Raw genomic sequence first — 63,540 nt, 5'->3', positions numbered from 1 at the left:
TAGATAATTTTTTATATCCAAACGACGATAACATGAGCTACTTTTTTTTCATCAAGAAGTAGCATTCTTGTAGCCAACTTAATTTAGATGTCACATTGTTGTCATATCGCCACAGTTTAGATTTAGACTTTGGGTAAAAATAGTCTTTGAGGAACAATAAAAAGGAGATGTTAATCGCCCATTTTTTTTTTTTTCACGTAGCATGAACAATGTTTTTTTCTCCTTAATATCTGACCTTCCTCCCCCTAATATAGGTATTATATATATTTTTACTAGATAATAAAAGCAAATATCTAGATAGGCTACCTTCCCAAGTTTTAGAACCACTTTTTTTCTGGGGATGGAAATTTTGTAGAGTGCGAGGAAAAGGCATAAGCCAGATCAATGACTACTAAGTATACATGGACTTAAACTAAAACATTAGGGGGGAACCACTCCTAAAGCTAGGTTTTAGTATAAATAAGTCTGAATATCACTCATTTCATCTACATTTTGGTAAAATAAAATATAAACTAGATATATGGTCCTCAAGCTATGCACTGAAATTCACAACTTTCTTTCTGAGATTCTTTATTCTTTGTACTAAATATTTTATGGTTTTATGACTAAGTCCTGTATTGACTGTAAATCAGCTTGAGAGCCTTGTTAACCACTGAATAGATGGTAATTTCAGTATTCCTTCGCCCAATATAAGTTTATACAAAGATGTCGATGCCCTTTTCCAAATAAGAACCATTGCTGAAAATTAAAAGCGTTACTTTAAATTAATATATTAAATTAACAACAATATTTACTAAGCGTTCATTGGGAGTATTTCCATGGTCCTTTTTTAGATTTACAAAATTCCAGTTGCTCGTTCAAAAAAAAAAATGACGGGGGTTTTAACCGTCAATCGATATTTTCCACAATACTGTTGAGTAAGTCAATGGAATTCTCAATGACGGAGTCTGTTTTTGACATAACTGTTTCAGAACGTATTGATTTAGTCTTAAAGATCAAATTGCATAACTAACTTATTGATGTAAGGATAGGCCGTGGGGCCAACTCAGAAAAATGTCTCATGGCCACAGGACTTCCATTAACATACACACATCAGAGTTAATACGTGATTTAACCAAGAGACTGAATTTCAAATGAGGATAAGGGGCAATCGCAAAGGCATAGAACAAGAAGGATTCTTTTTTCCTTTGAATTAGTATATCAAAAGGTAGATAAATTCTATCAATATGACTTTTTAACCTTGAAATGGATTGGATTCGCTCTGCTTCAAAAATATAAGATATGCAATATTCCAAGCAATTAGCTTCAGCTTCATATCGGTCCATACAACTCATCCTATTTGATCTTTCTTGAGGAACATGCCTTGAATATTGCTTTGGTAAACCTAAAGATTTGGGGGGAAAATGGTAAGGTAGAACCGGAGAGTTGAGTTAAGAATTGAAAAAAGGATTTTGGAGTTGCATAAGCAAGCATGGTTTCTATCCTTTTTTTTTTTAAATTTATATATAATATAAAAAAGTAATCTATTTTCTCCTCCCAAAAACATATAACAGGCAAGTGATGTTAATATCCCTACGGCTATGTATAATAGTAGTGGACAGCAACGAAATATTTTTGTATCAGCTTCAAACAAAATTAATTAAAAACAAAACGAATATAATTCAAAATTAATTAATGAAAACAATTTATTTGCTTCAACTTAGGCAAAATATTTTATAACGCGCAAAATGTGTGTTATAAAAATAACAAGCTTCAGGCCTTGAGACTATTTGTATTTCATTAGTATTTATGTAATATGTATGCTGTAAACTCTTTTGAATCGTATGTATTGAATGGGGTCAGATTAAATAAACATCGTATTTGGAGGTGATAAATGATTACTTTTACTCCTACTCAACAATCAAACACAATTAAAATAGTCACGTGACGTCAGTGTTATTCAAGTTGAGCCTCTTTTATTAGAATGAAAAACCTTTTTGCATCAATATTAAGGGAAATTGTGAACTACTACAATGTATTTAGACGCCAAAATGAGACTGGCAAATAGAGGGACTCAAATCTTATCATTCTATTCAAAATGGAGAGGCAGATTTGATTTGATATAACGGTAGTGTCCTTACCCTTCAGGAACTATCCAGGTTGTATTATGAAGATTGAATCATGCATGAAATTTGTGAGCATATAATGTACATGGACATTTTTCATATCTTTACGCAGGGCTAAACAGTCCTCGCTTTTGATCGTCAGGAATGCACATATTATCTTGTTGATCAACCCTTACATGCTATATATAATAACTATTGATATTTTAAAATTAATTAATATTAATTCAGCAAACTGTGTCTGTCTGCCTGTAAAACAGTAGTGCCTAACCTTTTTCTAACTGCGTACCTCTCAAACCTTCACAATTTTACTTGGGGAGAGGGGTTTGAAATACTAATAAACATTAATCCATACATAACTTTTTATATATTTTTTAATTATACCATTAGGAAGTAATCACTTTATCAGGTCATTGCTCCAACAATATAATGCTATTATAACATCAAAAATTGTACGTCACGCTAAATCAATTGAAGTCCTGAACTTGTGTCTTTGAAACCAGATGGTACCATCTAGGAGCATACTTCTTGCTCATTTTGTTACCTGTCTTAAATTTCGGCACGCTAGAGAGGAGAATACGGTCATTTCAAAATAAAAGACCACTGGCCTGAGATTGAGACAATAACAGAGGGGGACTTACAACTCTATTTATAGAAGGTAGGCTATGAAGCAAGTATTAAGTATGAATGCAAATAACAAAAGAACGCGGAGAATATATAGCTTGTTGCCCCTGAAATCGGATGTGTCAATTATCTTTTGTAATTTGCATTTATACTTAACCCTTTCTTAACCTTTCCGGGTTATCCGGAAATTAATGCTATAAAATTATGCGTAAATATAAAATTTATATGTGAGTATTTTTAAGTTTGAAGATGACGGACTTGACTCAACCAACACAATAAAACAAAGATGCTTAAAGTATCAGTAACATTTAATCGATTTCGTTTCCATTGAAGACCTCTTCAGAAATAATAATATAACAAAATTCTTAAACTCCCAAGCTTTTATATTAAATAAAAACATGAAAATTTATAACTAAGAATATTTAAAAATTATATATCAATAATATATATGAGTACATTAATGATAAAATTTCAGAATATTTTGCGGGCACAGGATCGTAACGTCATATAAAATTATAATTATATTACGGATAAAGTGACGAAAATTGAAAAATACGAAATTCATATTTTTTAAGTTTTATCATATAGCAGATCCTATTATGCTTTTTATTTTATGATTTATGATCTTATATTTTCTATACATTTCCTACTTTTGCCGTCTTTTAGACGTTTGATAGGGATTGACAGCAATTTTCATATTGATTTATTCACATAACCAATGATAGGAAGTAGTATTTAATACAAAACAACAGCTTTTTCAAATTTTTAAACTATTTCATGAAGTTAAATCAAGGTTTCACGGAGAGTTGTTTTATTTTATGAAGAAAAAATATTAAATATCAACTCTATAAGATAGCTTAAAGTTTAATTATGATGCAATTTAGGACGTCATTGATAACGTTCTATATATTGTAATAAATATAAAAAATTGTATATAAAACTATTAGAGTGCTCACGTTTTATCTGAGTTATTGCCCAAAGGTTGGCTCAAACCTATAAAAAGGTTTAAAATACTAGAAAACTTCAAATAAAAAATTCTACAAAACCAGATTTTATACAAAAAAACAACAACTAATTACAAAATTGTAATCAACTTGTCAAGTACTAGACGAGTTAAATATGAAATTTAAAAGATTTAAAAAAATTAATATTTTGTGAATGTGTGAAGAATTAAACACTTGCACTTATAAATTAATGCTTTGTCAATATATATTTTATTGACTGATGATTTTGTGATCATGATTAAGTTGTCAATAAAATTTGAAGGATATTGTGAATAAAATGTGACCTTATATAATTGTTTTTATGATGTCGACGACACACGTCCAACTAACGTATTCAATCAATGATATTAAAGTTATAAATACAATATGTAGTAAATACTTCTCCAAAGTGTCTTCAATATTTACAGCATCCTCCAAAACTACATATTTGTTAAATTGAATTACTTATATATTTCAAAAGGTTGAGAAAACTAAGATGAAAAGTACTCGCGAGAGTTGGTCCTAAATCCATTCTTCCTTTCTAACGTTTACTTGCTTACGGCGTAGACAAAGGTCCTGGAGCCACTCAACTACTTGGATACTTCTGTTGGGGATCTTCCAGTGTTAAGGAGTGCGCGATTCGTCGATTATGTTCAAGTATAATTTTCGTGACTTGTATTTAAGCTAGAAGGTTCAAGTTTTTTTTTTTTTGTAACTAATTGTTTATGGTTAAATATATGGAAATATGAAATATTTTTAATCACTCAACCTTCATTAGTTATTAAATTAGTAAGTGTTCAGATTTCAATGGACAATATACTAGAACAAAAAATTAAAAACGAGAGCCAGTAACAGTTCTAGATCATTTCTAAGATATTTAGATCAAGGCCATCCCTAGAATTTTTTTTTTTTTTTTTTTGGGGGGGAAAGGGTTAAAAGACTTTTAAATTTGTTTTAAAATTGTTTGGTTTGGTTTACAAATAAAAATCTACAAGGCGTCGCCAATGGATTGTCTACTGAAAGTGTATGAGCTAGAAAACACCGTAGGCATTTCAAAAATTACGGTACATACCATATTATCTGAAAATTTGTATATGAGAAAGCCATGCCCAAGATGGGTGCCGTATCTGCTCATACTCGAGAAAATGTAGTGTCTTGAAGAAGGTGTAATTAAGTTGTTAGTGAAGTTTCACAGCAACCAAGCAGAATTTTGAAGAAAAAAAACAAATCAAAAATTCCATAATTTTTGTTTTTGAACATTATTTTTAAAGTGTATAGATCTGAAAAAGGATAACAGATTAAAGAATTAATCTTTTGTCCCAAAAATGTTGTGCTATCTTTCATGGGTTGGGTACTTTTGGGCTAGTAGATAGTTAATAGTTTTATCTTTAACATTATTTTTTTTCATTAAATACCAGAGTTAAAAAATATTTAAAAAGTGATTAGCGATTTAATGAGATGTGATCTCCTCCGGCTTCATCCCTCAGTCCATGGATCTACTTCAAGTCCCCCTCCCAGGAATACTTCATAGGATACAAACTTAAAAACTCTTCTGCATAATGAGATTTTCCATTTACTTTCATGATCCTCCAAAGTACTCCGAATATCCTTTATAATATTATTTTCTTATTATTAAAGAGCTTCCGATATTGGATCATTGAATTTCAACTATCCGCTGTTGTTGTCTCCAATCTTCAGGATGAAGTAGAAAATATGATGTGTGGGCCAATTAAAAAAATGTACACTTATATATAGCTAGCTTACGTGTGAACATTTGCCAATAATTATTTCATATTGGGATGGATTGTCTAATTACTACCAACTGATTTTGGGTGTTTTTATCATTTTCTTTTCGAAAAAAAGGTTGGTAGGTACAATAAAGGTTACAAGATGCTTCACTAATGACTAATACAGCTATCAGTTTTGCATAATTTTGAATTTTTCTTAAAATTACATATAAATCAGGGGCGTCCACAGGATTATATATATATATACTTTTTTTTTTTGAGAAGTGGGTTTGGTTTTTGGAATTAAAAGAAATCCAAAAATTAAAGTTTCTTGAAAAAAATTCAAAATCTCATAGTTTTTCAGATAAAATTAAATTTTTTGGAAAAAAATGAAGAAAATTAAAGTTCAAATTTCAATTTTTTAGAAAATGTCAAATTTTAAATATTCATTTTTTTAGAAGATATCAAAATCTTAAATATTCCATTTTTTGAAAAAAAAAAAACATTTCAAAAATCCAATGCTATTCACGAAAAATAATTTTTTTGTATTTTTTAAAAAATTCATAGTCAATCAAAGAAAATTCAAATTTTTTTAAAAAAAGTTCAAAAATGAAATTCAAATATTAAATTTTTTGGAAAAAGATTTCAAAAATCTATTGCTATTAACAAATAATTAATATTTTTGAAAAAAATTCAAAAATCCATAGAAAATCACAATAAGTTATTATTACTTGTTTTTTAAATTTGAAGAATTAAACTTTTTGAAAAAAAAAATCAAAAATGAAATTTCAAATATAACATTTCTTAGAAAAAAAGTTTGAAAAATCCATAAGCTTTACAAATAATTAAATTTTTTGGAAAAATATTTAAAAAATCCATTGCATAAAAAAACCACCAAAATTTAAAAATTATTATTTATTATTAAAAAACTCAATATTTTGTTTTGCATTCCAAACTTTAAGAAAGTGATATATTACCTATATGTTAATTTTAGAAACATTTTATACCTTGCAGCCCTATAAATTTTTCAAACCATTACCTTAATCAACAAATACAATTGTTCTGGGAAAAACAATAGTTTTAGAGGGATGATACGAATAATTAAATATTAACACAGATCTACTTGTGAATTCTGATGAATTTCACAATAGATATAGTCATGAAGAGAAAGTATAAATTAAAATGTCTAAATCGAGTCAGAAGTCTCGAGTCCAGGATCCCAACTCTAGTTATTTTCATAATTTTTGGTAATCAATTGATGACGCTATTCTGAACAATTATGTCATAATCTTATAAATATACATACATAATATCTTTGTTTTAATGTTAGATACTAGTTAATAAGGCAGTCTGCCTGTCTGTGGAGAACTCATTTTTGTGGGTGCTTGATATCTTAGAACTAAGTGATCTAAGAAATAACAATATTGCAATGAGCGTGTTTAGCTAAAGCTAAGTCTATCATATAAAGAAGGGAGACCATAAATATCTATATTGTTAAAGCAAAGTTCATCGATGCTTAATTTCTCTGAGCAATGGTCGGGTACTCAGGCCAGTAATACATTAATATGAACGACTTTAAACAAACAATGCTTCAAGGCTAGTGATGAATTTAATTATTTTTTTCTTCACATTTTGGTAATTACGCACAATATAATTATATAAGAAAATCAGCCAAATGGCCTTAATTATATTAAACAGAAGTATAATGCAACTAAGAAATCCACCTAAATTATTGAAGACTGATGAGCATAGGGGCCGAACTTTTTGCCCCACCTTTTGAAAGAAAGTAACAATGTATAGTTATGTCATTTTTATCAAACTGAAGTGAAACAAACGGGTTTCAATGTAATGTAATAGTATGCATTTCTTTCAGATGTTTCAAGTCAGAAAATGCCTAGAGATGTAATGTGTCTAAAAATAACTAAATATGGCAATTAGAAAAGGAAAAACTCTTGAGCGTCTTCTCTTTCTTCTCTTTTGTTTATTATTTAATCAGTTATGGATGTGTTATCATCTCCCTCTAAAAGAAGAATTCTCGCCTATCTTTGGTGTAAATTGTTTTTCAAATGACGTAATAAAATAAATATATATATAATAAATTAGATTTTCCTTTTTAATGCAGTAATTCATTTTCTCCTCCCAAAATCATATAACAGGGAAGTGAAAGTAACAAGGGTCTTAATTCTATAAAACCATAGGTATCGCTCCCGCCTTCTCCTCGCCCTCTTACACAAATTCCATCTCTGATACTGACGTAATATATCGATTACTCGTATTGCATGGACTCAAGCAAAAAGTGAAATACTCAAAATTATCCGTCAGTAGTGATATGTAGGTATAACAAATATCCGGGAGAAAACGGATATTTGCAAAAAAAAAAAAAGATCTAAATGTGTTTTTGTTTTTTTTAAATTTTACTAGACAAATAAAGATCCGTAGAGTACCGGTTTTTGGAGCTTATATGGGAGTATTTTTTGCATTGATGTTCTGGTTACGAGTATTATCCTTACTCTTTCCCATATAAAACCTTTCTTTGTTTACAAAACTCTCCATGAATTGTTTATTGAGCAAACTTTTTAATTTGTACTACACTATTTGATGACTATGTTGATAACGAAACATTGATCCAGATTCCTTTATTGCGAAGGAAATTTATTTGTATATTGTTGTTCAATTCACAAATATGTCCATTCCTCATTTACTTTTACCCCATTAAGTCAGTAGTGATCCATCCATATATTTCAGTAGGTCTATTACTAAAATTTTTCTTTGGGGAGGGCGGGAGGGAGTGAGAGACAATTGACTTTTGACAATGTTGAAGGAATGTTGTTTTAACACTTGAGTGACGGCTACTTGAAGTAATTAACTTTTTTTGATGACATTTTTACAAACACGGAAAATTTAATCTTGAGGGAGAGATTAAATAGAATAAATGTATCAAGTTATTTTCGTAAATCAAGTATTTATTTTCCACATAGATTTATATAAATATATTATGATTGAATCGTATTATGTTTTTTGATTAATTATTACTTTGTGTCTAAATTTGAGGCCAAAGAAGCATTAAGCAAAAACAAGATTTTTTGTCGTTTTCTTACAATATAATTAACGTTTGGACACATGACTGGTATCATTTTATTGGGATAATTTACTTATATATACATTTAAAGATTTATTAAGTGAAAAAACAAAAAAAAAACACCGGGTTTTTTTTTGAAAATTTATACCAAAATGGGGAACTCGGTCTCTGAATAAAACATTTTTTTTTTTTGAATGACCTTTTAAAAAAAAATATAAATTGACAAGAATAAGCTATTTCAAATTGTGACAATATGAATAAAATTTTTGACAACAAACAGTCAAACACGGTCTAACAGTGCCACCCAATTTAATCGTGCTACTGCTCAAATCGAACATACCAGTTCCCAGGTAGGAATATTGTGATTCAAAAAATCCCCATTAAAAATATCCCTTCAAACATCAAAGAAAGAGTGACCTATTATAGAATTATAGAGCCTCTTTTAACAAGTTAATAAATAAATTATGTAAGTATGCACATTACACATAAAGGAATCTTTTCTAGTACCGACAAAGCTTATTCGTCACTTGAAAAAGGTCTAAAGGCCCTTTAAATATGTTTTCTTTGAAATTACTTCCTCTGATTTCTTTATTCTTTGACTTAATTAATATTGCCCTAACAAGTTTCGATGTTAGAAACTGAATTCGTTTGTGGCCACCGATCTAAATCTTCCCAGGGGGTTGAAGGTAGAGGCCATCATCAGAAAAGTGGAAGTTATAATATATTCTTGCAGATGTAACAAGAAATCCAAACCAACATATTCGGAAGGTGAAATAGAGAAATAAATTTTCCGACAATTTAATTTTTAATTTTAGTTTTCAATTTCAATTTTTCCAAGAATAGTCGTTAATTCAGACTTTTGGGTACTTGTATAAATGATTTTTTTTTTTGAAAAAGCTGTGATTTTTATTGTTGTTTTTGTGATTATTGTTTTTTCTTTAACCCATATCAGATATGTTTAAGGAGTCTGTTATATTTAGTTAGAATGTTTGTTTGTCATAATTATTCTTTAAGATATGCGTATTGGGCTTTTTTTTTTAAATAATCTTTTCCACACATTTTTGTCACATCTAAGAATTAAAGTTATATTATTACTACCCTGATGTAAGTTTTATTCTTTATTAGTGGTAGTACCTGTCATTGGCTGGAGTTTTTAGGGGCCGACAAACAGACAACCTTCATTAATATAGAAGATAAATTCCTAACCAGTCCGTAGTGTCCGTTTTTCATGAGCACACAGAAACTTTGTGACTCAAAACTTTCACTTTTTTTCCTCAAGAATACAGAAATAAATAGCTTGAGAATTTAGTTTGATGAGCTAGAGAGAACTTAAGTTCGTTGTTAAGCCCCATCGAAATTCAGATTTTTTAAAAATTTTATACTAAGTTCTTCCTTTTTTTTAAAATATGGGTTGATATAAACGCTTTTGAGATTTCATTAATTTTTACATATCACTTTTATACAATTATTAGAGACAGGATCAGTGTAATAGCACAAGGAGAAGGCGGGAGCGGGATATAGGGTATTACTGAATTAAGACCATTGTTAATATCGGCTACCTATTATATGATTTTGGGGAGAAAATGAGTTACTGCTATAAAAAGAAGAACTTTCTACATTTAAAAAAGCATTACTGCAGGGAAAATATTATAATTTATTTCAATTCATATATATTTATTTTATTGTGCATTTTAAATCAATTTACACCAAAGATAGGCGATAATTCTTCTTTTAGAGAGAGAAATTAACACCACGAAGACTAATTTAATAATGAAGAAGAAAGAGTTTGAAGAATTGTATTTAATAATTTTTGCATGCCGTATGAGTTGGCTGGACTTGGCCGGTGGGCTACCTTTTAAGAATTTCTGACTTAATATATAGGAACCTACATAATAAATTAATTTATCTGCGATATAATTCAACTTCACTATAGCCATAGCCCATAGACGTTTCTAAAATATCGCAGATGTAAAGGGCCTATCATTATTATAATCGCCTCACAAGCGCCTTTATCTAAGGATGGCAACTGGACGTATTTTAGCATGAGTGACAAAAAACTCTTCTACATCATTCACGTTATGATTTGATAGAAAGTAACGTGGAGTTAATAATTTATAATATATTGCACAAATAAAATAATATGACGGGTCAAATTTATGTACCAAATTCAAGGCTGATGTATTGTTTCACTATACGATTACAACTCGGGAATAAATCATTTGATTTTTTGCAAGATTCACGTCACTTGCTTTGTCCATGAATCTTTTTTTTCCTCCTTTGTACTTAAAATACATACATTAAATGTAAATTGCATGGACTGCATTCGTTAATATATATTGTGTATAATATACGTGCACCGTTTGGTTTTGCATGATTCTATTTTTGAAATACTTATGTTTGTTTATGCTATTTAAAATCAAATTTACACAATGACCAATGAAAAACATATTCCTATAGAACAGAAAACTGCGCAAATTGTATTTTTATTTGTTAATTGAATGTAATCCATCTTTTGTTGTTTGATAGTAATTATATTTGATTACAATCAAACTAATGATTATAAACTACTTTTCTATGTAGTTATATCAATAATACCTATTATTATTAAGTATCTCATAAATAACACACAAAACAAGTAAAGCAATCACGTTTCCATTGGAAAGTAAAGTTTTATTAATACTACTCTAAGTGATTAAGTAATTTTTGAACTATCAAATACATTCAGTTTATCTACCTATATTAATAAAGCAAACTAAATTTGTATTTCTTTCTATATGTCTGTATTTTTGATCGATCTAAGAAATAACAATTTATTTATATTAATGAAATTTCGCAGACGTTTTGAATGTAGCATCGAGTGAATAAACAAGATGCACTGTATAGAGTGATCCCTGATTTATTGAGTTATTATGGGTGAGTGTGCTCCTGAAAAACAGCGAGTAACACTAAGAATTTATTGCTTAGTTATGTTCGATATTATTAAAGCAAAGGTTGCATTTAAGTCGACGCCTAATTACTCCGGACAATGTTGGGCACTGCCATTTGGTAAATAGATAAATAAAAAAACAATATAAAAGGACCTAAAAGTAAAAATAGTATACGATAAAGTAAGCTGGAAGAGAAAAGAGGGGAAGGAGAGGAACAAGAAGCCATTATTAGAGTTGTAAATCCTATGCCCTCTTTAGCCAGCGTGTTGTTTTGTTGTTTAGTAATATTTTTTACTTTCTGAAGCTGTTATCATTATTCTTTAATGATTGAATAAAGAATATCTAAGTATGAGTGTAACCAAGAGTGAGTGTACTGCACATGAATGACGGAGAGTAACTCTGAGGATGGGTTTGTGAATTATAAGCGTAATTTCTTGTGGGAATCGGAATATAATTTAGGGTAATTTCTACCGATATCTTGGTTCATTTCCATTTCCCAGTCGTAGATGCTTATAGCTATGATCTAATGGAATCCCATGCCAGCTAAACTCTTCTTCTTCAAAAAATTATTCAAATTGTCAGGGTTACCACTTTAGTTTTCGGTTTTGTTTTATTTTACAACACTATACATAGTTTACATCGTTCATCAATTGTATCACTCAACTTTTACTACTTAAAGAGAAAGCAAGAATTTCCGAAATTAACTTGTAATTGGGTAATTGAGGGTATCCAATCGACTTTGAGAATTTTTTTTTAATTTTGTAGAAAAACCTTAGACAAGAAATACAGTGGCAATTTTCATGCTAGTGGATAGTGCTGTGTGTTCCCAATTTTGATTATGGTGTCATAATTATAAAACCCTGTAATGTCTACGTATGAATTGGTTATGACCTTCTTCTGTAGTGATCTTCCTTAATATCGCATCCTTTCCTTCAGACATGAGATTTTTATACTATAGAAGAAAATCACTTTCTACCAAAAGGTTACTTTATACGAAAAAAATATATGTATTCATTTTTTGAAAATATGTATTGCAGGCTCACATTATCACAATACAGTAAAAGCTTGACATACAAGTTTAATTTGTATCTCAACCGAGCTCGTAAGTAAAAAGTATGCATCCTGCAAGAAATAATTTGAACAAATTAAGCTTGAAACGGCTCTCGCATCTTGTTACTAACTAAAAAAACAGCTTGTTTTGCAATCCAAATTTTTCCTCCACATTTGTCTCGTATGTTGAGGTACTCGTGTACCAAGGCATTAAAAGTTATACGCCTAAATTATGACATACACTAAAATATAGTAAACTAGAATAGGCACTTAGTATGGTCATTTTTCCTATATTGAATTTTTTGCTATACGAAACATCTTTATTAAACCTACAAGTAGACACCAATTTGAGCTCTGTAGCTAAAAATTTTCCACAGTTATGGTCCATCATTTATTTTTAACGTTTTGTGGTACCTTGATTTTTGAAATTGACCTCTAAAAATTCCACGGCCTGTTACTGTAACCATACCTAATTTGCGTACCAGTTTCATCAAAGTCAATCAGTAACTGTTACCATAATCCTGGTGACTAACAGGAAAAAAAAGAGAGGCAAAAACATAACCTCGTTCAACTCCGTTGGCGGAGGTAAAAAGAGATTGAACATTTTATAATGAAGATTAATAACTTTTTGCCATTACATAACAATTTCTGGCATTCAAATAAATATATTATATAGTGATGGGGATTTTATTGTAACGATGAATCTTCCTAAGGGCTGGTTACCACATCCATTGTCTATGAACACCTCTAAGATCTAAGATTATACATGTACAATACATATCAGGGTCACCCGCAGGGTGTAGGCTGGAGGAGCTGTAGCCCCCCCATTAAGAAGTTATTGCTTTTTACTAGAAAATTTAATGTTTGAAATTTTTTTCCAAAAAATTTAATTGTTTGTCATTAGTTGTGGATCCTTGAAATTTTTTTCCAAAAACATTTAATTTTTGAAATTTAATTTTTTGTTAACAGCTGTAGATTATTCAAATATTTTTTGAATAGCCTTTGGACTTTTTAATTCCAAAAGATTTAATTTTTTTGAGAATAGCTATTGATTTTCGAATTTTTTTTGTGAATAGGTGTGACCTTTTGTATTTTTTTGTGACTAAATGTGGGTTTTTGAAATTTTTTTTAATGTTCCTTTAATTGGTTAGATAGAGTTGCACTCATTAAGTATAACTAAAAGTTATAGTATTACAATTACTCTATCTAACCTAGGAATCTTTGTGCTGTGAAGTAAAAAAAAGAGAAAATTTGATACGTTTTGAGGATCACAACGACAAAGGTGAAAGGCAATGCAGGCGGCCAAAAAAAAGGTACTGTTTATTAAACCATACAGTATCGAATGCAAGAGCAAAACTGTGGTTCTAACAATTCTGTTCCGTTAATATTGACTTCAAAAATGTCGATAAAATAATGGAAATCGTCGAGTGGAACCAAAATGTGAGGCCTTATTCCATAGCCCAGTAACTAAAGATTAGCCAGAAAACCGTTTGGAACCATATTAGTTAATTGTATTGTCAAAATAAAGCGAAAAAACTCTCAAAACTTTTTACTTCACCTACTATATACTCTTTGCTATTTTTTTCAAAAAGTTACGGGATGTGATTGGCCCTTGTTCTGGTCTTGAGGCTTAACCTTTGGAACAACTCATAAAAATTTTATTACAATATTATTTTTTCTTCTGACTATTCAGCATAATTTCCTCTGCATTGATGGGGAAGAATGGCTTGGCTTCTTTTATGTTTTCATGGAAACGAAAAACATTTTTGTAAGATGATCTTCTATCAATAGGAATTTATGGACAATTTTGGTGGTTATTGTTATGAAAGGATATCACTTTTCTTGTAATGCTTTTTTTATTGATCTTTGGTATTCTTGCTTTAGCAAAGAAACGTTGAATCTAATTCATAACAAATTGAGCTGCTCCTTCATATTTCATTTCTTCGTTCACTGAAAAGAAAATAATAAGCCTTTATGTGTTTAACGTTTGCTAAATTACGTAACACAACTTTTTAAAACTCGGTCATTTTGAACCTTTAGAAAAGTCGTATATATCAGACTGCGGAGTCGGAAAATTTTTAACGACTCCGACTACAAAAATTATTATAATTTATGTAAGCAAAACTTATATATAATAATAGGCTTATATTGAGTATTCGTAAAGTTATTTTCTAAATGGTTATTAATTATAGGTATTAAGTACTATACATTTATGAAACTTATTAAGTTAACTAATTTATAAGTTTACTTCACAAATTTCAACAAGCTTAATAGTCCATACAATCACAATTCCCAAATACTTTTAAAGTTGTAATCGGGAGAGTTGGAGGACAAGGTCTTGGTCTTGGAAGGAGGCCGAAATTGTAAAACTTGGTCCTGATGAACTCTTGGATAATCTTGGACGTAGGTAGAGGGCAGAGTCCTGTTGCCACATGTAGGGAACAGGAACGTTTTCCTGCACCCACGGAAGCACAGTGGACTTCAAGCACTCCACATTCACAGTAAAATGACCTTCTATCCATTATTTTTTCACTTTTTTTTTTTTTTTATTTTTTTTTAATTTTTCTCAAACTTTGCCAGTTGTATTTTTTATCAAAAAGAGCAGATTTTGACCCAGAGATCCGAACATTTCAACAAAATAATAAATCAGAAACACCCTAGTGCCCATATTACCGTTTAAACTATTCCATTTGAAGGGAAAACAGATTAAACAAACTTTATTTATATAGAAAATACAAATATTTGTTATGGTGTCAACTCAAGCGTTAATCTTTTTACTAGTGGTGGTATTTATCAATGGAGCATTCAGTAAAGACATCTTGTACCTACACCTTGCTAACATTCTACATACAATGTCGACAATGTAAAAGACAGGAAATCAATTACATACTTTCTATTTAACTTGAAATCTCTCAGATGATCTCAACAATATGATGAAAAAATATCCATTACTCAACACGCGATAGAGTTGTTATCGATAATAAATTATGTTTGTATATCTCAATGGTCTCGTTTATATCTACATAATATGTAAATTAGGGTGTTTCAATACAAAGGATCAAAATATCAATGGGGAAGGTAGTTATATCCTCATTGGTTAAACTATTCCATTGGCTTAGAAAACGAGTACGAACCAAGTTGAGCTTGAATGAAGTATATTTAGTGTGGTCCCAAGAAATTAATTACTTTTTACTGGGTATAAAAAAACAAAACTAGTAAAAGGAAAACCTACAAAGTGCAAACTCGTGTGATAAGCGGGATGTTAAAACCAATTTCTGTCGATGTTAAATCATATATTTGCAATATATTTTGTCGCTATGTCCTCTTTCACATGCAATAATAAACTCAACCCGCCGGCAAACATATTGGCAGCACTTGACGAATAATGCCTTGTCCATATTGCGTACCATACTGTCATGATGGAAGCTCAAAGCTGATCCAAATTTGAATGAGAGATGTGGCAGGCATTATTCTCCAAGACAACCTAAACTGCATAAGTCGAGGGGTTGATGATAGGACTGGAGGAGGGCTACAAGGAGGCAGGCCAGAAGTCAGCCATACGGTGATAAAATTTTAATTTGAATATGTTGTTGGGAAAACTAGAAGATATTGATGGCAATGTGCCTTACATTTACTATTGTTGTAGTCTGTTTTATGCGTGTTATCTTTTAAATTACTATAGAGTATCATTGTCTTGTTCTATTGTGCATTTCAAGAAATATATATTCAGTGAATATGTAGCACCAGACGGAGCTACATTCATTTTCTCCATCTCCGTTTGGGTATCCCACAATTATGTATCCCTCCCGTTCTTTCACTTTCAGATCCTGTTTCCTTCACTCTTCACTATGGTTACTAAAAAAGTGAAAAGTGACACCGAGTAAATTATTCCTTTCTGAAAAAAAGGACCAGAAAGTTAGTTGCTTAATCTGTATCAAAAGTGTTGCAGTTTTGGAAGAGTAACATCTTCGTCGATACAATGAAGCAAAACATCTACCAAAAGTTTTCTGGTACGTTCCACTCTAAGAATTATGAGTCCATGAAATGTAGTTTAGAAACTCAAAGAAACGTCTTCACGAGAAAGTTTGCTGAAAATGAATCTGTCACTATTACAAGTAACATAACAGAATGATTATGCGGCCCGGACTAGACATTCTTTCATTTATGAGGCCTGGAGTGAAAAAAAAGTTTGGTGTCCCCTGCTATAGACAGTTCGGATGGTGATGCCGACGGTCTCTACAGCCTTCTTGGCACTGACACCAGTGTAGAAGAGATTGCGCAGGCGTTGACTTTTTTGTTGTTGCTCCGCCATTTTTAGACTTAGACACATGGGATAAAAACAAAACTTGTTTATTTTATTTTCACCTGTCGTGCATAATGAAACCTTTTCATAAACAATATTGGCAGAAAATTGCAATTAAGGGCTACTCCAAGTTTTGGGTCCTATTCAGTATATTTCTCGAAACAGTTAAATTTGTGTTGGATTAGAATTGACATAGGAGAGGAGTGATATTTTGATAAGAATAAATCAGAAAAAGAATGAGGAACAATCATATGTAATGATGTATGACTCACCCTAACATATATGTAATTCCAAAAATTATCATTGATAACATTATAGAATGTATAGCATCATATCCTTTGCTTGGAAGGAAAAAATGTTACATACATAAATACATGTTTATTGCCACTGCTAATATAAAACAGATCCTTAAGAGTTCATCTAAATGATCGTAAGAAAGAAAAAAGAAAAAAAACTTGGAAGAACTCCAATAAAGGCTAATGAAACATACATATTATAATAAAAAATATTCGATAAAAGGTAAACATACGTACATATTAAAGTAAGATATTTGACCTATTCATACTATGCAGATAATACAGATATATTTTTTTTATAGAATCACGGAATGTCCTGCCCAAAGCTTTAAACACTGGTACGAAATAAAGACCACGTCATCAATATTTGCCCAAATTTAGTTGGTCTCCCTAATTTTCCTTGGGGTGTTTATTCACCCCAAAGACATAAATATTACAGTAATATTTTATGTATTTTATGCTCTAACTTCTATGTACCGAGTGATCCATTACAATTTGAACACTTTAATGTTAAACTTCAGCAAGATATACGTCTCTTTCCACCCATTTTTTGATAGCTCCCTGGATAGTCTGGTATGTAACACAGAGATCTTTTGCATGGCCCCTCATGGACTGGAGAGGATTAGCATAGGCTATTTTCTGTAACTCCTCCGGATCCAATTAGGCCTCTTTGACAGATCCCTTGGACCTCTCCAGCGTTTCGTACTTGCTGACGGCGTAGAAAGTGGTCCTGAAAACGCTCAACTGCTTTGAGTGCGTGATTGGAAATTCGTTGATCACGTTCAAGAGTGTAATTTTCTCGACTTGTACAAAGAGCTTAAGAGTTTAGGTTTGTTTGATTATATCGAAATATGAGTTAATTATAATCACTCTACCATGATTAATTGTTGAATTAGTAAGTGATCACAGATTTCAATGGCCCACCCAGTAAATTCTTACCTTTACTGGAATCAATTATCAAGGTTTCGAAGAATGTTTGAATGCGTTTTTATTATTTATTTACTCAAACGTTGAGTTTGAAATAAGAGATGGCAAGGGAATGGGAGATGTTTTGTTCTGTATAGAACATGTCTTATTACCAAGTAATGAAATTACTGCTATAAAAAGATGAACCTAATACATTTAAATTTGGCATAGTGCAAGGAAAATGTAAAATAAATACACCTACATACAGTCGTTAGGAAAAAAAAGACTATTTTTTTAAACTAAAACAATCAGACTTTATAACTAAGTAATAAATATAAAATATTAATTAAATTTAATGGTAAAGTTTGGAGATTTTACATAATTTAATTATAACTCAAAATTTGATACCTCAGCTGCCACGCATTTTTCGAGGAGGGACTTGGCAAGCCTTCCTCTTGGGGATGCGAAAAAATAGAAACACAAAGGATTTAGTTTTGGTGGTGAGGGGGACATCTTATATATCAAAAATTATTTAAATTGTTCAGAGCAGATCTTTTGGTATTTTTTTTTTGAAGGTGTGATAATCAGCACCATCTTGTTAGCAAAAATATGCTCCAATTGAATAAATGGTGTCAATATAGGCTTGGCAACGTTCTGGAGCACCTGGATGTAGGCATAGTAGTTAATTCTTGGCCCATTGACAGGCAAATGTGTGGTGAGATGACTTTATCATCTGATCAGATCACACCAAAATATATTTATTCAATTTTTTTTTCCACAAAATTTAATTTTTGATCTTTTATTTCAAAAATGTAAGTTTTGATATGTTTTCAAAAAATTAAATTTCCAGACTTTTTTTCAAAAAAAATCAAAAAACAAAGCCTCCCTAAAAATATAATCCGGCAGACGCCTCTTTAAGAATTTACCAAATGTTTTATGAAGTGAAGTGCAATAGTAATAAAAACAAGAAGAAAATATGCTTAAGAAAAATGTTATTTGTATATCAAAAAAGACATCCTGCGGAGAAGGGAGTTATCACGCAGCCAAAGAAATCTATTCAAGCTAACAACTTTTGATCCTGCCTATCCGAAGGATTAGTATCAAAAAGAATGTTCACAGGTTACTTTTTAACTTGTCCGAGTTGAATCCGGTGTCACAGTTAAATGAGAATTAAATGCATTTCGAGTATAAAAAGCATGTAAATATGAGTGTAATCATCTATTGGACATGTACACGAGAAAAAGTGTATAATTTAGGAAGGGATCATTACATAACAGTTATACTTCTTTTTAAAATGAAGAGGTTTAGTAATTTAAAGCTTTTCTTATTAATAGGAGCAAAAATACCACAATTTGTTGAATTGTTGAGGCACGACAGATACTAAAATACTTAGAAGTTTAATTTTTTGTGCTCCAGGGGCATCATTTGGTAATATGCAGCTATCAATTATTAACTGTACTAAATAATAAAAATGTAGATTGTAAAACACTTTTGATTCCAAATTTATATTTCTTTTTTACATCATAGTCATTATATCATTAATTATAAGGACAAGTTCATCATAATAAAAAACTATCAAAATAAATATATATGTAATTAATTATCATCTCGGTGCATGTAAAAAACAGAAAAAAAATATTCAATAAATAATTTATCATAATAACATTAAAATAAAATAACCAACATTCAATTAAAAAACTACAATTATTGTAAGACCCGTTTCAAAGACATGCGTTAGCTATTATTATTATTAAATGCGAATAGTATTTGATCAAAGGTCCCCAAAGTTTTCTAAAAGTTCATTTCCATAGTGTTGAACGACAAAGTCATGATAGTACATAAGAAGTGCCAGGGGCTGCCCCAGTATGAGGGACATCCAAACCACCATGTTTCCACATCGAGGTCCGAAATGTTTTTCAATAGAAGAGGAGATTAGGAATAGAGGTAACTAAAAACAAAATAAAATAGATTAAATTTCAAGAAATATGATAGAACACTCATGAAATGTTTTTAATTAAACACATATGTGTAAGTTTACAGGGTGTGTAGGCAAAACTATCCCCCACTAAATTGTTTCATACTTGTAACAAAAGAAGTAGAATATCTGATGAATCAGTTTTATCTTCTAGGTATATTTGCAAATATTATTTAAAGCAAAGTTTTACTCTTGTGTATATATGATAACTAGAGTTGCCATTTTTGTAGGGAAAAAACGAACATGAGGAGATGTGGGATCAATATATGAGGTTAATTATCTAAGGCCGCTGCGTTTTTAAGCTGGCCCGTTAATTTGTAGTTGGTAGTATAAAGAAGGAATTTTCTTTTCCTTAGCAGTTGTCATTATTATTTAATTTTTAAGTAGTGAACTTCCTTTCCTGTATAGATTCAGTTATATTCAAAATCTGATTGAACATTCTTGTGTGCTCATAAAGACGGAGAGTAAACTTGGGGATTTGTTGCGGAGTTATAATTGTAAGTCCTTGTCGGACTCAAGAGTAGAATTGGGATAGATATCAGAGTCATTCTAGCAAATGTCCTTGGTTATATCCTTTTCTCATTGCTCTTTTGTCACGGCTGATTGTAACCTATCTGATGAAACGTCATGAGCATTAATATTTCTCTCCTCCAAAATATTCTTCAAATTGTCAGGGCTACCGGTTTCTTTTTATTTAACTTGCTCATTCTACACTAGATTTTCAACATTGTCTATGGCACTACTTAATAAAATATTTTAATATATTTAAATTTATATATATATATTTAAGTCAATTTATACCAAAGATGCGCAAGAATACTCACATCAGAAAGAAAACACCAAGTGGACACCACGACGACATATTAAATAATGAACAAAAAACTTTTTCCTTTTCTAATTTTTAAAGGTAGTTTTTTAATTACAAACATGTCAACTCTAATAATAACATCAACTCTTGCTTCTTTCAGTCTTAAAGGATGTTTTATTAAGAAATTACGGCATTCCATGATGTGCCATGAGATACAATTTAATTATTCAGTGAGACGATATATTTTGACTGAATTGAGTGAAACATCTCTTCTTTTGCAAGAGAATCTTGCTATTTATCGTGAAAAATATTTAAAAAGGTACAAATGATCCCACTTAAGAGATATTTAGGAGTAAAAGACTAGTTTGACCTCGTATGTATGTCACATTTATCACATACATAATGGTTCTACGTGCGCATAATGAGACGTGCCACTGACCTAAATGTGGCTGAGAGCACGAAGGTCTTGATCTAAAATCTTTAATCAGATCTTCAGAACATCTCACGAGAACAACTTTGAAGGAACACTTCAACTAAATATGGAATAACTCAGTGATAAAGGAATGTATCAAATATCCTGTGGATACTATAATTGAGACCTGTGCCAGGTTTAGATCCAGAGTCGGGGTTGTCATCAAATGGAGAACATATTAGGTTGGGGGAAAAAAATTATTTCGTTTTCCCCGCCTTTTATTTAAACTAAGTATACCTTGTTCATTATTGGTCACATCGGATCATACGATAAAACGTTGTGAATATGTGAGTATAAACTACCAACGTTTTCAGATAGTATTGCGTTTGGCCGTTTCAGTCGTGAATTATGGTGAGTCAAGTATGGAGGTCTTAAAGAAAGAAATTCTACATATTTTACATTTTTACTACCTGAAAGGGTAGAACACGACCAAGAAAATTTGCAATGTATACGGGGCCGTAATACGCAACCGTTTAAAGCTAGCTATGAAAAAGAAGTGGCCAGCATTGGTAAATAGGAGACAACAAGACATCATCAAGACAACACTTGGCAGCATCTTTGATGACATACCAAATTGGTTGTCCGAGTTGGGTTTTTTTTCTTCAATAGGTTCAAGGGCTCTTCCGAGAAGGTCATTATGAAGTTGGATTCTCGTTGGCAACAAGTTATCAAACAGGACGGGGTATATTTGGCTGAAATCGGATGATTGTAACACTTCTTATTAAGGAAAAAATACACAATTACATTTTCTACCCAACCTATGTATATTATAATAAACTTAATTTAATTTAATTGTTATAAGCCTTGAAAAGTATAGGCTATTAGAACATTATATGCGTATAATATGATGTATCTCATTTTAAGCTACATATAATGTATTCAAAGGCAACGTTTTAAATAAACATAGAATTAAAAACTGTTGCGTCATTGAAAAAATAGCCTTACATATAGAATATTTCATATAATAGACAAAAATTGATATATCAAATAACATGAAATGCAAAAAAAGACTCCGTGTTTCCTTTTGAAAATTCTTGTTAGTAGGCTAATAACCAAAGTTGGAACTCTGTAAGATTCAAGTCAGGTCAAGAAGACTTGAATTTGACACTAAAACGTGGATATGTGGCCCCTCAACACAAAAACGAGGAAAAAGGATTTTTCTTAAAATTAAGTTTGAAAAATATTTGTATTTTTTGATGAATAATCGTCAATTTCCAGGGGAATGGGATGGAGGGGGTGTAGCCCCTCAAATTATGGAATTTTCGCTATTTACTCCAAAATTTAATATCTGAAATTTTTCCAAAAATTTAATTTTTGAGAATAACTGTGGATTGTTGAATTTTTTTTCAACAAAATTAGTATTTCAATTTTTTTTTTAACAGCCGTGGATTCTTGAAATTTTTTAATAATTACGATGGACTATTGAATTTTTTTTCGTAAAAATTTAATATTTTAAATTTACCTTTTGAAATCTTTTTCAAAAAATTAAATATTTTAAATTTAAGTTTTGAAATGTTTTTCCAAAAAATTAATATTTTAAATTTAAATTTTGAAAATGTTTTTCCAAAAAATTAAATTTTTCATTTTTTTTTTTCCAAAAACTAAATTTTTGGATTTCTTTTCAAAAAATTTCCAAAAACCAACCCAAATATAACCCTACAGAAACCCTTGATTTCTATCAACAAAGTATGCAAATTTATTCGTTGGAGGCGCAGAAAATTACAATTAAAGTAGCCAGAATTGATTGTCATAATTTAAGAATGAGAAAAAGACAGACTTGATGGGAAAGCCCATATCGGGGCACATATAAGTTTTCACAAAAAATAATAAATATATAATTATGTACTTGCAGTGAAAATAAATCTAAGGACTATAAAAGTATTTAACAACTTTTGAGACTCAATTCGAGACCAAATACAAAATACCAGAGGCGTCAGAGCAAGGGAGGGAGTATGTTTGTAGTCAGTCTGAAAATTCTAGTGACGGCCCAGCCAATAAGTGTGTAAAATGGCCAAGTCTTATAATAGATACAGTTACTTAAAATAACTCCTTACTTGTGACATCATACCAAGAAACGCATAGGGCCTTACAATTCCAAGTGGAACAGAGATGAGATACTCATGAAAAAAGGCCGATAGGAAAAATACGGCCATTTTGGCGGGAACAACTGCACGACTCCCATAGTTGTTGATAATGGGTTTGTAGAGATGTCGAACACACCATAAATGAACTGGGATGTTCCATCGTGTCCAAAACTTTTGAATATTCTCTGCATTCCACCAATCCCTATAGAACTGTCTATCGGCGAATCGGAGAACTTCCCCCAGTGTGTTGAAAACAGAATGAAACATCATGTAAAAAAATATCAACCATATCAAATGGTTTGGAATCTGAATAGAAGAGGAATGATTGAATGATATAGGTGTGTATTCTTTATTAATAGTTTTAATAAATAATTAATTAATTGACTTACAGCTAATTTTAAAACTCTTTCAATGGCACGCCCAAACCGCATTTCCTGAATAATTATAATCAATGGTATTGTATTAAATCAAAAAGGTATGGTGGTATTTCATCATCTTACATTAAAGGGTAACATTGAATTAATCACACTCGGAATGATCCATTGCTGAATGAGAGCGAGTGTGAAATTGACTAAAATGACAACCTCAAGAAATCTTCGTAAAAGGAAAACTTTGCGAATACGATCCATCCGAGGAAAGTTCAATTCATAGCAGAGAGTGGGAGCATACCAAAAATAAGTCAAATCCCTCACTGATAGATTATCTGGATAATGAACAGTCCCCTCATTCTCTTCCTTCTTATTAGAACCTAGAACAAAGGATTTATTATGTATAAGAAGGCATTATTCACTACCTTAAACTCAAGAATACTCTTCTTTTTTTGACCTACTAATGGTCAAAAGTACTCCCCCCCCCCTCCCTTCTTTTCTTTTTTTCCAATTTGTCTGAACGATGTCGTCTAATCCACATATTTTATTGATTTGCAATCGTAATTTTGTCTCAAAAAATGAACTCAAATAAGTCATATTATCCATATACATAGGTATCGGTGGAATCGGCTTATTCAGCCGATTCTGATTTAAAAAAAAAAGCAAATTCTTGCCAATTTCGATGCATCTGTACACCTAGAGTCACTACCTAATTGTTTCCCCTCTTCTAATTGATCAACTCGACTCAAGTCGACACTACACTAAAAAAGCTATTTCAATTCCGTAGTACATTAATTACACGATTGCTCTAACTCGATTTCCTAATCTACTCTAAAAATCCCCTTTTGTTGGTCAAAAAAATTGAACAGAAAAAAAAGTTGTTTGGATCATGATGAGAGAATCCCTTGCTCCAACTTACTAATATCCCCAAAATTCCGGACTGATGCTTTCTTCTTTATTGGACTACTTCTTCCGTTTTTATTCGTCGTAATTTGATCGAGGTAACACCAATAGTTAACCTGGATATAGGACCAGAGTTTAAGAAATGTGATAGAAAATGACATAATGGCCATAATCCCTCGAACTGAAATAAAAAATATCCATGGTAAAAGGTATCAATGACTCATTATATGTATATAGAAACCTGGGCCAATGTAGGAGTATTTTAATTTGATGACCAATGCAGGAACAGCAAGCATAACGATCATATTGAACAAATGAACTATATATCCAGTTTTTCTTTTAATGGATTTGTTCGCCATCAGTTTCTCAACGAGCAGAACGAATCCGACAGTGATATGAAGATCTAGGGAGAATCGATATTATATATTGTTGATCAATAAGGATGGTTATAATGAGTTAGTTAAAAAGATAAGAAATAAAAAGTTTGATCCAAGTACAGATATAATCCTCTTAAATAGAAATATCAAGAAATAACATAAAAATCCAACAAGTTCCATTTTCATGTATAGTATATACAGGGGGTAGGCGCTTAAGGTTGGGCATTTTCACTCGACATTATGGAGGTCAATACGGAGGCTAAGTAGGATGCCATTGCCCACTATATGTCAAATATTAGGACTGACAAATCGGTATTGGCATAAATCACAACATCCAATCTAGGACGAAACTTCATACAGCTGGTTTTGATTAAGGTTGAACCTGTTTTGTAGATGTCTGATTTGAGGATGGGATTGGACGTGACATTAATTCTAGTGAATATTCCTTTGAGCCGCCCAAAAACAGTAAAGTCAAAGGTAGCAGAATTGGTCTGCAATATGCCCAGTCATTCTTAAGAGAGAAAAATAAGGCAATGTTTTTATTAAATTTTATGCAAAGTTGGATGTGTGTGGTCTAGTCCCACCTTATTGCCATATCAAAGTGGTACCCTATTGGTCATAGGCCAGTAGCAAGACCTTAGTAGCAAAGATCACCACTTACTTAGCAGGGCCAGAGACGGTCGTTTCTTCCAACTTTTCTAAAATTGGGCCACCAACACCCCCCGTCCCGGCTAATCAGTCATCACATTATTGCCCCTGATCCTCCTCTTGGGGAGGTCAGTAGCTGCTGAGACAACTGTGTTGTGTACAGCCTGGCTCGTACGCGACTTCAATGATATTATTTCTACCACACGCTTAAATTTCAAGAATTGCAATTTTTTTCCCCCCTTTTGTGTGCTAGGATAATCGGACATTTTTGTGTGTTTGCGATCCGTAATTGGCAAGATATAGAATCAAAAACTCTAACAGTACTTATAATAATAAGTAAACAAATGTTTAAAGCAAGAAATTAAAAAGTGTTTAAACTTAAACGCTAGGTCCCTGTATACATATATTTTGTTATTAGAGCATATTTAATTTGTAAATATCTATTTTTTTAGTATATAGATTTGACATTTTACAAGCCAAAAGGTCAATCATACATACTTTAAATGTTTTGTATATAATGTGATTGAGTACATAACAACAAATTGACACTTTAAAATTGATATTAAATATGACTTTTTGGACCTTTGAATAATTGGATTATATTCTATGACATTTCAAATGTAAAAAACTACACATTGAACTCGATGTAGGATGTATTTATCTCAATACATATGTTTTATCACCTACATAATTATCCCATTAGATCATTTATCAAAAACTAATGAATACTAAAATAATGGGTGCACACATTGAAGGTTGACTAGAGTTTACAAATGTTATTTTGACGCATTCGACAGTGGCGGAGTAGCAAGATTTTCAACGGAGAGACCATGGGTTTAGTTAAAAAAACCTACACTTGGCATTTAAAAGGCCTATATAATATTTTCATGGGAGATGTAAATTTCGAAACCTGAATTTTTTAGTAAATGTATTTCAGATGATCCTTTGATTTGGCACCCTTCTCAGATAATCTTTTGATTTGGCAGTCTTCTCAGAAAATCTTTTGACTTTCCTTTCTTTGTGTGTTTTTTTTTTTTTTTTAATTTACCTGAGTTACTTTTTTTTTTTTTTTTAAATAAAATATAACTTCTATATTCTCAAAGGTCCTTTTGTAATTAATGATATACACATTTTATTGAATAACGTTTTGTTTTTTTTTTAAATAAAAGTTATAGAATTTTTCTTAATTTTTTTCATATTAATTAATCCACATCTACTCCGCCACTGTTTATCTATATCAAAACCGGTTTTTGAGTGAGTGTTCTTTTTTAAAATTTGATTTAAAAAAAAATATATTTTCACTTTTAGAAAATAAAATGAATTGCAATTTCCTTTTTGTTTATAATTTTTTTTGTTAAAAATATATATTTAATGTGAATGGTGATGAAAGTTATGTATATATATTGTTAAAAAAACAAAAAATCAAAATAGTAACCCTGACAATTTGAAGAATGTTTTGGAAGAGAGTAGCTTAGCTGTTATGACGTTTCATTCGGTCAGCTACAATCAGTTGTGACAAGGGAGGAGGGAGAGAAGAAAATAAAGAAGGACATGGACAAAAATTACACCAATGTCCATTCCCATTTCTACTCTGAGTTCAACAAGGACTTACAATTATATCTCCTCAACAAATCATCTAAGTTACTCTCCCCGTCTTTTATGAGAAACCTACTCTGATGAACATGCGTTATTATTTTTTTTATTGTAGAGTACTTACAAAGCATTAAATACATGAAAGGATATTTATCAAGGTGAAATTCTGGGGATGAATCCCCAAGCAAGGCAAGGAGCCACTTTTTTGGACTCACTCTAATCCCATATCTGGAAAGAATTGATAAATACAAAATGTTAATTAGATACTGATACAATTATTCAAAATAATATACTTGTTTAAATTCTCCAAAGTCAGCCTCAGTCCGCCAGTTAAGAGGAGTAGAACACCCCAATTGAAAATTCCTTCAAAGTTATCAAAGTCTGAGCTGAGGGAAAGGATGGAATCCCTAGGTATGTGTACTCTGGAAAAAAAAATTATAAATAATTAATGGACAGTCCCCATTTATGATAATAACATTTATAATGGTTATTAATAGGTAAAAATTCATTATATATAGGGTAAATAAATGTGTACACTTCTTGAAGAAAACATGGAGTTTATCTTTTTTAGTGTGATCTTGCATGGGGGTGATAAATGAGAAATTAAACATCAATTTAAGAACATATAAAAAACCGGAAGCCTAAAGTTAGGTCATTCTTCCCAAATATGGATCTACCACGTAGTGAATAAGTCTTGTGAGATCTAATGAGTTTCAATCATAAAGTGTGATAAATTAATGAAAAGCTGTAGTTGTTATCTTTCAAACAAGATATTCCAAACAAATATATTTCCCTTTTGAACAAAATGGAAACAAAAAGGTTGAAAATTGCAACCTTGAACCGGAACGACCATAATACCTGAAACATTGTCAAGCAGCTCGCTGTCTACCGCGTTCACTTGGCTCATGACCTTAAGGATTTCCCTCGAAGTGGTAGGACAGTCAAGTTAACTATCAAAGGGGCCACACACTTTTTAAGGGAAACCCATCCATGTTCAAATTCGTAAAAAAAGAAGTCCCTAAACCGGTCTACCCTGTCAAATGTATTGAAGGATGTTGAGAGGAAGTCAAAGAGGTTTGAAAACAGGCATTCTTGATTCAAAAGCATCAAAATCTCCGTATGGAGCGTTTTAGAAGTCTTCTGAAAGACCTCAAACATCATTCGAACCTCAACTTGCAGGACCTCAACATCTTTTGGTAATTTAAGTCCAAAGGCTGCCGAGTTCCCCACAGCAACATTGCCAACCTCAAGTCCTCCTTTAATAAGGAGTGGAATGAGCCGCAGCTACATCTTACACATGCACGCTGCCTTCTATCCCCGCTTGGAGGTTGTTATTGTCGCCAATGTGGACCAAGTTCGCAAATAATGTTACAGTATATATATTGAATAAATTTTTCCTTGATGTATACTATGTCCGAGTTTATTTGACTCCATTCATATTAAAATGAAGTATAGCATACAACGTGGCGTAAGACTGATTCAATACTCATATTATCAGGGGCGTCCGCAGGGCGTGGGCTTGAGGGGCTGTATCCCCCAAATCAAGAAATATTGGTTTTTAATGGAAAATTTAATCTTTGAAACTTTTTTCCAAAAATTTATTATTTTAAATTTTTTTCCAAAAATTTATTATTTTAAATTTTTTTCCAAAAATTTAATATTTGAAATTTTTTTCACAAAAAATATAATTTTATGCATTCAGCTGCGGGTTTTTGATTTTGATTTTTTCAAAAAGTTTAATTCCTTGTTAATAGCTATGAACTTTTGTAATATTTTCAAAAAATTGAATATTTGAAAATTTTTGTGAATAGCGACGTATTTTTGAATTTTTTTTTGGAAAAAATCTAATTTTTGATTATTTTTGTCTACAAAATTAATCAAATAATTTTTTTTTAATTTCATATTCAAAGAAATTCCAAAAACCAAGTTCCCCCCAAAAAAAAAAAATATATATATACGATCCTGCAAACGCCCCTGATTACTCAATAGTAGCAGGATAGTAGCTAATTTTAATTTAGCCAATCAGTATTCAGAACCTTGATAAGGAGTAGGGTAACGGAAATATCTACAGCTGACAAAAAAATTGTTCAGTATATCCCCAAATTCAATATTTAAAAGCTCTCACACGTTTGCATACTATTTGAGAAATCAATCACTCGAATAAATAGATTATGAAAGGGTTTTTTTTCATTAGGTACAATTTATTATAACTCGCATTTGTATATTTTTGCATGGACTAATTACTTAATATCTGGATATGGTTAGCATTGATGGAAGCCCTGGCTTTTTGTAGTTGCTACCTGTATATATATTTTCTTTATTTTCCAAATAGACTCATTATTCTTTCATTCTTGAGGAGAGAACATATTATATGTATAAACTATAAAGTGTAACTGCGAATGTATATGCTCAAGAATGAAGCAGACTATCGCTGATGATTTAAATTTGTAAGTCACTCGGAGAAGAATTGAGGACCACATAGTAATTCCTGCATATATCATTACTAGATCCAGAGAAGGGGGTTTGTATCTTATGAAATGGCATGACATGTAAGCTGTTCTCCTCCTAAACAAACATTCTCAAAATTGTCGGGTTGAAAAAATATATTTTTATACCAACAACTAAAAAATTATTTCCGATATACTTTCCTACAAAAACGGCTAAGCCTATGATTGGCAAGAAATTTTTTGAAAAAGTCGGGGAAAAAAATAAATAAAAAGAATTTGGAAAGTTTTGATTTCAATTCGATTAGAATTTGATGAGAATACGTAATGTAACAAAGCGTTGCATCAAAAACACAAAGATATAAACTATGTTGTCAACTGTATCCTGAACTGAATTGGAATTAGTTCCTTGAAAGCTGTGAACAATTCACAACACTTTATTATATCATAGTTGGGAAGAATTGGTTAACTACAAATTTAGCTCAATCTAGTTGAAAATTGGCTAACTTGGCAATACTTTTGGGAGGAGCAATAGCGGTTGCAAAACCAAAACAAAACAGAAACCAAGCCTGCTCACTACTGGCTCAGACGCTGTGCTGAGTTACTTAGGGAACTTTTACATCTAGTGTCATAGTATGAATTTATATAACTCTCCTAATAAAGGGGTTTCCAATAAAAAGTGTTATTTTGATATTCAAAGAAAAATGACATTTTTGAGATAAATAATCGCATTATTTATTTCAATATAAAGAGAAAAGAATACCATTAATAATGGAGAACAATATCCGCCAAATGGCCGCCACAGCTACACTTACAGGACCGTATCCTTTTTATGAACATTTAAGACCGCTTCGAAAAAAAAGGCTCAAACAGGAAGATGAAAGACGCAGTCCTAGGACCAACCCAATACTAAATGTGATCAAACAACATTAAATTTAATTTACAAACATATGGGGATGGTGTTCATACATTCGCGGCAGGCTCTGATCTGTATCGTCCGCGAATAACATGTATTCCCTTTGTTGACACTTGAGAAGCCAATGGAATAATGTTAACATAATTAAGAAAGGAAATAACGAATTTCTGAAGATCAATCAATATAGATTGAGGATCATATCATGAATATTCTTATTTCTTCTCGGTGAAGTTCATTAACACATTGCATATCTAATAATTTTACGCTATAGGAGTATGTATTATATATCGAAATGTGAGATATTAAACGAGGGAAGCTTATGTCCAGTAAGCAAAGTTAACTACGATAAGATTTTAGATGTGTTAAACAAAGGAAATTGTAAGTACAAATCAAATAAAGTATGTGCAAAGGAAGGTTCATCAAATACAGTCTTTTAAATAAATTGAATTACAAAATTTTTACTTTTTTGAAATAAAAAAAAATTAAGATAAAGACTCTTTTGGTACAAATGAACAGTTAATTGAGTCTTAGTGTTGGATTTCAAAGAAAAAAAATCGGTGAAATTTGTGTTTTAGATAATTTCTACATAATAGGCGTAGTAAAATAAATCCATTTTTTTTTTTTGCTTTTTCCCGCTAACGTTAATCTCCTTGGCAATCAAAACAGTGCTTACATGATAGTCGGACTCGACGATTTCCATTATTTTATTCACATTTTCCGACAATTAGCCTTCGTGAGCGTAGTGCATCTTTGACATCCAAATTACCATAACGGAATCGATAAAGCCAAAATTGCGCGTAATTGGCTGTTATAGTATCACAACCATAAACACTATTCACATTTTCTGCCACCTGGCTTGCACTTTCCCCTTGTTTGAAGAAAAACTGTAAAAAGTGGGGTATTTTCAACCTTTCCTGGTGCCCATCTTTGAGGCGTTCAAAAAATACTCAGTCAAACACTCACTAATCTACCTAAAAAGTTTTTTAGTACAAAATCGTATCTTCCTAACGCCATCGAACATAAATCAATTGCACTTATACAACGTGAAATACAACTTACTAAAACAATCTATTGGAAAAATAATTCATTTCTTTTTACTAGACATATTATTTGGTCATGTGGTTTCTCCTTTTGGATGGAACAAATCATCTATTAACAAGCAAAGGAGCATCTATACTTTTTTAACTGTTCTTTTGAGTGATATTAGAAATATAACATCCCCAGTTTTCCTTGTAATTCCGAGTGTAAGTAACCTTAAATTTTCCAAATAATATTTTGGGGTAGTTCGTGTAATTTCCAGAAAATTATCTGCTTTAGTAATGTTGTGTATCTTTCGAGTTCTAGTAATACTCGAATCCAACACTTATAAGTACTGGTATTTAAAACTCCAACAGTCCGGCTAATTAATTTCACAGATTAACGTATTTTTTGATACCTTCATTGCTAAGATATAATATCATATGTTTTCCCCTGTATGTCCATCGTGGACTTTATTATTAAAAGGGATCGTAAATAAAAAACTGTGAAACTTTGGTACTTTGAGTATTGCTGTACTCTAAATCAAGGGTATATTGGTTGCAACAGCAGCCAATATTGGTGGTTCAATAATCAAAATCGGTGGTTCCAACCGTTCGTTTCTGTTAAAATGGACGTCTAAAATGTAGATAAAATAATGAAAATCGTCATGTTGGACCAACATGTGATAATTGAAAATTACTCAGAAGACCGTTTGGAACTATCTAAATCGGATAATCCTAATTATGTTAATTTTATTTTCAAAATAAAGCAAAAAACGCCCCGAACTTTTTAATTCACCTATTATTATTTTGTAAACAAAGTGACAGAGACCGGTACCGTCTGTCGACACAAAAAAAAATACTACACCTTGAATGACGAGTTATTTAATACCAAATATAGTCTTATATGTTACTCATATAGAGGGTGCTGTGAAAATCCTTCTGAGCTTGCGTTATTTTTCGACAAACTATAGATTGTCACACCTCCTTGCGGATAATATGTATATTTTAGTTTGATCATGCATTGATTATTGCGGTAGAAAATAAATAGTTTTAATAATCCTCTATTCTTGAATAAAAACTGATTTTGAGAGGTAAAAATATTTTTTGGAAGAATAATGTTTTCCATTGTCTTTCTTGTAACGGATATCATTTGACTTATTGAATATTTTTCCTTCAGTTGATATAATTTATAAAAATTCCAAACTCCCATGTATAGAAAACATGGAAGATAGGACAACGCTGAGGACAAAGGTCTTTTGAATTATTTTTTATATTTAGACTTCACAGCTAAAAAATTGCTAACTATCTCAGGGCACTGAAGAGGCTTGTGACAATGAATTTATCCAATATAAAATACTAATCTGACTTGGGGCTTCATTAACCAAATTACATTGTTATATTTGAACTTATAATTACTTGGATTTTTTTATAAATACTAAGAAAGGAGGAAAAGTTATCGAACGATCAATAATGTTATTTGTATTTAAAATCCTATCAAATTTAAAACATAAATATTAATTTTATTTCTAACACTATATTATTTGACTAAGGAATTTGACGAAAAAGTATATGTAAACATATATTTAACTTAATACTATTTATTTGCTCTTGAGGTCACGTATTTATACAAGTTATTTTCATTTTTCCTATATCTTTAAAAATTAAATATTATTTGCCACTATTATTTCTAATATTATATCAATATTGATCGAGGACAATTTAATACACGGTGTTAATGTCCAATCGGCGATGATTTTGTTATGATACAGTTGTCTCATGGCGTCTCTTTTTTTTTTACCGGCAGGAACGTTGTTGTATCAACAAAGTTTAAAGAAGATTTTGGCATAATGACAACAGCTGCTACAGATATAAAAATATTGAATTTACGGAGGATAAACGCCATTGCGCCGTGAGGATAACTTTTGTTCACAAGATTTCAAATTGGAGGGTTCAAATGTGACAGCAAATTGCCGTAGATCGTCTTTGGGTCTGACAACAAGACTAAATAAAGCCCCTCGGCAATCTGGATATTAATCGAATGGATTATTTTGTAAGAGCTACGTTAAATCTAAAACAATTGGAGCATTTTATGCCATCAAGGACTCTTTGATTTCCTCCATCAAGGAGACAATGACCAACATGCCCAGGAACTTCATCGTCAACGCCTGTTCCTCTATTCCGATCGGGATCCAAATCGTTATAGATGCTGGAAGCGGATACATCAAATAAGCTTCTTTTTAAAATAGGATGTCCTTTTAATGTATTTTTTTGAACTATGCAAACACAGGGGGTACCAAAATTTTCATAATTTTACACGAATTATGAAAAAAGTAAAAAAAAAAATGAAATTCTGCTTCGTTTGGAGGGGTCTTCAAAGTTTTGTAAAAATGTACGTCTTCACAGATTTGCACCGTATGTCTAAAATAATACGAAAATGAATTTTGAGAGTTGTTTTATGATTAAAATAATAATGTGCATTTGGTAGAGCACAAAACCTCCACGTATGGTCATTTTTTGGTGTGACCTTGACCTTGGAATTTGACCTTGACCTCTCAAAATGTAATGGCCTTTTACTGTGACCATATATAATCTTAGTACAAAGTTTGATCAAAGTGATCCGTAACTTTTATTATTATATTTTATTTTATTATTAAAATCAATTATACTAAAATTTTGCGTCATTTGGTGGTACTACCGGTGTTCGAGTTTTTGTAAAAATTTACGTTTTTTCATAATTGAACTAATTGCCTAATATAATACAAAAATGAATATTAAAAGGTATTTTATTATTAAAATCAATTATCAAAAATATAGAAAAATAATATAAGTAAATTAGAGATTATAATCCATGACAGAACTCAGAATTTAAACTTATTTTTGTGTCAAAATTTGGCATTTCTGCTCGTAATTGCAATATATTTCTTATAAAAACATCTCTTGAACTAGCGTTAGTAACACTTTGTGAAGCATCTATTACCAGTTCAACACATCTTCCCACTCATTGCGTGTGACAAGGAAAATCAACAATTTCTTATTTATGGCCATGATTTGGAGGTCCTCATTAGAAATATTTCGAAGAAACGGTGGTGCTGTAACTTGACATTCGTGCCACACAATAATTTCGGTGAGACTCTTGCCTAAATGTTTACTTTTGGTGGTTTAAATATTTTACTTTTAGAGTTAATTTCAGTTTCCCCAGCTTTTATTATTCTTCGCAATGCCAACTCCCGAATGTGGTGCCGCTCATCAAACAACATACTAATAAGTAGGTTTTCTGGATGTGGAAAAAGTATTTCTTTCTATAACAGGGTCCACGACAGACCTAAGATTTTCTGGTAAAAATCTAAAGCAAACAATCAGTTAAAAAAAAATGCAAAAGTCCATCCTTAAAAGATGCTTATTAGGAACCACACTGGAGTGTAGACTTAAAGCACGTAGTTGACAAGCACTTGAAAGTTTTTTGATGGATTATGAGTACTTGCGTAAAATCTGAGTAAAGGATTAGCAGTAGTAAGCCATCTTGAGTGTGCCAATTTTCCTGGTTTACAGTTTGTCAGCTCAGAAAAACAGGAACTAGTTGAAACAGCTTGACATATTTTATGCAGATATTTTTGATCTGTGTTTAATTGATCGACCACATTCTTTGGCAAGTTAGGCAAATTACCAGTCACTACAGAAAAGGAACAATAGTTTATTTTTCACAGCCAGCCAATCGTTTTCCAATTGGTCCGGAATATTATTCTTTAGGACCCAAAGTGCCACTATCTAAACTCAAAAATAAATGACAAAGGGGTAAATCATTGGCATGAAGCATACAAATGTACCATTGTAATAGTATCTCTAAATAGTTTTTTAAATATTGAATCACACCACCCTTCCAAACGGTGTTAGTTGCAGTTCTCTCACATCCAACGGAAATTACACCATCTAAATTCTAACCTTGTCCCTCTAATAATTTTGTGATACAAGTAAAACTGGCCCTACATGTAACACGATATGTCGTGTGTACCAAATAAAATGATCCAGGTTCTGATGAAACTAATATGTGATCTTCTATAACTTCTTGGCGATGGAAAAGGTCCTATATTTTCCTATTTATCTGAGTTTTGTCTTTTTGTCAATCAAAGTAAATACTTCTAATGACAATTCCTTCAAAAAGCTTTTGAAGCTTCTACACAAGCTTCAGATACAGCTCTGTGAATCTTGTTTTTGAAAAAAGATTGAAAATTTAAGAATATTGTGATGCTATTATTTCTGAAGAAGTCTACAATGGAGACGAAATCGATTAAATGTTCCTGATCCTCTTAACATTTATGTTTTAATACGTTGGTTGAGTCAAGTCCATCTTCTTAAAAATCTTGTTTTTATCAATGATCAGAGTTGAATTTTTGACACAAACTAAGCCAAAATCAGGCAAAACTGCAACAACAGCAGTAGATCACAGATTATTATTTAATAAAATAAAGTATTATAATAACAGTAACGGATCGATTTTGATCAAACTTGGTACTGAGATTATATATGGTCACAGTAAAAGGCCATAACATTTTAAGAGATCAAAGTCCAAGATCAAGATCACACCAATAAATGACCATAAGTGGAGGTTTTGTGCTCTACCAAATGCCCATTCTTGTTTTAATCATAAAACAACTCTCAAAATTCATTTTTGTATTATTTTAGACATTCGGTTTAAATCTATGAAGACGTAGATTTTAACAAAAATTTGAAGAGCTGTCGAGCCCTCCATACGAGGCACAATTTTTTTTACTATTTTATAAATTGTGTAAAATTACGCAAATTATGATGCCCCCTTGTGTTTGCATAGCTCAAAAAAAAAAAAACATTAACGGGACACCCTAATGTACAAAACAATTTTCAATTACATCAGTCAAAAAATGAAGTCTCAGTCACAATTTAAAGATTTTTGAAAACATTGCGGATTTGATCTTAACACCCTGTATAATCTACTATAAAAATCCCTTTATTCATTTTAAAAATATTTTCAGTATATTCAGATTGCTCCATTTTATCTATAATATCAAATAAAATATTTCAGTATATATTAAAAATTCCAAGTGTAAGTCTTTTTAAGACTTCATTAATAGATAAATAATACTATTTTTATCTCTACAAACACTACAGAAAGTTATTTAAACAAAATATAGTCCTACATCAAGCTTAAAACTCATGTTTAAATCTGCCAGTCATTGATAAATGCAAATAATTATTTCTTGAATAGAAAAATATACCAGTACGAATATATAATTTTAATATGAATAGTCAATAATGCAGAAATTGTAATTTTATTTCATTGTAAGCTAGAGTACATACACGACAAGAAAGGAGGAAAATTGTGATTTTATTTATAAATTGACGAAAGGATGATCTTGAAATGAAAATAAACTTATTATTGAGCGCACAAACAATTTATAAAAGATGTGAACCGTCAACATAAAAACAACCTAGAATTATTTTCCTCAAAAATGAGTGTGGATTAAATTTGTATTTTTCTATGTACATATAATCGACAATTTTTATCTACCCTTTGGAGGACCTGCAAATTATACTTTAAGAAGCCCAATTGATCGTCACAATAAGATAATTAAAAATTAACAAATTTTAATTGGAAAGGTCATATCGGGCCAATATATCTTTACTGAAACAAAGCCATTAAACCTTAACTATAACTATTGACGGGAGCGTCCGCAGGGGAGAGCTGTAGCACCCCCCAAAATTAAAGAATTTTTGATTATTCTGTGAAAATTGAATATCTGAAATTTGAATTAATTTTTCAAATTTTGTTTCGAAAAATTTTATTTTTTGAGAATAACTATATTTTTCAAATTTTCTACTAAAAAAATAATTTTTTTAAATATCTATAGATTTTTGAAAAATTTCTCCGAAAAATAAAATAATTAAATTTTTTTTCCAAAAATTTTATATTTGAAATTTAATTTGTCAACAGCTCTAGATTTTTATTTAATTTGTTGAGGGTATCTATGGATTTTTGAAATTTTTTTCTAAAAATATTAATTCTCTGTAAATAGCTATGGATTTTGAAAAAAATAAATTAATAATTGTAATTTTTTCCCAAAAATTATAACCCCCCCCCCCTCCAAAAAATTATTTATCTTAGCTTATCCAATAAATTGAAATAATAAGCTTATAATCCTTTCAAAAATGTATAAAAATATTTATTGACCTGTAGGTATATATGAAGTCAAAAGTGAATCGTCATGTTCTTGATTTTTGTTAAAAGTCAAAATTGTTTCAAGTTTGGATGGTAAAATGCAACGAATCGATAATCCCAAATAGCATAATTGAATTATTTCACTATTTAAGCTAAAAATGTATTAATCATATTATGCATAGGCGTAGTTTACGCCTAACAGGGGAAAAAGCGACCCCCATTAAATCAAAACTTGCAATATTTGGGAAATTAATTAGTTTGGTTTGGTATATGATTTTAAATGCGTGACATGATACAAAACTCCTACAGTGAAATATCATATTATACAATATATAATATGCAAGTTTCAAAATCTGTCTGAAAGTCCATCACATAATCGTAGGAATCTGAGAGGGGCGCTGAATATGTAGCAGTCAGAAATTTATTTGAGATTTGATAAATTAATTAGCTATAAAAATTGACTTTTTTTAGAAACAAAATATCTTATTTTTGACAAAATTATGTCCGTTGCTGATAAACTTAGTCAGTTTAAGGGATTTGAAGATAACCTATGGGGTGTCAGTTTTGTCCACTCTTCCTACAAGATTGTATATGATACAAATAATATAACTACTTCATTCTAGATTACGTTCACAAGTTCACCCCTCCTCCTAACAGCGCGTGCACTTTGTACATAGCCCTTACTGGTAAATCTACCTCCGAAAAATACAACTTTTAGATTAAAAAGTACGTACTCTAAAGCAGATGTTCCCAATCCCCGGCCTGTGGATCAATCAATACCGGTTTGAACAAGGATTAATTATTGACTTTTCTCTTTTATTTATTATCTAATTATACGACAATAATAAAATTACAAAAGATAATTAATTGTAGAAGGTAGCTGGTAGTTATTTTCGGGTTGATAATTTTTAATTTTATGATCGGATTTCAGGAGCAACAAGCTACATACTAGTGTTGAGACTCGATCCAACACCGAATTCTTTTTTCAGTTCGATCTTAAGTGACTTTTCTAGACGAATTTGGACCGATTTTTCGGTCCAGACAGCGGACCAATTTTTTTCGGTCTCATATATTATGAGAGACCAATTATTTTTTTTTTGTAGATCAACTGTCATTCATTTTCTTTTTCAAAAAAAAACATCTCAAAATACACGATAAGTTCTAGAACATATACAGTATACATATAAGAGACGGCGGGATGCAAATTAATCGGAGCTATATCTGTTTAAACTTCGTATAAAGTCATGTTATAAACAATTTATCTGTAAAATCAGTGTAGACCGACTTTTTTCGGACCGAACTAGACCGAATTTTTCCTTTTGACGGATCTATACAGAACTTTTCCTTTGGAACGATCCATATCGAATTTTTACATGAGACCGGTCCAGACCAACAAAAAATATAACAGTCTCAGACCGTTCTACGATTTCCAGATCGAAACTCAACACTACTGCATACCATGCCTACTAAATGGTCCCTGCGATCTTTTGTTACTTGCATTCATACTTAATAATTTCTTCTTCTCCAACTAACTCTAAGTCACTTCTCTATTATTATAGTCCCAGTCTAAGGCGAGCGGTCTTTTATATTGAAATGACTGCATTATTGCGGGCCAAAATTTAACCCAGGTAGCCCAATGAGTAAGAAACAAGACCCCCGTTGTTATCATCTAGTTGCAAATATACAAGTTCAGCACTCTCATTACAAAACTTTACAGATAGTTTTTGATGTTATAATTTAGCGTTATATTATTGGAGCAATGTTCTAATACAGTTATTATTTCCTAAATATTGTAATAATACTGTAATTTTGGAGAAATTTGCTAATAAAGTTGCGAATGAGTACACAGTGTGTTCATGTTTATTAGTATTAATATTTCAACCCCCCCCCCAGTCTCTGCAGTAAAAGGGTGAAGGGTTGACGCAGAGGAGTCTTAATATTAGGGAGATTGGTTTTGGATTTAAAAAAAAAAAAACAAAAAAATTATTAAAAAAAAATTATTATTTTTTTGAAAAAAAAATCAAAAAACCAGTTATTCACAAATAAATTTAAAAATGCAGAGCTGTTCACAAAAAATTTCAAAAGTTACATTTCCAATATTAAATTTTTGTTACATTTATAGTTATTCTCAAAAATTTTTTTTTTTTGGAGAAAAATATCAAAATCCACAGCTGTTGACAAAAAATTAATTTATTTGGAAACAAATTTCTAAAAATTCAGCTATTGACAAAAAATTCCGCCCCTCTAGTACACCCCCTGCAGACACCCCTGACGGGTCTTCAGTTAGGTTGGGTCCAATTTTTTAATGTGGCCTCTACACTATATAATGCCTCGAAGAAGCTTTAAACTTCTTCTTACTCTGTTTGGGCTCAATTAAAAATATATTTACAATGTCAGAGAATATTTAATATATGGAATACTCACAGATGAGTTAATTCACTAAAAATACCTGACAGACCAAAAAAGCTTTCTCAAAATCTTATAACTATATGTCCTAAAACTATAGCATATAAATAATTAATTATTTACAAATCGTGTGTTAGTTTCTAATTATTTTATTAGTATCCCGTTCTTCGGGATTTATCGAGGTTTTATAACTACAGGAAATCCCACCTTTAATAACTCATTATATGAAACGTTAAATACAAAATGAAGAATTGGTTATGCAGTAAACATACTTCATATTTTCTCATTCTATCTCGACATTGGGGACAGCGTAAGAGAAAGGTTGAAATTCAATCATTGCAACCTTTTCATAATAAAAAATATATTAGGTTAAGTAAAAAGTTCTGAGCGTTTTTCGCTAGGTGTATTTAGTAAGCTCTAATTCACAATTTATACATTGCATCAATAAAAAGCTTTAAGTATACTTAAAGCTTAATTGTACACTTCAAAAAAGTTCATTAACAGTTTTGTGTTTGGTTAACCCAGTTGTGTGTTACAGTGTTCCAAAATGGAAGTAGAGAAAATTCGATACATTCTTCTGTATCACTACGACCAAGGTGAAAAGGCAGAGCAGTGTCCTAAAAATTATGTCCTGTTGATGGACCCAATAGAGCATTGAATGTAAGAGCAAAGCGGTGGTTCTAACGATTCCTTTCTGGTAATATGGACGTCGAAAATGTCGATAAAATAATGGAAATTGTCACGTTGCCCAGAAAATGAAGATTAGCCAGACAACCGCTTGGAACCATCTAAATTGGAGAATCCTAACTATGTTAATGTTATTTTCAAAATAAAGCTAAAAAACGACTCAAACTTTTGACTTCATTTATTTCTACTATTATTAGAGTAAGAGAAGTGTGATTTCTTCACTTTCAAGTATGTAATTCGGACTGTTACTACTTTTGAAGATCTAGAAAGTAGATGGAAGTTCAACTCATTATATGGAAGAGCTTGTGAGTTAGGGGGTATCAGGAGGTAAGCGGGTAGTCCACTATAGACTGAGGGAAAGAGGAGAAGATTAAATCAAATTATCATTCCATAAAAAGAGCAACATTGAGAATTCTAGTGATACACAAGCTCACTTTGAGCCACCGGTACGAAATACGTATTTCAAAATTGTACAATCCACACTTCAATAAAAAAAAAATAGGTCGTTTCTCACTTATTATTTAAGTTTTTTTTTTTTTGTTGAAAGTCAGAATGGGTTACATAATTCTAAAAAGGGGAAGCCTGGTGTTATAAAAAAAACACTGCACTATTTGTGATAATTATAAAAATATTGACAATTGTGGATATATGATGCGTATGACTATCTTACAATTAATTATTTTTCCTTAATTAAATAAGGAAGGCAGAGACTTGAAACTTGCAGAAAGACAGCCCTATATTCTGTTGGGAATGCCCCACCCCTCGCCTGCTAGGGGGGTTTCTGTTTTGGAATTTTTTGTCCTTTTCGGACGGGGACTTTCTTTTGATCATTTTTTGGTTCCCTAAACAGGGATCCCTTGTGGACCATGTTCCCCATAGTTATTTGCTCTCTACCTCCCTTTGTATATTCTGTTTTAGTACAAACATTTATATTCATATATGAAAATTTAAAAAGTTGAGACATATATATATAAAATAAAATAAAAACGATATGCGTTAAAGTAAAATATATCGAAAAGATAATCAGAAAGAATTTTTAGAATAGTTTAATATTGAAAATAAAACGGCATTGGCTCCGACTTGTCCATCATGTTATTAAACGTCAGATGGCCATCCGATTAAAACCCTTGGAGAATGTTTTTGAAAACGTATACTTTCTGGATTGTTTAAAATTTTAAAAACTTGTCCATATTGCAATTTCGTAACCCAATTGCCACACAGTATTTAATTATAGGTTAAATATATTGGGTTAGTAAATATAAAATTTAGAACGAGTATTTTTTTTTTTTAAATGAGTTAATTAAACTTAACCATTCATCCACTTTACCCGCGCTATGAATTGGAAAGTGGGCAACTGGCTGAAAAAAATACAACGCTCAATGTTTTTAGACTAAATACTACTTATCTAGATGAAGAAAAATAAAAACATGTGAGTTGTTGGGCTCCTATGACCGCTAGTGCGAATTCAAACTGATTCGCTAATAAGGAGGCTAAAATAATAGCCCACGTTTGGGTATGGCAAGTTTGTGTTAAAATATGTATAGATAATTGGCTCTCGCCCCTAGTTATAACATTTTATTTACAAAACTGTACTAAAATTTCCTGTTATTTCTCTTCCCCCCCAAACACATCTACATTAGTGTGCTGAGTGAGAGCTAAAATGAATAAAACCCACGCTTGGGAATACATAAATTCACTTTAAAAACAGAAATAAAATAGAAAAAGAATGAAAGAAATATTTTGTAACTTTAATATAGCTTAATTTGAAATATTAATTACTTCTTCACATAACTCCCTTCTATACCCACTTGTCAATTTTGGGGTAAGGGAGAGGAACTAAATGGATGTAAATGAATTATTCTAAAACCCTGGCCTCTGCATCATATTACAATCCATTCTGTATAGAGCATGCAAGGCTATTTGGACTTTTAGTTGGATTCATTTAATAAACATTGGAGGGATGCCTAGAGCCTTATTTAGGTCAGTATAGGCCTGTTTAGACATTACCCCTCTCCAATTTATTAGTAAAGGTATTACAATTATATCATTTAGTTCATACTTGTCACCGAGTTCAAGATGCACAATTATTGATTTGTTAAACTCTTCCGTCCCTTTTCTCTTTTTCTCGATACGTAAGTTCACATGCATCCGATACAATGGTCAGATCCGCCACGTAAACCTTGTCACCCTTAAAATTTGTAATATCTGAATTCAAGCACGATCCCTCATGCGGCACAACGTCACCTTCCTGGGCTTTTATACCCCTCTGGCTCGGGCAGCTCACAATCATGCATTGAATCAGATTGTGTCTTTCTGTCCGCGCAATTTTTAATTTTGGACATTTCTGGAGGATATGAGCGAGGTTTTTTTACTTTTCCGGGCATTAGTTGCATTTTATTGCTCCCTTCCTGTGCCCTGAATCTGGGCTGTTTTGCTTTAGTGCTGGCAGTAGGGGGGCAAATTCTTTGTCTGAACATTCATATGCCGTGTCAGCAAGAAAGATAAGTTTTGATGCCTATGCTGAATTGACTCCAGGTCCTTTGTGTCTACTTTAGAATAAAGTGCCTTTCAGTACAACTCAGGGGTCTGATCGCTGGATGAGCATGATAGCCCCCCTATCTGGACTTTCTTTAACTCCAGCATAGGTCTGTTATATCTGCAGACCTGTATGATGGTTTTGACCTTGCTGTCACGTAGCACCCGAGCTCTACCGTTAGCTAGAGTCCGGCTGGAGATGAGAGCTTACAATCAATTATTTTTCCTCAAAATATATACATAAATATTTCACTAGGGCACGATCAAACTAAAAAAAGTAAATATTCCGCAAGGTGGTGTGACAGTTTGTCCCTTTTTTTTTAATGGCACATACTCAAAATAATTTTCACAGCCCTTTCCTGTGATTAACATTGTACGTATGTTATTTTTTATTGCATAATATTATCATTCAGAGAGTTGTATTATTTTGCCAATAGACGGCGACACTCTCTGTCGCTTTGTTTATAAACTAGTATAAGTAAACAACGCTCAAGTCCTATTTCATTAAATTGTTTATTTCTTACTAAGGGGGTATGGATTTACCAGGATTAATCTCAAACCCAATTTCTTCGGAAATAAAAAACTCCAGTATGTACAATATGGAGAAAAAAAAGGTCCACTATATTGAATATACATATATGATACTTAAAAATCGAAATTCTTATTGAACTCTATTTCCAAGATATGTAGTGTTCAAGGAAAATTACTTTAAATTGATATTAATTAAACATTTTTTCTCAGCCAATAATAAAATATATATTGCAATAGTCCCTCTATATCCGATCCTTTAAAGAGATTAGGCTATGATAGGGTCAAATGGATGTATTTTAGTCTTGGGTTACTAAATCTTCACTTTTGAAAATTATAAAGTTTTACTAAAACACTTAAATGAAGTTTCATCAAATGTATCAGTGTTTTTGTAGTAATATATCCTTAAAAAATATTAAAAAGTAAAAAACACTCAAATTAAAGCTTCTGGGACAAACCTCCATGCGTAAAAAGTTCACGTAATATATAAAATCAAGAATAAAAAGAAATCCTGCATATACAATATACTTATATAATACTTGGAAGTTGATTATTATTTAATTGTATCCTTTTGCTACATAATCAGAACCGGTTTTTGGAGGAAGTATTGGAGTCATTTTGCCCAGCTGCCTCTTTGATTATATGACGAGTAGATTTTTTTATAAATTATTAAATATGCTCTATAAAAAAAAGTCATTTAAAAAAATGTACAGAAAAAGGGCTCTACTTATTTTTTTTTAAATGAGAGTTCAAAAAAGGATAGAAAAGGCCCTGCGCCTTTATCTTTGCCCAAGGTAGTTCACAGTAAAACCGGCCTGTTTATACTTTTCAAGAAAAGTGACTTTAAATTGAAATTCATTCCAAGAAAAGTGACTTAAAATTGAAAATTAATTCCAAGAAAAGTAGAGCCCCGCCTAAGTACGGCGCCATGTGTATGAGCACATAGGAAACTAATGTAATTTTTTTTAATATATACAAATATTATTGTGTTTTTTTTTTTTAAAAAGTAATTCAATAAAATATTGACACAGTTTAGAGAAGAGGCCAAAAAAGGCTTTATTACTTTTTCCAAAAATGATCATTAAAAAATAAAAATGAAGATTTATTTATAAAAAACAAAACAAATGTATGTCAAAAAATGGGTCAAGTTTTATTATTAAGAAATACTTTTTATTGAAATTTCTGCCAAAAAATTTCAAAAAATTATATTTAAATCCTCCCAAAAAAAATAATAAAATACATTTATATATATATAAATCCACTTTCACCGGCACGCCCTCCCGCCCCCTACCCCATAGGAAATAACCAACTTACGGTTTATTTGGTTGAAATTTTCTTTTTTTGTCCGCCTCTTTTACGATATCCTGCATTATGGAACTCGACTTGGACTTTCTAAAACGTACTTCCCCATTGCCAACACTCCCATAGTCCTCTTTCTTCACTCCCAAAATCATTTTATAGGATGACAATTCTTGCACTGATGATGAAGAAACTGCTTCGTCCACGGCGTCAGAGCCAACTATTCCCTCAGTCATTTTTATTCAAGATTACTTATGTAATTTACGCAGTTGTTGATAGTAGTAGTAGTAGTAAAGATTTATCAGTTTGGAGTGCTGTGTAACATTAAAAGAAAATAAATTAGCAAATTGTTAGTGGAAAGATAATTATAGACAGGTACACATGGGATAGTTTTATTTAATAATATAGGTATGTATAGAAATAAAATATTAATCATTAATGTACAGTTTACATATTCATAAGAATATGATAAGATAAAGAAATAATTGTAAGGAGTTCCTGTAATAAATGAAGAAATACGTCAGATCTTGAACTTAATCTGCTAAGAAAATTTAGATCGAAAACCAAAAGGAATTGTAGGGTAAGGGACCGGCCTTGACTATTGCAGTTGTTTATCTGGGTAGGGACAAGGATATTAAGTAAGCAGTGATGAGGGGCGTCCGCAGGGAGGGGACTGTGCCCCCAATTAAGGAATTTTTGCTTTATAATAGAAATTTTTTATTAATAATTTGGTATTTGAAATTTTTCTTCAAAAATTTATTATTTGAAATTTACTTTAATTTTGTGTAAATAGCTGCAGATTTTTGAATTTTTTTTTCAAAAAATTTATTATTTGAAATTTACTTTTTAAACTATTTTCCAAAAGGATAACCCAAAAGCAATTGTAGGGTAAAGGACCGGCCTTGACTATTGCAATTAAACTTTTCTAAACAAAAAAAAATAAACTAACAAACGACTATTTTAAATGAAACAAAAATAAAGACCTAAAAATTCTAAGAACTTTCCTCGCTTTTTTAAAAGAAGATTATAATGTTTAAAAAAATTTGACAGGATTTTTGACAATATTATGAAAGATAAGCGAACGACAGTTCAAGTTGAATATTTTTTATTGACTAAATCTTATAATTTCCTTTAAAAAAATGTGCAAAGATCACCGACCTATATAATAACTGGATACACAACCTATTAAATAAAAACGAGAAAAAGATTGACTCGTCTTTTAGCTGTTGACTACTACTCGTAGCTTCTTATTTATTACATGGATATAACATAAAATATCAGCTGACGGTTGACTCCTTTTCTTTGCGTATTGAGTATGTAGTTATTATATAGGTCGGTAGCAAAGATGCAGAGACGTTAATTCTTTATTTTTTCTTTCTTATGAAGCAGAATAATTCAGAATTAAATTTTAATTTCTCAATGTCCCGGCAACGCCGGGCAAACCTACTCTAGTTATTTTTGAATATTCAAGTCCTATAAAAAATTATAATAGATACAATAAATATGATTAAGTATTAATCATATTTATAATCATTTAATTAATGAGTTTCGATCTAACTAATTTCTTGGAATTGCTTTTCTTTATTTATTAATCATTATTTTTCCACAATTATTGGACGATAATTAATGAATAGAATAGGTATACATTTAGCATTAAGTAATATAGATATAAATTATATTTGTAAGTACTAACAAAAAAATTAATAGTACGAAGTTTTTGTAAAATACACACTCGTTTTAGCGTTCCAGTCCTTTAGTAGTAAAATATGCGAAGGCTCAAGCGCACCCGCTTTCTAAAAAGAACTGAGAAATTACTAAATTGACATAACGTATGTAATTTTTTATGAAAAAAAATGACACAATTCATTATATACAATTAGTCGAATGTATACTTATACCTAAAAAGGAGGCCTGTGATAGGCTTGATATTGGAATTAAATAGTTTCATAAAAACTCTTGATTTATGAATTTCACAGGTCTGATTTTTTCATATAGGTATATTTTTGGCAATTTAAATATTATGAATACTTTTCTTTCGCATAAAAACCTGACATATGGTCGAACAATGGCCTTTTGAACTTATCTTATGTCATTGTAGTAATTTCTCAGTCATTCTATCCCGTTTGTAGATGGGCGAAGTTGAGCCTTCGCTTACAAGTTTCTAGTACTAAACGCCTTACATATCTCCTCTATACATAGAATGGTATAATAAATGAATTACAGGTAGGGACTCCAAAAAAATCAGATTTGAACGCAATACGAAGTATTTGATGAAATTATTCCAATTTTAGTGATGCCAATATTTCCTAATAGCGACGCAGTAATCTGAACTTTTCGACATAAATTTCTTACTTAATTTTCTTTAATTCTAAAATATAATTTGGCGACATACAATATCAAATAGATGGTTCATGTTAGATTCAAGAAATTTCGTCAAACGATAGTTGTAACATTTAAATTTTAAAAATAGAATACTTTACAAAATGACAGATATATATTTATCCTTCATAATGTACCTATTAAATTCCCTTCTCTCATACGGAGAACGAAATGAGCGCCACCTACAACTTCTTTAACATACCTACTTGCATGTATATAAAAATAAAAGAAACCCAAAAATCACTAGGTAACCCGAACTATTTCGAGAATGGTTTGAAGAAGAGCAGCTGTCATGACGTTTTATTAGATTAGGTAAGAGCAGCTAATAGGACAACAAAATAAACACACATCCCACTCTGTATCTAGCAAGGGCATAGGCAGGAATGACTCTGATATCGATCCTCAATGCTTATCCGAGTCAAACAGGGACTTACACTTATAACTTCACAAGAAATCATCATTGTTACTTACTCTTGTTCATGAGCACACGAATTGAGATGACATACTACTGAAAAACCGCCGGTTGGATTGCCAACTAGAAAAGGCCGCTCCCGCTTTCTTGAACATATTTTATACACCTCTGATAATGACCCAAGATAAAAAAATATGAAAATTAAGATTACACTCTTTTTTTAATTTCAAACTAAAGCTGTCAACATTATTAATTTATTCTTGAAGAGAGAACAATAAGTATAAAATAATCACTAGTGCATGAAAGATAAAGAGTAACTCTGACATGACTGTAAAAAGATAATTAAAGGCCGTTCTTAAAAACTAATATTTCTTTTAGCTACACCTCTGACTGAGACAAAAAAAAAAAATATATATAATAAATTAAAAACAAGAAGAGCCATCTTTCCATTGCATTTATTAAAAAGAATTGGGGCCTGTGTCAAAAATAAATAAGTGGGTTTCTTTTAATTCTTTCCAACTTGAAAATTTGAATTAGAAAAAAAGATTGGAAATTTCAAGAAAAAATCAAATGAATCAAGCCTGAGGCCTATGGGAAGTGCAAGACATAGGCTGCAATGGCCTAAGACCCCCCTGTAAGAGAATCACTATCGTATTTTACGTCTCAATCAGGGGCGTCCGCAGAATTATTATTATAATTGTTGTTGTTTTTTTGGAAAGGGGGGTGGGGAAGGCCTTTGTTTAGAAGACAAAAAACATTTTCATAAAAGTTTAGAGTTATAATTTTCTGGAAAATATTAAATTTGAACGAATAACTTTCTTTATTTCAAAATACAATATGAACTTGATTTCTTGGATGGAATTTCGACTTGTTTGACTATTTAGTGAGTTATATAATTAGTGTTATTATATATTAATATGGTTAGATCATTCATTTTTACAACTTGTAAGATCAATTAAGAAATCATTGCATCATTTGTTCTTGAAAGTCTAAAGGGATTTCCATAACCTTTGCTAATCTCTATTGATTTGCATTGATATAGTTGCATTTCTATACCTTACTTCCTTCATTATAATTCATCAAAATGGCATTAATTAATAAAAACCTGTGTTTTGATAGTTGTTTGACATTAAAAAAAAAAGAATAAGTCATGTTATTTATGTCTGAATAACAGATAAGGTAAATATATTTTTAAATACATTGCAAACACGGGACTACCTAGAGGATAAATATATTAATCAACAAATTATGTTACATGCGATGACAATACAGAATCTATAATTATCCATCATCAAACAAAAAAGACTTGTATCTACATATAAACAATTTCATAGGCGCCATATCAACATATTTTTACAAGTTTATAAGGACAATAAAATATATATATGTTTATTTAAATGATACTTTTATCGACTTGGGAATAATCATCATAAGAAGGGATTTGTTTAACGCAGGGCTGTGGAGTGGGTGCGTAAAATGCCAGACTCCAACACAATCTTAAAATAATATACTTTATAGCTTATTTAATTACTATTAAGTCATTTGAGTGTATAATGATTAGTTATAAGGATATGTAGTAAATAATTGTCACAGGTATTACGAAAATATTTAGAATATAAGATATATGTAAGAAGATGAACAACAAATGAAATGAATCAAAAGCTTATATCTATTGCAAATACATTCATAAGTTTCTCAACATAATTTATTTACTCGTCACCGAGGATCAACATTGTGAACAGACTTCACTGTAGCGCTACACTTTAACTACTGATATTGACTATCCACAAGACTCAGTAATGAACTAACATAGCTAGTGGCTACGCCCTACGCAATATAAGAATTTAGAAATAATTGGGAATTGTGATTGTATAGACGACTAAAGAGCACGTTTAGAACACGTTTGAAATTTGTGAATCAAACTTATAAATTAGTTTTAACCTTCGTAAATCAATAGTACTTAATACATATAACTTATAATGATTTCGATTATAAATGAGTTTTACATTTACATTAATTATAATAATTATTGAAGCTGGATTCGGTACAAAATGTCCTACTCCGTAGCCTTAGTTTAAAAAATTGTGATTAAAATAGATACTATGAAGGGGGAGGAAGATTTTTCTCTGTGGGTTAATTTGCTTGAAATGATATATTTATTTGTTTATTCTTGAAATTCTTAATGATTTTTTTATACAAGCAAAAAATTTGAAATAATCAATATTATTTTAACAGAAAATACTATTGATTTAACATTTATAAGATTGTTTACACCCCTCAGTAGCCAGAAGTCGAGGGACACATTCAGAAATTAACGATTGTTAAGAATAATAATTTAGAATACAGTCACAATTTTGAAATTTTTAAAGAATACAATTGAAATTATTCTTGTATTTTAGTTTGAAGGGGGAGCATCTGTTAGCGGGAACACGGCTCCTAGTGCCTTCTGGAGTTACGACACAGAATATAAGTGGTGTACACTGTACAGGCTGTAACTTGTATGTAAAATCAATTTGTACAAGTTGCAAATCGAAAATGAGATGAGTACTTTTAAATAAATAATTTAGATTTGGGGTAACTGGAGCAATATTAAACACCCTAATAATATATATATAACTATTCATTCTAAAACTACTTTTTGTTTTGACAAATGACAGTAAATAACATGATCTTTCAGCCATATTGCATTCAAGCTAATTGCGAAAAAGAGATGTATTTATTATTTGTACCGTTATTTTTCTCACAAATTATTCATTTTTTTAAAACTGCACTCTATTAGTGGACTAAATGGACTGAGCAAACAAAGATACAAAAATAAACATGGAATACAATGTGAAGAATTATGTGGTTATAAGATGATACATGTTTTAAGAATATATGAAATGGCTCTGTGGGGTAATATGAGACACACTAATTGGGATAATATTGGTCATGGTTTTGTGGATGTTTCATAAATATTGCCATGAGACTTCCAAATCCTCCATTTTTAGGAGGGTGATTCAGAGATGGCACAACTTTGAATTTTGACATAGATTTGTGGAACCTTGCAAAGTAGGAGGTGTAGCCTATATGAAGCCCAACAAATACTTGTTGGCCACATTATGTGTGCGGTCTAAGTCATTTGATCAATCATACTTTGCAGTATTAACTAATTAGTAGTTAAATAACAACAATAAACCGATCTGATTTCATTTATAAGAAAATAACAAATTGGGTGGCCCGAATTACCCCGAGCGTGTAATAATATGGGACAATCGCAGGTTTAAAAAAAATGACAATAACTTCAAATATTTTGTGTGTCAGAGATAAGTACATCTAATGACAAAGTTTTAGCTGCATGACTATAATAGATTAAAATATATTGCAATAATTTAATATTCCATGGATGGTCGATAATTTAAGGAGTAGTAATTTTTGACTATTTTAATGAAACTTACTAATTGATAGGACACATTTTAAAGCTAGAATGTCCACAGTTATATTATTTGCAAATATAGAATAAAAAGTATTTAATATAGATAAAAATATCATTTTAGCATCAATTAAATGTTGAGTAATTAAAAGGAAGGATGATGTATTGATAAGGTTAAAGTGTTATAGGACGTAGAAATTGTAGCTCGTAAAATTTGTTCGTACTAATTACAACTTTTATATTATGATATCACATGGCAACTTACCTAATCCAAAAACGCCTTGTCGTCTCTTTAGTATCAATGAAACCCTCAAATGAGAGTTTTATATCACAGAAATAATTATATATACATGTAAGAATTAATAATTAATTAATTAAAATAAATGATAAAATTGTTTTGTTGTAGGAAACTTAATTATTTTTCTCCTAGAACACAAACAGTGAGAGACTAATGTTACAACGAGTGTACGCAAATCCTCAAAGGAAAAAAGTTGTTTTGTTCAAGAAATGCAGACTAAACCTGCTCACTATATTTACAGGTATATACATATGGGATTAATATTTATACATAATATTATAAAAATCTACTTTAATAGAGATAAAAAAGAATATGAAAATCTCAGTTTAAGGATGGATTACTTAACATCCGGGTAAACTATTCACTTTTAATATCACAAAACCTCTATATTATAACCATTACTGTTTTAATTCAAGGAATTATATTATTTTGTCGTTTGATCCTTTAGGTGGAACATAAATCACTTAAGTAAAGTAATCTATAGACTATAGATGAAGACAGGTTCATCAAGAGACACTCTTCTCAAATATAAGCGAAATAATATGAAGAACTACGAAGAAACTACCAATATAATAACTATGTCATGAATACTCCCTCAAAAAATGTTTTCCTAGCATGAAACTTAATCAGAGGTATTTCCTCCATACTCACTATTAAAGGAGATATGGGGAAAAAAAGTTAGATATGAAAGGAATAGAAGGAAGGTCTTTATAAAAAATTACTCTTTCTCCGACCAAATTGAATCATACTTGATAATTGCTTTTGGAGCACTCTTTCAAGTTTAACCTGAAAAAATGAAATTTTCCAATAAATTATTTCACATTTCCTCAGCTTCATGATTAATTACTTATCACAAATGAGCAAAGTTATGCCCTTATCGGTCTATCAATGTAGTGGTTCAAGCAGTTCCGATTCTTGAACGGCTAGAACTGGAACCGACAAAGTCGAACCGAGACCACAATATATTGCGTATTAGTCTCGGTTCTTGTGCTTTTATTGCTATATATGTAGAATATATAAAGAAAATATAATATATAATATAAAGAATAAATTAGCTTTAATAAATAAGTCATAGTTTTTTATTGTTCAATTGTAGCGTTTTCCAATGGTTTTACAGGGTGATACAGTTGTATCTAATCTCCAAATAGCTAAGGGCTTCGTATGGATTTGAAAAAGTGGTTTTATGCACCAGACAGTGTAAATAAAAGAGGAAAGGGATGGGGTAGACTATGGATCCAGGTACGCAACTAAGGTTGTCGGACCCTATAATATGATAACTATAATATTTCCTAAGCCAGGGTTTCCTAAACTTTACTATGCTAAGACCCCCACAACAAAAACATTTTTAACTGAGTTCCCCCTTTTATAAGAAACATGTGTACAGTGTATGTGTAGACGGAAAGGCATCCTCAATTTCTCATCTTCCTGCCCCCCCTCTTCAGAGCCTCCTCTCCCGGCCCAACTTTGAAAACTATTGTGTTAAGCAATATTAGTTTTCGGGGCCCTTCTGGAACTTAGAGCACTGCGAATGAGGTATCTACGGCCCTGTTTGTGCCTCATACCATTTCCTCGGCCGGGATTTTCTAGTGACGCACCTTGTTTTAAACGTCTATTACCAAACTGAGCCTGTGTAAAAAAGAACTGATACCTAAGACCGGCCCCGAGACCGACAAAGCTGCGCCAATACCGAAACCGTTGAAATGAAAGAACCGATACGGAGGCTGATAGAACCACTGAAACTGAACCGGGCACAACCTTGCAAAAAAGGGGTTTCAATAGACAATGAGATAAGTCCCCATGTTCATGATTCATCACAAAAATGAAATCTTATATTTTGCAATTGTTATTTAATGGAAGAATTATTTATTTGCAAGGCTCTGTTAAAAAGGTTGCGTATTTAGTGTCTATACAGATGTTAAGTCATCTATGGTTTCAAATGAGTTTTTTTATGTTACGTCAGCATTGTTGATATCTGGCATTTTGGGGGTCTAAATAATCAAGTTTTATAAAAATAAAAACACTTCTTTACTTAATATTAAGGAAAATAGTGAACTATTGGATGTCAAAATGAGAAAAACAAATCAAAGGACTTAAACCTCTAAAATCTGTCAAAAATATATTCCTTTAATGCCTAGTTTTATTATACATCAGACCTTAATTATAGTGTTGGATCGGTCCCCGGACTACATTCCGAATCAATCTCTCCCTTCTTTAGTTTTTTTTTCAAATCAATCTGATCTTTTTTTAAAGTTAAGAGTCCTAAGTTAGTAAGTTCTTGTAGGACTCGGAGTAGAATTGAGGATTCACATCGGAGCCTGTATGTGCTTGCTATATACGTATGTATTCATTGCTTTTCTCTTGAGGCTGCTTGCAGCTGATCTAATTAATCGTAATTACTCATCATAGGTAAACTGCTATTCTCTTAAATATTCATCCAATCCTCAGGTTTACGTCATCCAGAGGTCATAGTTTATATAATGTTCTGTCGACCCTTTTTTTATTCTGTCTAGTCCAGTCTAGTTTTACAACTGGTCTTATCAGTCTGTGAAACCGGTCTATAGTACTGTCAGAACTAGACCTGATAAAAATAAATAAATACAGTTGAGTAAATGAAAGATTAACAATGTTTTCAACAATGTTGACTATACAAATAATTATATGCTTTTACATTGTTCCCCTTTGAGTATATATTTATGACTTTTTTTTTTTGCAATTTTTTAGATTGAAAATAAGATATTTGCATTTTCAAAGTATTTTGGACGCTAATTCTCCAAGTATTCGGGAAGATGGACAAGACAGGTGTATTTACATAGCTATAAAAAATTTAAGGATGTTAACTATAAGCTGTTTTATATTTAGTATTGTGGCAGTCCTTAGTCAGTCTAGTCCAGTCTTAGGGCCGGTCCTATCATTCATTAGGGCTGGTCCTTAAAAAGGTTGGCCATTCGGACTATCAATACTAGAATTTATTTAAAAAAAGGAAATAAAGTTGAGGGACATTAATAAGGACCGAATTTCCTTCTCCCTCTAAATGAAGAATTTGCGCTTATTTTTTTGTGTAAATCTTTAAATATAAAAAAATATATATACACAAATTTAAATATAGTTAAAACATTTTCCCTACATGAGGTTCTCTTCTTTGTAGCAGTAATTTATCTCCCCCAATAATAAGTTAAGATCAGCTGATATTAACAAGGGTCTTAATTCTGTGGATCCATATGTTTCGCTCTCGCCTTCTCCTCGCGTTCTTTTTTTCATTACATACTACTCAATTCTTCTCAATACCAAAGTTGAGTAATTTGTAAAGAAAAAACTACTCTTAAAAATAGGTAAGGAAAACGGTTGTTACGTGTGTTCTTTCTTCTTTATTGTTCATTGTTTAATAGGTCATCGTGGTGTTAACTTCTCTCTCTATTAGAAAATTTCTCGCTTATCTTTCGTGTAAATTGGTATCATAAATGCCTAATTAATTTAGTATTTAATATAAATTTAATATTAATTTAGATATATTTACAATATTTTCCGTGTACTAATGTTATTCCGCCTTCTCCTTGGGTTTTTTTTTTCATTACAAACTAATCAACTCTATTCCTTAAATTTGAACATACAGGCTCCAGGCAACCTCTTTGAAAGTGGAGGGGTCAATAGCTATAATACCTTTTTTGCCGTTATATTTAGTATAAACTACCAGCCTTCCTCATTTTCCCAGATATGTCCTCTTTTTACATCCTGTCTTGTACGTCTGGAGTACTTTGATTATAAATTCATGAAATCTCTGACTTTTCATGGTTTAAGTGGATATTTAGTAAGTAACAAGTCGACGCTAATTTGGTATAAGACTCAAAAATGAGTACTTCCTTATTTCCTTAAAAAAAAATAAATATCCAAAATTAATGTTTTCTCATATTGAAAATATATGTATGGCGAATACAATGTGAGGTGTGAGATTGCTTAGAAATGTGGAGTCTCACGCTACTTGTGTAAGGTTTGAGAGCCATGTACCGATATGGATGCAGTAAATACTTAGGAAGTTAGTATTGGTATCTGAACTATGGATCTAGAAAAAAGAGTAAGAAATATTGTGAACGTAACATTGGTCTTGTAAAGATATTGATAGGGTTGTAATCTTCCCGAATTAATTATTTACAATGTTCGGATGTTTTCTTTTTCTTAATCATGATTAATTACAATTAGTTTTCTCATGCATTATTAAAGTGTTGGCATTGATTTTCAATTGCACACAATGCATGTGACGAAATCATTTCTGATGTCATATTGTAATTACCCATAGCCCGGTAAAAATTAAAAAAAGTATTCATTTCTATATTTAAAGGCGGGTACACGTTTTTTAACTGAGTGTTTGTAATATATTTGAAGGGTCATTTCTATGCAAAAGACGAGTATACACTTGACATCATACATGGAACACACAATCTTTTTTTCCTGCCCACTCACTCATCAATCCAGGGATGAGATTTTTGTAGAGTGCCGGGAGAAGGCAGGATCGATACTTATGGTATTGCTAAATCTGCTTGATATATTATTGGGGAGTGGGATAAATTAATGATATGAAAAAGAGAACCATCTACATTTAAATTAGCATCAGTACAGGTTATAATTGTCACGTAATTCTAAAATATTTTGTGCAAACACAAAAATTAGGATTCCATAGACAGACAATGCTCTAGGTATATAAATATATATATTCTTTATCTATCATATATTTTTATTTTTTTCAGATATGTAAGAATTCTTCCTTCAGAGATAGATGTTAACTCTACGACGATCTATTAAAGAATAAAAAAAGCACCTACCGTTTTTTCTTTTTTTAATCTCTAAACTGTCTCTCTTCTCTACAAAAATACTGGAAACCAATAATAAAAGTGAAGAGCTGGAAAACAGTTTCATGAAAATAGCGTCATATATCGATGCTGCATTATCACACTACCTTTCATTGTTATAGTCTTTCAAAAATTGGATTAACCAAAGGCCCCTAAGTCCTCCTGTTCTATGGCCCAATCACTCATCAGTAATTTAGCTGTATCACTGAATTATTATGTACTTCTGAAAGTTATGTGGGATTGTAATTAAGGCTATAGGTATATAAGTTACAAATTACTCGCGTGAATTATTAAAATTTTAACCAAGTCTAGTTCCAGTAAAAAAACAAAAAAAAAAAAAAAAAACCCATCCCTAATACCTGTCATCAAACTACAAAAATTATCTATGCCCATCTCAATACACTATGCATTGACATGAAATATGGAAAAAACATCGCAAAGCAGGTGTTTGTCAGACAAAATATTATGTAGTTTCAATCGTCAGCTTATCTACACAACATTGATCCTAAACAAATGTTCAAAGAATATAATATAAATACCTTTATGATTATTTTCGGTATTGACTTAATGACAAATATGTTAATATGATGATTTTCTTATGTACATATCTATGTAATATATAGGTACACTTGATACTTACAACATCAAGTATTTGAATAAATTGAACACTATTCTCTGCCTCTATTGATATGTTAGGATATATCATTTAATGTGATAGACAGTTAAGTCTGAAAATTCAAAGGAAAAACCACATAAATAAGCAATATCATACAAATATCTATACGTACATTTTATACAGTGTTTCTAGTGGTAACTAAATATTTCTCCCCAGATGTGGCCTGGCAGAAGGTCAGAGTACAGTAGATCCCCTGCAAGAAATATTTCAAGGAAATAACATATTTTAAAGAGACAGGAAATATAGTAAATTTATGCTCCAGGTATATGTACAAGGTGAGCAAGCTATCTATGCCGCCTCTTTGGTGCTCTTTCTTGGGGAAACACGGGCACTTAGGGAGCTGATTTTTATTTTTTAAATATTTTGATCAAACTTGCACCAGTAGGAAAAATATGGAATTGATTGACGAATCTGTTGTCCCAAATATTTAGACAAGTGATAGAGTCCTCCATGGAATCGAAGCTAGGATAGACAACATAACAACTGCTCGAACCTTGTGACTCAGCAAGACGTTTTTTAGTAAGGTTAAGAGGGAATTGGAGGCCTCTAAATATTATTTGTAGGGAACAGTAATGCAGGCTGGGTTCAAATGTCGAAGTGACAATTTTGACGACTCTATCTCACTGGAATTTTGGCCTCGGATCTGAATCCGATGAAACTTTTTTTTTAGAGTGTGATCGAACGACAAACCAACCGAATCCTCTGCAACACCTAAGACGAACTATTCGGTCAGATCTAGAAGCAATTCCAGGATTTGCCATGGGGCCACGTGTTGAAGGCCTGCTCGCACTTTGAGCCTCGTAAAGAGTCTGTAATTGAGGGTGGCGGTGATTTTGTTAAATTAAGTAAATCAGAATCCATCAAGTTTTGAGAATCTGGTTTTATTTCTTTAATTTGATGACTGACTGGAGGGAAAATTGCATTAAAAGAATTCATTTTCGCAGCACAGACAGCTTGCTAACATAAAAAATTGCCTGGTTAATCCTCCGTTAATGAACTGGGATAAAATACACCCCTAGATATATAAAAGCGCTCCTTCTTCCATTGAGTCTACATTTTATTGGGAATAATTTTGAGTATGCTCTTGATTATTTTTAATTCTTTATTGATTATAATAATACCTTGTTTTAGTATTTATTCGTATATTTGTTAATATTAACGTGATGTTGAGTGACTTAAATACAATTTTTCTTTAAAAATTGTTATTTTGTTTTTATTTATGTTTCTTTGAATATTTTTTTTATGTTAGGGTTAGGGCGTACAATGATGTAATATTTTTTATATAATACACGGAATCTCATAAAAACTGGTGGGGTACTAATTTGATTCCCAAAATTAACACGAAGTTATGAATATTTCATAATTTTTTTTGATTAAAAATAGATATACAATAGTTTTTGCTCTGAGAATAACAAATTATATCATATTGAAACCCTAACTTCGTGTTGTTAATATCATTTTAAAATAATCAAATATTTTTTTCGGATATTCATTCAAGTATTTTTAACATTTTAATTAATATTTATTGGAGCAAAAATGAATAGAGTAGTTCAGAAATGATACAAATTTATGCAACGTAATTTTTGTAATCGTTCTACAGTTTATCATGTAATTAAATTCGTTTTATTTTTGGGGTTTCCTTTGGCCCAATTCACATAATTTCAATTACAAGTGCCTTACGATAATCCAAACTCTCAAATCGACTAGCCTTTATTTCAAGGGACAATTTTATAGTTTGAAACATGGGCATCATTAGAGGATTGACGGGGAGGGCAAATATGACTCCTCCAGATTGTTTGTAACTCTTAAAAATACCTCTCAAATTATATATATAATTTATGTAGTTATGCCCTTAAATGCCCTCCCCCGATTAAAAATCTTAACTGCCCCACTAGTTTCTAAGAAAAAAGTTCGTAGTTTAAATATTCAGGATATAAAATATTGTGAATTTGAGGCCTTATCATAATTAGAAAGAATTTTTGAAAGATCCCAAAAAATAAAATATATTGATGGAATTTTGAAGTGAAATTTGCAACTTTCGATGAGTCATTATTATTTGTCGAGGTTTAGTGACAAAAAATAATCTAAGACTAAAAATATTGAGTCAACTAGGGGTTTTTTTCAACATAACATTCGACTTGCAATTTAACTCTAGATGTAAAATGAACCATTTTTTTGGAGTCCATAATTTCTTGAGTTTATACAAGGCAAGTATTAGTGCAATTTCTTGAGTTTATACAAGGCAATTAATAATGCAATTGATGTATAAAATAATAAGCTTCTGACAAACTGGTTTTCTTTCTAATCTTCATCAAAAAATAATATATACCTGTATAAAGATATAATCAATCATGTTCATTGTACAATGCACATCAGGTTCTCTTTTTTGCATTGCATGTTACTTCAATTTTAATAGCAGCTCGGTACTTAACTTGGAGTTCGTCTAGAATTACTAGTCTGGTCTGAGGCCATTATATATTTTTTGGGGACGGAATTAATTGGGTTCATTTAAAATTATATGAATCTTTGATAACGTCATGTGTGTCCCCATATGAATTTGTATGTGTACAAGATGTAAGTCAGAGTAGGGGAAAGAATCGGTACATGAAGTGTTACCGAAAAAAATTGGTCCTCGAATTGAAAACGAGAATATTTCGATCTACTTTCTACGCCTCTGATCTAGGCCGAAATATTGGTCCTAATCGCTTTAGAAAAAAACCAAAAAACAGGTGTAGGACCGAGTCTCAACCCTGCTAAATACTAGTTTATTATATTTATCTATCTTTTTGGGATTCCCAGGGAATTGATAATATCGAGAATGCTTAAAAATTTTTTGGTAATTCAGGGGCGTTTACAGGCTTAAACTTTTTTTTTTTTTGTTCGGTGGGTGGGGGGTTATTTTTTTGAAAAGAAAATAAAAAATTCAAAAATCCATAGCTATTCACAAAAATAAACTTTTTTTGGAAAAAAATTAAAAAATTAAATTTTAAATATTAATTTTGTTTTAAATCCAGAGCTATTCACAAAAAATTAAATTTTTTGGGAAAAAATCTAGAAATTTAAATTTTGTTAGATATAAATTTAGAAATATAAATTTTTTTACTCTGCTGCATAATTTACCCGAATGACGCAAAAAAAATACTGGTAAAAAAATTCTTTAATTTGGCGTCGCCTCTGGAACTATTACAAAATTATCATTACAAATATGTTTAATATTTTAGTTTCACAGGTTGAGAGAAAAAAAAAAGTCTAGACAGAAGGAAAAAACACGCCTTGAAAAAAGACGTTTACATGTTTTTATGTTGACGCATGTGCAATAATGATTTTTATTCTTTTATAAAATACTGTGATCATACTTATATTTTATTATAACTACTTACCTGTATTTTTGTTTGAATTTTCAATAATGTAATAATTACCATCTTGGACTGAACAAAAAAAAAAGTTTTAAATGTTGTATTCCTTTAGTTTCTATTTACTTATATATCTCGTTCATGACTATTTAATATATCTATTAGTAATTTGAATTTATATTAAAACATCGCAAAAAAGTCGCAAGTATCGCAAGCTTTGGGTATATGAACGCATTTAAGGTCATTATCCCCGGATTTTTTTTATATATAGGCCGTTAGGTGCCATTCGTGTATAACCACTTATAAAATTACATGGAAAAACTTGGCACCGAAAGTGAAGATCAAAAAGGTATATTGCCAGATTGTAGGAGCGAGTGGATCACTTCAAAGAAACATAGAGTTCAAAATTCACTTATACAAAGAGATACGAAGGAATCGGGGCCTTATAATATAAATGATATTTTGAACTGCATATTACTCATCCTGCAATAGCGATGTTGAAACATTGCCTTCAGGCTTCCTAATTTTATCTCCGTAGGTATACAATTGTAATCTTCAAAGTTGATATTGGCAAATTTGCGAATAATTTGAGCAAAAGTTATGCCTGTTATACCTTCAGAGCCTCCTCTCCCGGCCCAACTTTGAAAACTATTGTCTTAAGCAACCTTAGTTTTCGGGGGCCCTTTTGGAACTTGGGGCACTGAGAAACTGAGGAAGATGACTTGAGGATTGCTTTCAGGCAAAAATGCTATACAAGATATGCTTTTATATATGTAATTTAATTTTCCTTTAATTGAGATGGAGTTGCTGATTAGATAGAAGCAAGGTTTATAGAAATACAAGGTTATACCAAAACAATTGATGTTTCACTTCCACCACACTTTTTAATAGTGACGTCGTAGAATATGATGGGTTGCCTGTTTTGTCAAAATCTGCCTGTCTTGCCCAGTAGTCGTTTCGATACATCAAATTGACAAATTCTAGCAAGCCCCATTACATAATGGTCTAGCCTTGTATTTCTTTTAAACTTAGATATAAGTAAACATTTTACTATTACATTTACTCAATCTGACCGAGGAATCTTCTTTGAAGTCCATAAACATTATTGTATTATATTTACTCAATCAGAAGCAGGAATCATCATTGAAATTATTAAACATTTAGTAATTTTCTTCTATAGGAACAACCGGGGCTCGAACCTACGTACATTGAGTTCAAGATAATAATTTTTCTGTGTGCATTGTCCAGTGAGCTATGTCGTTCCAAACAAATGAATAGATGTACCAATTTCCCTGAACACATTTGCTCTATTTTTTCACCATTGTTTTTGGTTGTTTTTTTACGAACATATTCATATCCTAAGGTATGGAATTTTAGAGAGCTGAAATAATCCTCCCATTTTATTATTCCCGTATGATGTGAATATTTAAGGAGCGATTGGTAGAAAGCAATAATATACTTCATTTTTTACTTCATTTCTTCAAGAGGGAAAAAATGTAACCGAGCTAAGCTGTATGTGTGATTATTTCACTTGTCTAGAATTCTTAAGGATACAATATGTAAAAAAAATTAAGATAATGAGATGTATAATGTATATATTCAGCCATGAGAATATGTAATAGATCAATAAATTGATTTGTTGTGATCCATCTGACAGAATTTTTATGTTTATGAATTTTTTGTATCACAAGTTAGATAACTCAAAAATGAGTTATACAGTATGGAGTAATCCGTTTAATCCCGGTTTAGTAATGTCAGTTAGATGTCTGCTATAAAAAAAGAAAACTATTTTTATGTAAGATAAACTCGACAAGCTTTGGTAATGAATAAATCTTATCTTGGATCCTTTGTTTTTTTACCACAGAGGCAAATTATGTGTCGCAACATGATGCCTTCATTTATTTAAATGTGAGTACTCTCTACATTAAGTATTCCTTGACTACAAACTTTGAAGAACAAGTTTCTTCATATTCCCTCTCATTTTCTGATTGCATCATATAAAATATCGTAGAAAATATACAACTATTTAAGAATTTGCTTTGTGCCAATACTCAGTTTTCCAATTTCTATCCGATATATCAGCTCACGTCTAATATCTAAACATATATTCTAAGTCAACTTTCAGGAGCCGTGTATTAGGTGGCAGGGGGACATGACTGCCCACATTCTGAGAATTTACTAATATCATATAATAGTTTGGGGAAAAAGTAATTTTTTTTTTCTACTTCATTTCAATGCTTTATAAGAATTGTTACAATCATCCAATGTAACCCAAGTGTGATCCATTCAGTTTGATACTTGTTGCCAACACCAATCCAATTTCATCATAGAATCCATTCTCCCTATTGGCAAAAAACTAAAACAACCAATTTTCACAGGCCTCCATTGAGGCCAAATTTGTACCCCAAACGCGTTGGCCACAGACAGGAAGAAATGGTAGTAACTTGGTGGTAAGTACGGGCTGTAGCATGGATGCATAATAACTTCTCATCTGAGCAACCTGTAGCTTCTGTCGCGATAACGCCAGATGTGTGCAGCCTGGCGTTGTCTTGATTATATCTTGTTGCCTCCTATTCACTAATACTGGATGTTTCTGTTCAATCATCTGCTTCCAATGGTTGTTTAAAGTAAATAAGTATTGAACAGTGCAAAAAATTGATTGAACCCCTTGTTGAGCAACACGAATCGAAAGAGTATCGACCCTATCAAGATCGCAAATGTTTGTGGTAGCTTTCGAATTGTTTTTCCCTATCAAGTCGTAAAAATGAAAAATATGGCGAATTTCTTCCTGTGATACCTTTATACTTGACGCCCGATCATTCCCAACTGAATGAGCCAAGCGCAATACTGGCTTAAAAACGTTTAGTATACACTCACGTCCTTACAACACTATATCGTATGAGCCAATGTGACCAATAAC

At 31.3% G+C, this 63,540-nt stretch overlaps 1 protein-coding gene and 2 long non-coding RNA genes across 3 annotated transcripts; 1 reads left to right on the top strand and 2 right to left on the bottom strand.

The window, feature by feature from the left end:
- Window positions 1-19,486: 19,486 nt before the first annotated feature.
- On the bottom strand, window positions 19,487-51,974 carry mdy (diacylglycerol O-acyltransferase). Its single transcript, XM_040709239.2, has 10 exons — window positions 51,718-51,974; window positions 45,265-45,563; window positions 27,519-27,647; window positions 27,350-27,453; window positions 24,849-25,010; window positions 24,624-24,788; window positions 23,837-24,084; window positions 23,726-23,770; window positions 23,307-23,642; window positions 19,487-19,945 (listed from the first exon to the last, which is right to left on the bottom strand). The coding sequence occupies exons 2-10, from the start codon at window positions 45,483-45,485 to the stop codon at window positions 19,769-19,771; spliced, it is 1,587 nt and encodes a 528-aa protein (XP_040565173.1). The 5' UTR covers window positions 45,486-45,563; window positions 51,718-51,974; the 3' UTR covers window positions 19,487-19,768.
- On the top strand, window positions 45,521-52,330 carry LOC121115076 (uncharacterized). Its single transcript, XR_005863407.2, has 4 exons — window positions 45,521-45,657; window positions 51,883-51,991; window positions 52,049-52,102; window positions 52,199-52,330. It is a non-coding gene; the product is annotated as an uncharacterized lncRNA (long non-coding RNA).
- Window positions 52,331-54,915: 2,585 nt separating this feature from the next.
- LOC139904864 (uncharacterized) lies at window positions 54,916-55,858 on the bottom strand. Its single transcript, XR_011779115.1, has 3 exons — window positions 55,682-55,858; window positions 55,265-55,615; window positions 54,916-55,212 (listed from the first exon to the last, which is right to left on the bottom strand). It is a non-coding gene; the product is annotated as an uncharacterized lncRNA (long non-coding RNA).
- Window positions 55,859-63,540: the final 7,682 nt, after the last annotated feature.

Source organism: Lepeophtheirus salmonis, chromosome 3 (genome assembly GCF_016086655.4).
Source record: "Lepeophtheirus salmonis chromosome 3, UVic_Lsal_1.4, whole genome shotgun sequence".
Taxonomy (NCBI): Eukaryota; Metazoa; Arthropoda; class Copepoda; order Siphonostomatoida; family Caligidae; genus Lepeophtheirus; species Lepeophtheirus salmonis.
This window is presented reverse-complemented; position numbering and strand designations above follow the sequence as displayed.

Coding starts and splice junctions, on each gene's coding strand:
- mdy (XM_040709239.2), bottom strand. CDS start 45,485: ATGACTGAGGGAATAGTTGGCTCTGACGCCGTGGACGAAGCAGTTTCT. Junction 25,011..27,349: donor TTTCATGTATTTAATGCTTT/GTAAGTACTCTA, acceptor GATTCTCCCTAG/ATCTTCATATCACTGTCGGA. Junction 19,946..23,306: donor TTCTTGGTATGATGTCACAA/GTAAGGAGTTAT, acceptor TTTTGTTTTTAG/TTACCTCTATTCCTAATCTC.